Source organism: Elaeis guineensis, chromosome 9, assembly GCF_000442705.2.
Source record: "Elaeis guineensis isolate ETL-2024a chromosome 9, EG11, whole genome shotgun sequence".
In the NCBI taxonomy this organism is placed as follows: Eukaryota; Viridiplantae; Streptophyta; class Magnoliopsida; order Arecales; family Arecaceae; genus Elaeis; species Elaeis guineensis.
Window position 1 is genome coordinate 68108815 of NC_026001.2, and position 72089 is coordinate 68180903.

At 35.5% G+C, this 72089-nt stretch overlaps 1 protein-coding gene and 1 pseudogene across 1 annotated transcript; one reads left to right on the top strand and one right to left on the bottom strand.

Annotated features, from left to right (window-relative positions):
- The first annotated feature begins 7657 nt into the window (after positions 1–7657).
- Positions 7658–29593, top strand: LOC105035468 (pantoate--beta-alanine ligase). Its single transcript, XM_010911033.3, is given in 6 exon segments — positions 7658–8083; positions 8086–8375; positions 12108–12201; positions 12204–12220; positions 20956–21087; positions 29315–29593. Coding segments are annotated over 6 exon segments (939 nt in total). The 5' UTR covers positions 7658–7794; the 3' UTR covers positions 29432–29593.
- On the bottom strand, positions 17145–20162 carry LOC140851447 (chloroplast envelope quinone oxidoreductase homolog; annotated as a pseudogene).
- Positions 29594–72089: the final 42496 nt, after the last annotated feature.

The window sequence follows — 72089 nt, forward strand, 5'->3', positions numbered from 1 at the left end:
AAAGTTCGCGCAGCGATCTCTTTTTTAAGATCTAGAAGAAGAGATCTAGATCCAAGGATGAGGAGCGAGATCTATAAGGTGCTAGCATATTGATGATCTCGATGCTCCGATCAGATGGCTCCATGTGGATACCAGTAGAAGTCGGATGCATGCATGGCTATGATCAGAATCCGAGACATCCGCAGGATCCGAGGTATAGAGATCTGATCTCCATTTATTTTTCTAACAGTTTATTTTTCTGTTTCAGATTTTAGATCGTGGGTACATATTCATATCAAGATCTTTACTACGATTTTCATATCTGATCTGAAATGTGAATAAATTAAAATTATTTTAATTTATTTACTTTTACTACATAGATCTTTAGAAAAAAATTTTAAACTACACGTATGTAATCGTAGGAGTTTTCTAATATTATACCTATCCCTCGGATCCAAGACAGAGCTAAGTTTCAAAAGCTTGATGACTCACTGATTAAACCTTGTTGATATCTCTTACAGCTGAAAGTCTATAGCAGCATTAAAAATATCAAAATGATAATAATGCTCCATAGTAATATTAGCTAGTCAGCAACCACTGCGACCTGCAACATGTAGAGCACTAAAATTCGAAACATCAACTTCGATTTGTGCAAAACAACATAATATTTTTTAGAAAAGAATTTCATCCATCATCTCTAAACTGTTGAATCAGTGATGTTGTAGTTGACACTATATGCATTGCATTAACAATATCTTGAGACTTTTGTTGCAAACTCTAACAAAGAATATCAGTGATACCCATAATTTCTTTCATCGGATGCAAGATAAAAATGAACTCCAAGAAAGTAATTCTTTTGAGAGCTATAACAACATCTTCTTTTATTTTGTAGTTAGATTCGTCATTTTTTAAACTTTCAAGAATTGAACAAGTTATATCAAACAATCTAACAAGACTGCAAATAGAATCAAAAAAAGAACTCCAACGAGTATCACCTGATCGCTTCAAAATATCAAGTTGATTGGCACCTCTTCCTATTTTAATTCCTCAATCATCATCATCATCATCATCAATAGCTAATATTTATGCAATCTCAGCTTGTTGAGTGGCTTGTAACTCATCCTGTCGCTTACAAGAATCAGTCACAGTATTAATGGCAAAAGTTAAATTCAAAAAAAAAATCATGAATAACAAACACCTCTCTAGCAGCTGTAATCAAAACCAACTGTAATCGATGAGCCATATAATGCACATAACATACATAAGAGCATTCATTGAGAAATAATGTGTTGATCCAAAGATTGATTTTGATGATGATAAAAGGTTTTGAGTATAAGTTATGAGTAATTCAAATTTAAAGAGTTTTAATGAAAATTAAATCAATTTTAGAAGGTAAGTCTAGTCTAGAAATTAATTTAAAAAGAAGACTGAAAAATAGCAGTTGACACGCTTGGCACGCTAGTTGAGTCGACTTGGTAAAAATCTGAGCTGATCCAGTCTGAGAAAGAATAAAAGATAAAAAGTAAAATTTTTAGTCTGATGCTACTGAGTCGATCCAGTTCAAGACTGAGCCGACCCAATGAGGAACTGAGTCAATTCAAAAAAAACTAAGCCGACCCAGTGACCTGTAATGGTTAGTTTTTTAGGTTATAGATTTTTATCTCCACTATCTCACAACGGCTACTTCAGCCCTTCCAATGGTTAGAACACTTTCTCCAATCTCTATCAAGCCTATTTAAAGATAAAAAATCAAAAAAAAAAAAGAAAAATAGATAGAAAGAAGAAATCATTCAAATTTGAAAGCTTTATTGAATATCCAAGAAAAAGAGAGAAAAGAGAGGGATTAAAGTACTAATTTCAAAGGACATTCAAAAGCTATCTTCTACAACTTTTAAAGCATCCTCTCAATATTCTAAGAAGAGTTTTGAAGCTTCAAAAGAGTATCATTCAGCCTCTTCTTTGTGCTTCAAAAAGAGTTCTTTTTTAGTTTTTTTTTTGTGCTAAATTTATATTTTTGTTTCTTTATAAGTTTCTTTGGGAGAAAGAAACTTGAGATTAAGATTGGTCCAAGCCTAAAATTGGATATTGTATTGGTTGTAGTTGATGAGCTAAGGTTAAAACTAACTGGATTGATAGTGAGTCCGAAAAACTATCAGTGTAGGGTTATAGTTGATGAGCCTGAAAAAATCAACTGGGTTTGTTTGTGAGTTCGAAAAAATAAACACACTGTAGTCAAAAAATTATAGTAAAATTCTTAAGGAGAGCTTGGAGAGTGGATGTAGGAACAGATTGCTCCAAACCACTATAAATTGTATATATTTGTATTGTGCTTGCTCTCTTGTCTTAGTTTCTTGCTTTACTTATTTTCATTTCTTGCATAGCAACTTATATACTTTATTTTTGCTACTATATATTATAATCACTACATAATCACTTAAGTTAGAAGCACATATTTATTTAGAGTTTTAATTTAACTTAAAATTTTATAAAATATCCAATTCATCCTCCCTTTTGGGTAGCCATACTTGGGCAACAATTGATATCAGAGTGGATGCTCTATTATTAGTTGTTGACCTAATGGTCTAAAGCCGAACATCTTGACAACCCAAGATAGAATCTATTTTTTATGAAGGATTCTATAGATAGACCCCCACTTCTTAACGACACAAACAACATATTTTGGAAAACACGCATGAAAATTTTTATACCAGCACAAGATTATGATTTACGAAAGATTATAAAAAATGGCTTACACACCCATGATGTATCAATTGAGTATGATAAAGAATTGTCCCAACTTAATGCTAAGGCTATGAATATTCTTTATTGTTCATTAGATTTAAATGAATTTAACTTAATTTCTTCTTGCATTTCAACAAATAAAGTATGAAAAAAATTGAAAATGATCTTTGAGGGAGCAAATGAAAGAGAAAAATCAAGCTCCTAAGAAGAAAAGGAAGCTCATCCCAAACTATGCCTCATGGCTCATGAGGATGGAAAGAAAAAGAAAAAGAAGAAACAAAAGAAAAAGAAAGCTTTGATGAAGGGGGAGTAAGGCAAAGAAGAGAAAAATGAGACAGAGGAAGAAAGAATTATAACTTCTTACCTTATGGCCAATGATAATGAGGTAAATCTTAAAAATTCTTTCAATTTTACTTTTGATGAGTTATTTCAAGCTTTCAATGATTTAATGGATGAATTTAAAATGTTAAGGATGAAAAATAAAGAACTTAAAAAGTCTAATTTATGTTTGGCTTAAGAAAAAAATAAAGTATCGATTGAAAAGGAAAATATTTTGAAGAAAATGAAAATATTAGCTAAGAAAAAGAAGAATATTGCAAATTCTGAAAAATTTTTAGTTGAAGAAAAGAGAAAACTTTTGAAATCTGAAAAATTTCTTATAGATGATAATGCTAAACTAAGAAAAAAGATTGATAACTTAAAGTCTATGTTTGAAAAGTTTATTTTTTGGTTCACAAAAGCTTCAATTGATTTTGAATAATCAAAAGGATGTTTATGATAAAGCCAGAATTGGTTACAAACCAAACAATAAACAAAAATTTTTTAAAAGTTTTTTCATTAGCATATCATCTTATGCTACATTACAAATTACATGTTTTTGTTGTGGAAGGATAGGACACAAAGCACATATATGCAATTTTAGAAAATCTGATGGTAAATTAGTAAAGAAGATTTAGGTTCTAAAAAGAATCATAAGCACTAACATCTATAGACCCAAGATGACTTGGGTACCAAAAGTTGAAAAATAATTTTTGCAGATTGACCAAGCATCCAATTAAGAAAAAAGAACTAATTCTTATGGATAAATAGCTTGGAATTAAGAGAATGGATGATGATATTAGGTATAAGCTAAACCATCTTTATATCATACCATCATTAATTATTGATTGATTTTGATGATTTGTCAATATGTGTAATGATGTTATTATACAAGTTAAATGTTTTGAATATATTGCTTATTTGCATACTATCTTAATATTTTATATTATGTTCTTTTGATTGTTAATCATTTGAGAAATCTAAGATAATCTTGATTATATAAAATCTTATTTGGATGCAAAACTTATAAATTAGTTTTCTAATATACTTACAAGAAACATTAAAAATTACAGATCAAAGATAAGACATACATTCATAAAAAATTATATGCTTGATTGATGTGTATGCTATATGTGTATGTTATACTTATTAGATTTTTGGATGATCGTTTTCATTGTAAATATCTTATATAAACATTCTTGAAAATTATTTTGGTAAGTAAATGTTATGTGTGTTTGGTATTTGTTTAGTTGATAAATTTTACTTGATTTTGAATGACTTTGTTTGCAAAAAAAAGGGAGAAAAAATTTGATAATTAAAGAAAATAAATTTGATGTTGAAATCTTGTCATAATGTGATATTTTTCATAATATGTTGTCAATTTGAATGTGAGATACAAAATTTAATAAGAATAAAAATTAATTTAGTTGTATCAAGAGTAAGCAAGAAATAAAACTAAGAAATTTGGCATATAATAAGGAGTTTAATGTTTTTGGATTGTTAAAGAAAAATTCACTCTCTTGATCTAATTGATTATTTCGTTTAAGTTATTCTTCTTGATGATGTCAAAAAGGATAAGAGATGGTGAGTATATACTTGAGCTTAAATTTGAATAAAGTATATTTATATTATTTAGTAGTTTCATGCTTTATAAATATGTAATTTTTTTAGAAACCCACTATATCTTATTTTGCATATACTTAAAAGTTTTGTCATCATAAAAAAGGAAGAGATTATTGATCTAAAGATTGATTTTGATGATGACAAAGAGTTTTGAGTATAAGTTATGAGTAATTCAAATTTAAAAAATTTTAATGATGATTAAGTCAATTTTAGAAGGCAAGTCTAGCCTAGAAATTAATTTGAAAAAGAAAGGCTGAAAAATAGCATTTGGCATGCTTGGCACGCCAGTTAAGTCGACCCAATAAAAATCTAAGTCGATCCAGTCTGAGAAAAAATAAAAGACAGAAGCAGTATTTTTAGTCTGATGCCACTGAGCCGACCTAGTTCAAGACTGAGCCGACCAGTGAGGAACTGAGCCGACCCAATGACCTGTAATGGCTAGTTTTCTATTTTACAGTTTTTTGTCTCCATTGTCTCACAACGACTATTTCAGCCCCTTCAACGGCTAGAACACTTTCTCCAACCTCTATCAAGCCTATTTAAAAGTTGAGAATCAAAAGAAAAAAATAGATTGAAAAAAGAAATCATTCAAATTTGAGAGCTCCATTGAATATCCAAGAAAAAGAGAAAAAAGAGAGGGCTTCAAGCACTGATTTTAGAGGGCATTCAAGAGCTATCTTCTACAATTTCTAAAGCATCCTCTTAGTATTCTAAGAAGAGTTTTGAAGTTTTAAAAAAGCATCATTCAACCTCTTCTTTGTACTTTAAAAAGAGTTCTTTTTTAGTTTTTTTTGTGCTAAATTTGTATTTTTGTTTCTTTACAAGTTTCTTTGGAGGAAAAAAACTTGGGGTTAAAGTTGGTCCAAGCCTAAAGTTGAATGTTGTATTGATTATAGTTGGTGAGTTAAAGTTAAAATCAACTGAATTGATAGTGAGTCCAAAAATTTATTGGTGTAGGGTTGTGGTTGGTGAGCCTGGAAAAACCAATTAGGTTTGTTTGTGAGTCTGAAAAAATAAATACACTATAGTTAAGGGATTATAATGAAATTTTCAAGGAAAGTTTGGGAAATGGATGTAGCAGCAAATTGCTCCGAACCACTATAAATCTTGTGTGTTTGTACTGTGCTTGCTCTCTTATCTTAGTTTCTTGCTTTACTTGTTTTCATTTCTTACATAGAAACTTATATACTTTATTTCCGCTGCTATATATCATAATCACTTAAGTTAGAAGCACATATTTATTTAGAGTTTTAATTTGACTTAAAATTTTATAAAATATCTAATTTACCCTTCTCTTGGGTAGCCATACCTGGGCAACATGATGCTTGCAATCCCTTCTATTCACCTTATATATTACTGGCCCCATCATAACCTTGACCACATAGATTTTGAATAGCAAGACCAAGGTGAGAAAGAATAGCACAAATAAAAAAAAAACAAAGTGGCTGCTGATGTATCTTTAACATGGACAAGATCCATAACATGTTTTTGTATGCTGCCTCTAATATCAATAAAATGAAGAACAATAGACATTTGTTCTCTCTTAAATTCATTACTTGCTTCATTAATAATAATATAAAATTTAGAATCTCCAACCTCTTCCTATATTTTCTTTCTCACATTATTTGCCAAAATATGCAAGATCTCTTTTTGAATCATAGGGGATGTGTACTTTATATGTGATGGAGCATTTTCTAAGACAATACTTTTCACTTCATCATTATAAAATACTGTAAATTCAATCAACTCAAGAAAATTTCTATGATTCTTTGAGTTAACAAACTTATCATGAGCTCCAAAAACCATCTCTTGAAATATAAGCTAGCGAATGGCATTAATTGATATTTTGACTTGAAGCCTATTCTTCTTCTGATTATCTCTATTACCTTATCAATATGCTTAGGCTAGTTTAATAAAGTTGAGCAATGTCTTACAGTATAATTATGCGGAGAACATTGATCTTGTCTCATATATTTGAAAAAAGCATAATTTTTTTTATATTTTATCTTTTTCTAATTTTTGAAATCAGTAATTGTGAATGCATCATAACCACTTTGTATGTTGGATTTCTTGAAAAAAAAAAACATGAAAGACAAAATGTAGATCCTTTGCAAGAGAATATTTAAGCCTAAAAAATTCAAAATACCAAGAAGCTTAAAAATGGCGATGTTGCTTTTCTCCAGAAAATGAAAAAGTGGAAATTTTGATTTGATAAAGTCCAGATCTCAAATAAGGTCTTCTTATTTCATTTCATTGATTAACTGAATAATCTCACATAGGTTTATGTAATTTCGAATCATGTTCTATACAAAAAAAATTAGGAGAATTTTCAATCATTGGAGACATAGGAGAATGAGCCTCAACCACTGGAGATATAGGAATCGAATGGACTTGCTTACTTGAGTTGAAAGATTTATTATTTTTTTTATTTTTTATTTTGAATAGACCCATTATTATCTCTCTAAGAATTATTTTTCTTATTTTTTTTAAATTAATTTTTTTTACTTCCGATCACTCGTGATTAAATTTCAAACAAATAATGACTTAAAACAATAGTGATTAACAAAAAAATTACGAAAAAAAATGAGCAACCCAGATTTACTAATTAATCATATAAACTAAATTAAATGTTAGAGGATAAAATACAAATCATAAATACATCAATTTAATTTATAATTTCAAATTAAAATTTAACAAATTAAATTTTAAATAAAATTTAAAATAAATAAATAAATAAATAAATTATTTAAAAATTATTTAATTTTAATTTTTTTGTTTAAAATTATTTTTATTAAATTATTAATATTCTTTTGATCCATCGATCAGATGATGTCCGACGATGGGGCCCAGTGGCATGCAGCTTCCAGCGACTTATGTGATGGGTGAAGAAAAATTGAGGGGCCACTGGTGCAATGCACGAGGGGGGGGAAACAGCAGTTTAATATTTTCCGACTCAATTTGGCCCGATCCATTTGTTACCGACAAGGTCTAAAAAACCTATTAACTAGGTTCTTGGAGAGGAAACATGAAGAGAGAAGCTTTAGACTGCTGTCTCGTCTCCTCTGACCTCGAGTTCACACGGCGGCGCGCACCAGCCCCTGAGACCGAGAGGCAAACACAGAGCGTCCGGAGATGGCCAAGCAACCGGAGGTAATTAGAGACAAAGCCTGCATGCGTTCCTGGTCGAGGTCGCACAGATGGAAGGGCAAAACCCTTGCCCTCGTCCCAACCATGGGCTTCCTCCACCAGGGCCACCTCTCCCTCATCCGAGAGGCCAAGGCCCACGCCGACGTCGTCGTCGTCTCCATATACGTCAATCCTGGCCAGTTCGCTCCCTCCGAGGACCTCGCCACCTACCCATCCGACCTCCACGGCGACCTTCAGAAGCTCGCCGACGCGGAAGTCGACGCCGCCTTCTGCCCTCGAATCTCTACGATTGTGGAAGCGATGGGGTGCCCGGGGGAGGGGGTTCCAGCGGCGGCGATGAGAGCACGGCGGTTTCTTGCCTCGAGGCCGGGGATGGTAGGGTTAGAGCAGGTCATGAGACATGGATTAGGGTCGAGAGGCTGGAGAAGGGATTGTGTGGGAAGAGCAGGCCTGTCTTCTTTAGAGGGGTCGCCACGGTTGTGGCCAAGTTGTTCAACATTGTTGAGCCTGATGTCGCGGTCTTCGGGAAGAAGGACTACCAACAATGGCGTATTATCGGTCGGATGGTAAGGCTCGAATTGCAATTCCTCGACTGTCCTTATTTTCTTTTAATATATATACACACATACATATACATATATGCATATATCTATATATACATATATGCATATATCTATCTATCTATCTATCTATATATATATATATATATATATATATATATATGTATATATGTATATATGTATGTATGTGTATATGTATATATGTATGTATATGTATGTATATGTATATGTATATATGTATGTATATGTATGTATGTGTATATGTATATATGTATGTATATGTATGTATGTGTATGTATATATATATATATATATGTATATGTGTATGTATATATATATGTGTATAAGTATGTGTGTGTGTAGGCGCATGCATATATATATATATATATGGATATATATGGATGCATATATATATGTGTATGTATGTGTATATGTGTATGTATATATATATATACATACATATACATATATACATACATATACAGATACAGATATATACATACATATACAGATACAGATATATATATACATACATATACATATACAGATATATATATACATACATATACATATACAGATATATATATATATATACATACATATACATATACAGATATATATATATATACATACATATACATATACAGATATATATATATATATATATATATATATATATATATATATATATATATATATATATATATATACATACATATACAGATATACACACACACATATACACATACATACACATATATACATATACATATGTATATGTATATGTATATGTGTGTGTGTGTACACACACACACATATATATGTCTACATATATACATATGTATATACATATATACACATATATATGTCTATATATATATATATACATATATACATATGTATATACATATATACATATGTATGTCCATGTCTGTATATGCATGTGTGTATGTGCATGTACATATGTGTGTGTGTGTACATATGTCTGTATATGTGCATATGTATGTGTATCTGTATGTCTGCATATGTATGTGTGTGTGTGTGTGTGTGTGTGTGTATATATGTATTGTTATATATGCACGTATATATTTATGTATATATATCTCTATGTGTGTGTGTGTGTATGTACGTACCTACGTATGTATATTTTTGTGTTCGTTTTATCTTTTGTTTTGCTTTGGAATTAATTTTGCTCGATCAAACGACACATAAAATGTAAGGTAAAGGTCTAAGTTAAAACCATTGTGTTGAGGGATAATTCACGAAGGATCGATATTAGATACTAGAAGGGATTTGGTTAAAAGGATTTCTACATGAGAAAATGGTTGAGAAACTAGTAAATCCTAACAAAATGCCTAAAATTGACATGAAGCTCTCCATGTATGAGGGAGAAAATGGGAGAAAGTTAACAAAAAGAATGTAAACCAGCATTGGTTGATGTATTGGTTCCATGAGAAAGTTAACAAAAAGAATGTCAACCTGATATTGGTCTATTTTGGATCCATAGTGGGACCAGCACAAGCCGACATGGGATGATAGAGATTGGTGCATTTGGTATGGTGGTTTGAACCATTATATGATGCTTGTGAAGGTCTCGCATAGTGTGCATCACCACTTTAAACATTGTGCAAAGCTATGATGTGCTGATTTACCCATAGATGATATCTGATCTTACAAGTCAAGATCTTTTTTTTTTTTTTTTGTGGTGGGGATGAGGGGAAGGGGGGTATGGGACTGGAAAATAAGCATTTTGAAGTTCCCAATTCCAGAATGGATTAATCCTTGAGCTAAGGTGATATAATGGTTAGGACTAGGGTTTCATGTATGCTAATAAGGAGATGTTTGGTTGTGATGGGAATAGTATCGATGTTTCGAGCAAAAATGGTAAAAGGATTTCTAACAAAATGCCTAAAATGGTTAGATACTAGAAGGGATTTGGTTAAAAGGATTTCTACATGAGAAAATTGTTGAGAAACTAGTAAATCCTAACAAAATGCCTAAAATTGACATGAAGCTCTCCATGTATGAGGGAGAAAATGGGAGAAAGTTAACAAAAAGAATGTAAACCAGCATTGGTTGACGTATTGGTTCCATGAGAAAGTTAACTAAAAGAATGTGAACCTGATATGGGTCTATTTTGGCTCCATAGTGGACCAGCACAAGCCGACATGGGATGATAGAGATTGGTGCAATTGGTATGGTGGTTTGAACCATTATATGATGCTTGTGAAGGTCTCGCATAGTGTGCATCACCACTTTAAACGTTGTGCAAAGCTATGATGTGCTGATTTACTCTTAGAGGATATTTGATCTTACAAGTCAAGATCTTTTTTTTTTTTTTTTTGGTGGGGATGAGGGGAAGGGGGGTATGGGACTGGAAAATAAGCATTTTGAAGTTCCCAATTCCAGAATGGATTAATCCTTGAGCTAAGGTGATATAATGGTTAGGACTAGGGTTTCATGTATGCTAATAAGGAGATGTTTGGTTGTGATGGGAATAGTCTCGATGTTTCGAGCAAAAATGGTAAAAAGACTAGAATAGAAGGCCTATATACTTGCTAGAGTTTCAAAATACCTAATGAGTGAACATTATGAAGGGAAAATAGTTGAGTACTAAGGCTTGTTCACTGATTTCATCTTTCGGATTTGGTACCAAATGCGATACTATGTTCTCAGAATGGCAAAAAGGGGAAAATAAGTTTTGATGCAAGAGAAATGAGGGTTTAGGATCTAGTGTTGATCAAAAGCTTTTTTGAAATTGCTCTGATTGATTCTAAGTGCTGGATTGCTGGCTTAGGAAGCACGTATTATCTCCAATTCTTGATGTTTTAAACAACTAGTAAAGAGAAAGAGAGAGGCCCCCCTACACACTCATATATATATATATATATATATATATATATATATGTATGTATGTATATATCTATATATGTGTGTGTGTATATATATATATATGTATGTGTGTATGTGTGTGTGTGTGTGTGTGTGTGTGTGTGTGTATATATGTATATGTATATATATATATGTATATATATATATATCTATGTGTATATATATATATGTATGTGTGTGTGTGTGTGTGTGTGTGTGTGTGTGTGTATAGCGAGAGAGAGAGAGAGAAGAGAGAGAGAGAGAGAGCAAAATAAATAAGAAACACAACTCCAAGTTTGCCTTATTTGATAACCAAACTATTCTCTTCACAAATTGATAAAATAATTTGAAGCGAAACACTTGATTCATTTTTGACTGCCATTTTATGTCTATCCCTTGCACACAACACTTTACATTTAGTCCTACTCATAGGTAGGCTAGTATTTTATACACAGTTATGACTGTGCTGATGCTTGGTTCTATGCTTTAGGTGCATTTATTTTCTAACAATTATGCATGACTATGTGGAGGGCTAGTGACTAAAGTTAGAATGGCCATCAAAATAAGGGTAGGAAAAGATTTTCGGATGATAGAGACTAAACATAAAATGGTAGTTAATCAAAGGACCAGGTTTCGCCTTTGCCTAATTGGAATCCTCAATATTCAATTTTACCATATTTGTTTTTTCTCCTACCCTTAAGAAAAAAATTAAAGATTGAAGTTGTTTTTGTTGAACTTTGGCTGAATTTCTTGGCTTTAATGTTATGGGATTTAATAATTCCTAGGAGTCTCTATACCAATAATCTACACCATCTGATCCATTTTCTAGTTGCTAATAAGTGTATGTTCATTGATGGTCATTGCTAGGTTTGTGATCTTGATTTTGGAGTAAAGGTAATTGGTTCAGAGATAGTTCGGGAAGCTGATGGGCTTGCCATGAGCTCTCGCAATGTGCACCTCTCACTGAAGAGAGAGAAAAGGTTTGTTTTTTATTTTAAACATATTTTATGTTTATCTCATTTTTTAACATTTAGCTAGTACTAAGAGAGCACAACATGTTTATCAAAGTTTGCTTTATATTTTGGTATCAAGGGATGTTTCTCACATTCTAGTTTATATATACTCCTTATTTGTAATATTAGTATTTGAAAGGCTTAAAGATATGAATGTGGCGATACAAGTGCTAAATAAGATGCAAAAATGATTTAATCTTGGGAAAATACATGTATGTGATAATCATGTTGATGGTTAAGGTTGTTTTGATACCTCCATTTTTTGAATGACATTAAAATGCTTATTCAAACCCTGAGAAAAAGGGATGTTGGTTATAGGCCACTTGTAAGTGATGTGCGATTGGATCCAAATTGAATGAAGCTGATTAGGTCATCATCCTTAGTATTGTTTGCCCAATGTATCGCCTTAGGTGACAAATAGATAAGGATTGACAAGGGCATCACTCATAAATAATGTCCCACAATTTAACTTGGGTTAAGTGAAAAATTTTAGGACTTGAATAAATTTATAGTGCTTGGAAACAATATATTGCAAATGAGCCTACTTATAGTGGTTAGATAAGATGGTTAGAGATCTCTTATTAAATGGAGCAAATGTGAGCAATGAAGCTAGATCCATTAGGGTAGAGTCTGGTACTCAAAATGGTAAAACATTTACTAAAATAAGTAGAGAGCTGATGGATGAGAATAAAACATTGCTAACTCTTAGTAACTTCTTTTTGACGCTTGGATGATGCCTGCTTTGGGTGGTGCATTCTGTTATATGTAGACAGACTCATGGAATGTTTAAATAAAAATTTTTCTGAAAAGTGAGTCTATTATTAAATATATTTTATGAGTCTTAGGTTGTTTCTCGTGTCTGCATTCTGGTCTAGTTCCAAATAAAAATATATACAAGGTCTGCGGACTTGGTACCAGATTTGTGTCGGTTGGCCGATGGTACGAGTTGGTACAGGTCTGTACTGGACCGGACTGGTACGAATTGATATAGAAGTGAAGAAAGAAACCGGAGGAGAAAAAGAGATAAAGAGGGGAGGGAGAGAGAGAAGGGGGGAGGGAGAGAGAGAAGAGGGGAAGGAGAGGGTGGTCGGAGGAGATGCCGGAGGTGGCCATAAGTAGGCTGCGAGCGTGCTCGGAGGGTTGCCAAGGTCTCCACTTCCTCTGTCAAATTGCGACTGAGAGTGAGAGAGATAGAGATAGGGGGAAGGGAAAGAAAAGGAGAGAGAAGCCGACGTCGAGGTTGCCATGGCTGTCGGACTGTGGAATCGCGGGCCGCAGCTTCGCGGGTGTGAGACAGGTGCGATCGCCCCAGTTTTATGGGTTCTTTTTAAAAAATCTTGACCATAGTGAAGTCAACAATGGATAAGTGAAGCCAGCACACCCATTAAGTGAAGCCAGCACATCTATTGCCAGTTTTACTGTTTCTCCAGTTTTTTTAAAAAAATTTTGAAATAGTGAAGCTAGCAATGGGTTTGCCGGCTTCACTATTTATCTTCATTTTAAAAAAAACACAATGAACCAAATAGGGGTGGTTGCCTCTATTCCACGACCGTGGCTCCGTCTGTGCCTTTTCCACTGTTCGATGGCCATGGCAGCCTCTCTGTAGTTGCACCTTCATTCAATATCCTTGTTCCCCCTTCTTTCTATCTCTCTCAATTAAACATCCTATCGGACAACACCAAGCGATAGAGCCTTCGTGGCCCTCCAGCGGCCTTGGTGGGCCACCATCGGCCCTCCAACGGCATCGTCCCCTCTTTCGCTCCTCTTTTCTCTCTCTCTCTCTTCTCTCCTTCCCTCTCTCTCGTCTGGTGTTCGATTTGATTGGCCGAACTGTCGCGGTTTCTATCCGGTACGGCTTGGAATGTCCTGAATCGTTTGGTTCGAGATGGTTCGACGTATGTTGGTATTATATACTCGGTAAGTATGGTAGGTTTGGTACGATATAATATTGACTGGTATGGCGAACCTTGCATTTAGAAACAAACTCTTGTGCCAAAACTAATTTATGTTGTCCTTTGCAAGACATCTCAATAGATTTCTTAAACACTGATTACTACTTCAATTTGATCCTTTTTGAGGCTGATGTGCACCACTGTATTATTATTAGTAATTGACAACATCCACAGTCCTCTGGAAATGAGAAAGAAATCCGGTGTCTTTATCAAATGTGACAGTCTCCTACCTCGTTAAGTCTAACTACCTCCAGAAGAATAGATATGCCACATGCGTTGCATCTAAAGTCTTTTATATGGAATAAAATATGCCATTTCAGAGAAGCGGTCAACAACAACAAATATCGAGTCCACATCTCTTGCTATCTATGATAAACTCAACATAAATCCATGCTAATTTCAGTCCAAGGAGCTGTAGGAATTGGCCAAGGAGTGCAGACACCTGCGTTTTCTTGTCTCTAAGATTTGGCAAGTACATCAACCAAAACATGCCTATAGACATCTTGTTTGAATGAAGGTGAAAAATATCTTACTGCCACCATCTTCAACATTTTATCTCGACCAAATTGCCTTCCTAGGCCTCCCCCATGCAACAAATCAATCAAGAATTCCCTTATACTATGTCTAGTTCACTGGAATGAGTATTGGAATGGAATGAGAATTCCAAATTAGCCCCATTCCCATGGTTGATACAGCTTTTAGTGTGCTTTTGATAATAAATTAATTAGCAATATTTATGACACAAAATCGTGATAGCTAAATTCTTTTATATGAATCAAGTATCAATGAACATCTTTACTAGTCAATCTAAACAAAGCTTTGACTAGTCCATGTTACCTCAATGTAGAAACTCAAAACTAAGTTTTGAGGACTTGTTCAATTGGTCTAGGGCTTGATGGTAATGCACTTCAACTTCGGGTAGGTCTCCAGCACCTACATGTCAATCTCATTGTCCAAGTGATCAATATTACACCATGTTATTGTTCTTTATCTTTCCCATGGTGCTTCTAGATTGATCAGGTCTGATTTTAGGTTACATTTTAACTACTTCCATAGATGGACTTAACTCAGTTGCAAATAGTGTCTTGGAACTTGCCAGTCACATACTTTCAGGATCCTTTAAGCACAGTTTGATCAAGGCCAAGGAGCTCATTGAGAAGGCAAGGAAGATACACAATAGCTTGTCACAGATTTTTCCAGAGGCTGCCTCTGGTGGTTAGAGTATGACTATAAATTCAGCCCTTATACCTTTGTGTGTTTCATGGTAGTTGTGTGCCTCTACCTCCATTGGTCCTTTCAATATGTTCATTGATAGAGAAGTTCTTCTTCGATGCTTTGGTTTATCCTTTGGATGTGATACTTAGTTGTGTGGAGAGGTTCCCATCAAATCTTCACTAATATTATGACTTATGACCATGGAACTTACCACTTTACAAGTTCAAGAAAGATCTTAAAAATGATTTTTAGCACATAACAGTTTATTAGATACCATTTCTCTTTCTACATCACAACAAAGAAATAAAGTTCCCTTTTCAATACCAGATAAAAAGAGATTATCGAAAAACAGCCGAACTCTTTCATTTATGTTAGAAATTCCATGAAGTGTTGGAAAGTGAACTTTTGGCCTAGAAAATAGATGCTTTACCAGGAAGCCGCAGGCCCTTTCCTTTTTCTTGCTTTTGGTGATAAGGTACACTGTGTAGAAAATCCTTAGCTATGAATATATTAGATGCTTGTGTCTCAGATTGGTAAAATAGTCCCCCTCTCCATAAAAATATTTTTGTCGCATTAAGAAAATCTTTTTTTGCAAATTAACATGATATTGTGGAATTATCAATTTGTAATATTAGTATCATTGAAGGTTTTTTGAGGATTGGGTCTCGTGGTCCCTTGCATAAACAATTAGAGTCATCAGATGGATCCAAATTACTAAGAATACATTAACTAGTCTAGGAAAAAAAATCAGCCATGTGAGAATGCTGATGTAGAAATTTCTCTTTGGGATGCTCGGGCCTATCATCTACTTTCCATTAGTTAATCTCATTACTGAAACATGGTTGACTGATATAGCATAAATGAAAGTAAAACTAAAGTTGTACTGAAGCACTATATGATATTTATGAGCAGGGGTGAAGTTTAGATGCCATCAAAGAGTACCATCATGATACTACCCATCATGTGTGGCACTCATTTTAAACTGAGATGACATCAACGAGTGATACTTGTCCTCTAAAATGTAGGATCACAACTATTAATTTGTTTTTCAAATTTTGACAACTTGTGTCACCAATTGAAGCAATGCCATGCTGAGTCGACATCACTTGCGTAGGGTAACATCGTTAAACCATGCCACCTGGATAGGGGGTATTGTTTCAAGGCTTATATATCATGATATTGATGAGGGAATTATGATTTAAATGAAAGGCTACAAACACATATTTCTAGTGAGAGGCATAGAAAGAAAAGATACAGAAACACGCACACAACATGCGATCGAGGACTTTGTGATACCACAAATCACCTCTTGGACAAAATGTGGGTAGTCCAAATAGGCATGCAGTTGTAGTCTCTGAACTGAACATTCCCATGGCCAACCCTTGCAATGCATCATTCTATCTGATTCTCCCTAATATCATTTTATCTGCTTATCCCATGTATTAAAGATCTATCATGGCTTTGAACAGACACTTTTGAAGGCAGTCTAATCTAATCTATGGATTGCAATTTAATGATGCCCTGTTATTTATATCATACATGCCAAATTTTGCCACTAATGCTTGTCCAATTTATATATGCTTGTCAGATGGAACCACAACAAAAAAGGTCCACCAAGAGTTGAATCAGTTACATGATATTTTGCTGTTTGATAGACTTGTTTAGTTTCAAGTCTCTGAAACTACATGTTGTAGTAGTTACAATAACTCCAGTTTCATGTAGTTGCTTGGTAGCATGTGTAACTAGTAGATGTAACTTGATTTATGGTAGTTGGTAATCTTTTTTTGCAACTGGCTCATAGAAACATTTACCAATTCTGCAATATAACTCTGGACGGAGCTTTATAAAGCTCCGAGGTTCCACTTTCCTAGCTGCTTGCTCCAATTTTTCCAGGCTTATGCCTCACAGTTGCTACACTCTAGCATGCTATAGCTCAGGTTCAAATTAATATAATTGGGAGGATTTAACTAAAAGTCCAAGTGCGGGATAGCTACCTGATACATCAAAACAAACTCTGGAAGTAACTTATTTCCAGCACCGGTGAAACTGCATACCCCAAGTGCTGGACAAAAAGCACATAGATTCCAGGAAATAAGATCTGGCAAGTGGCAAGTAGCAACCATGAACATGTTATTTCAGTATTACTTTCAGAAAGCCTCAATTTAGCAAGTTTTTCGAGAGAAACAATATAGCAAGTTTATAGGCATCATTCAGAAATAGTAGGCATAATTACTAGTTTACTACTATATGCAAGAACCAAGACTCTCAAATATAATCTTGCATCACACAACACAAGTGAATGACAGCTTCAAATGACGGCCTCACAACAGGAGCAACTACATTGTTTTCATATTCTTCAATAAATGTCTAGAGATACCAATACTCCAACACCTTTCACATTTCCACAATGATTTTCCCCATAGCATGACCATCTATGCTCTTAGCCCAAGCCTCCTCTGCTTTGCTCCAAGGATGCCTTGAATCCACCATGGTCTTGATCTTCCCTTCACCAATTCTACCACGAACTTCAAGTCCTCCAGCTTTGGTGCTAATAGCAATGGCACCAGCTTCTTCTTGGAGAAGGTCACCTTTTTGAAGACACAAGTAGCCATAGCCTTGCTAGATGGGGTTATGTCAATGATTCCATAAGTAGTCAAATTAGGCTGAAAGGTGGACTAGGCAATGCCAGTAGTGCAGTGGATCAAATCATATTTCCTATCTGATAGGCTCTTTTAGCTTACACCAGCTGGAGTCTTGGTAGTCCAAACCTCATCTGCACCCAAACTCTTACAAGCTCTAAGTTGCAAGCACCGCAGGTCGCTGTTACATGGAGGTTTCCCAGCTTGGCAAGCTAGACACAATGTCCCACACCACCAGAGGCTGCAGTGATCAGGACATTAGATGGCTCATCAGTGCTATCGAACTTGGTCACACATCCTTCAGTGCCTGGAGGGCAGTAACAGCTGCAATGGACAGGCCTGCACCTTTAGCTGGAGATAATTCAGGTCGCCTACTGACTGTAAAAGCCACTGGTGCCATAGCATACTCCATGAGACCACCACCACTCTGTCAACAAGTGAATCGTGATTTAGAAGAATGGGCAACAAGCAAAATAGTTTAGACACCAAGTAGATAATTAGCTGCTTGGTCTTAAATAGCAGGTTATGTTCTTTTGATAATGTGCCAAGCACTTTATTGATAGACAAGTTGTGCAGTAGCCACCTTGTAGTGCAATAATTTTATTACCGATAGGAATCATCTAATATAGCGCTATGAACCCAACACATCATCAAACAGCATTGCCATGGTAGCAGCAGCAACAATGCAACTGACAGCACAAGTTCGATCGCTTATTGGTACAAGAATGCCAACCATTTGCTGTGATTGACCAAAGCTGCCGACTTTGTATGTTTTCATAAAAATGGATTCATGCAAGTGTCTATAAGTTTTTTATTTTGCTACAATAAAAATCAATTTGGGAAATAGTTATCTAGTGAAGAAAATCACATGTTAGCAATAACATCACAAGAAAGAGGCTTTGAAGTCCTTTGGATCCATTGTGGAGGCCACCCGTTATCTGACCCGACCTTCCCTCCATAAATTACAACTGAGCACTCGCCGATGACCTGACAGGACTACCTCGGACCTCGAGGAGAGGTCCAAGGGCCTGAAGCGAAGCAAGGATATGTCATTAGCTTATGTTCGCCCCCTGGATTGCCGTTTACTGACCCTAAGGTCAGGATCCAGCTGATCGTAGAAGCGAAGCACCACGACCTGCACAGATGCAGACACACATAAGACGGAGCCTCAGCTTCACCCTGACCTCGAGATGCTAGCCTATTCGGCCATGCGGGCGATTCTCGAAATCTCCTAATAACTTGTTGAATGCAGGTACAACTTGCTACTGATGCCCAAGACTAATAACCCCGGTTGCAAGTTAGTGAGCAGATTCCATATCACAACGGCTTATCAGGATATGGCCTAACAACCTAAGTGCTATGCCCCAACGATCTAACAGATTCCGGCGTTACGGCCTACGATCCTAGCTCTATATAAAGAGGTAATGAGGGGATCTTTAGATAAGTCCAACTTTGGGTAAGTCTGACTCTAGAGCGAAAAATCTGCTCCTGTTCTCCTCCCAACTGTTTCCTAAACTCTGATTGACTTAATCATCGAAGGATCCCCCCAGACATTTCGATGAGTGGACATTTTTTTTGTAGGTCCATTGGCTATCACGAGCAGCCTACACCACCCAAGGTGCTTGATCAACCTCCAGATGCACCATCCATCAGGGTTTAGTGGCAACAGATTGCCGTGCTAGGTAGGGAGGGAATCAACTTTGAAGGAGGAAATGGCAAGGACATGAGCACAAAATGCTTCGGCTAGCTTTGGTCGATATTCATCATGATGGGATGAACGACCAGTCCCACAAGCCGAGCCTAGTCTTGCTCGCCCAATCATAGTGGCAGACCAGTAATAATTTGCTACTCTGGTATAACAAGTCCAAACTCTGGAGGCCACCATCCAAAAGTCTTTAGCAGACGACAGAGAGGCAGCAACAATAGCCTGAGGAGCAGGATCCACATGCTGCTCCGTGGGACAATCGACAATTATTCCAGCATAATTCAGGGCAACACAGCTTACTTGACAGTCTCACCACTCACAGATGGACCGTGATGCGCTCGAAAGGCTGCCAAGGCCTTCGCTTTTTCCGTCAAATCGCAATCGAGAGAGATAGAGAGAGGGAGAAAAAGAAAAGGAGGGAGGGGAAGCAGGCGGAGAGACGTTGAAGGATCTCGACTAGTTGCTGTGGTCGTTGGATGGAGTCGTGGCCCATGGCTCCGTGGGCATGAAACTAGAGCGATCATCCCTATTTTATGGGGTTCTTTTAAAAAATTCTGATTATAGTGAAGCCGGCATATTCCTTGTCAGTTTTACTGTTTATTCGATTTTTTTAAAAAAAATTTAAAACAGCCCGCTTCACTATTCATTTTCATTTAAAAAAAAAAGCGATGAACTGAACAGGGATGTTCCATGGTTGCAGCTCAGCCTGTGCCTTTTCTGCCGCTCGATGGCCATGGCGGCCATCCGGCGCCCTTCAACGGCCACTCCACTGGCTGCGCTTTCCTCTAGTACCCTTGCTCTCATTTTTTCTCTCTCTATCTCTCTTGATTAAACGTTTTATCGGATAACACGAAACCATGGAGCCTCCGCAGCCCTCCGACGGTCTTGACAGGCCACTGCCGACCCTCTGCAGCATCGTCCCCCCTTTCTCTTCTTCCTCTCTTTCTCTCTCTCCCTTGTTTGCTGTTCCGATTGGGCCAGCTGAACCATCTTGGTTTGTGGTCGGTATGGCTCGGAGCATCTTACATCATTCAATTTGGGATGCTTCAGCGAATGTTGTATACATGTTCATGCAATTACATTTTGATTTTTTTTTAATCTTGCGGTTATCAGAATATATCTTTTCTTACACTGTTGTGATATGGTAATTACTCTCATATATATTCGTAATAAATTTTCTTGTTTGTGTAGGCATTGTCCATCAACAGGTCATTATTACAAGCTAAACTTTCTTTGCAAAAGGGGAAACACAGTTGCCAAGACCTGAAAAATCTAGTAGTTCAGACGATAACTAAAGCAGGTGGTAGAATTGATTATGTTGAGGTAAGATGATTAGATCCCCCCTACCTTTCCTGTCATTTTAAGTGCTTGCATATCTGGACAAGCCTTGCTTATTAAGCTCCGCAACTCATTGTTGCAAGAGAAACTACATATAGTAAAGAAAAGTTAATCATATGCCATATGCATGTTGTATGCCTTAAATAATGCATGTTGCATCAAAAATCATGTCACAGAAAGGTGCCATATACATGTCAACATTTACCATGGAGCTTGTCAGGATGTATATTTTTACTCTATTTTGTTGATTCATGGCTGGCACAAGCCAGTTTAAGTATGTAAGATTCTTTGTCAACAATATGCCCTAGGATTAATCTCTAGACAGCCTTAAAGGTGAGGATTAAAACTGAAACACAATCGCCCTGCAAAAAATAGATATGGTCGAATATCATGACTGTGAACTAGTATTGGACGTGTATAATGCACTTGGATGGAAGCATGGATGGCAATCATTTTGTGGGAGACAATTTTTTGCTAATATCTTTGTGACCCAAGGAGCCCCTATTTTGGCTGGTGTGCTTCTATAAACATTTTAACCACACCCATGTTCTTTATTTATCTCTACCATTTTAGTCATCATCAACAACTGATTGTATCATGCCCAATAATGTAAATATCAGTCCAAAATGCACTAATGCACAAAAGTTTTATTAATTTCCTCCAAATACCCAGTCCAGTCACACCTTGATCAAGTGCAATTGGAATCCTTAATTTCGCAAGATGCATATTTGAAAATCAAAGCATAGAAGTTGAGACAACCCAGCTTACAGGGTTGTCTAATTAGTTGTTCCTTGATATACTATCTGCTACCATGTTGCAGCATAATTATTACAATATAACTACCATGGACCTTTAGTCAGAAATTTCATTAGCAAAATAGTTGCTTTATTCATACTTGAAAGATGCATCCTTAATTTTGCAAGATGTATATTTGAAAATCAAAGCATAGAAGTTAAGACAACCCAGCTTACAGGGTTGTCTAATTAGTTGTTCCTTAATATACTATCTGCTACTATGTTGCAGCATAATTATTACCATATAACTACCATGGACCTTTAGTCAGAAATTTCATTAGCAAAATAGTTGCTTTATTCATGTGCTATTTTTTATTCCAGTCTTTACACTTTTCAGTACCCCTCCTTTGCTTCTTATGTCTATATTTCTAGATTTTAACTGACAGAGGTGGTTGATCTTTATCCATAGGAAAATATTCCTAATGTCGTAAGGTATCATACGTTGCCCATCAAATAATTTGTAGTGCTTCATCCTAGCAATATTTTCTTGAGACATGAATAAATTTGCCAGAAAAGATATATTCAGATGAGTCATGATTAATTAAATTTATTTAGTACTTGACTGCTATTCTTGCTTTTTATTCAAGATTAGAAAGCAATTATTCTTGATCAGCAATTTGGTATGTGGGTCCTTTGGAGTTTGGAGTTTTGGAATATAAACAAGCTTGTATTAAGTATTTAATTGTCTATGGGCAGATCATCATGCTTTTCTCTAGGGATTCTTACCCTCTCTTGATCTTAGCTTCGCAAGGTTATCTATATTGTCCAAGCAAAAACACCCCTTAGCCTTTTAGTCCCCATATGATCACTTTTTTTGATAACAATGCCACCAGCAGGTATGCTGTTCCGAATAGGTACTTATGTATGATGTTGTGGTTAACCTGACACTTTTATACCTGCAATACTTTCTGTGCATTGAGATTTATGACAAACCATGTTTTTTTGTGAGGATCCATACCGCCTAGTAGTATATGCCATACCGCCTAGTAGTATATGCCATACTGACTCAATAAGCTTTCAGTATGGCAGTGGGGGCTCAATATGATACTGCACTCTACATGATACAGATGTACAGCTGCTGTCTTGTCTCTAGCAGTGTACCGTATTTTAATAGGGGGTGTGTGTTGTACCCCTAACATATACCTGTAAGTTACTGGTATCAGGTTTAGTACCTAGACTGAAAACCTTGTAACAGCCACTATGATCTTCATATCAAAAACTTGCAATGCTGTCTTTAGCTGAGTCTGCTAATCATGTTGTATTATATGGAACATGTTTAGATCATGGTAACTTAGTAGTTTGATGATCTTGATGGTAATGCTTATTTTCTTGATTTTTTTTTCATTTTAATATGATAAATTTTCACCTTTCTAAATTCATATGTTTCCTTTCAGTTATGTTTCATGTTATTTTATACTTTTTATATTTTTTCATCATGTTTCGTGGTGTTCTTCCATGAAGGATTATAATTCATTATGTGCACATCCATCTCATGTAGTTTTAAGGATGGATTTTGATACCATTCCTGCACTATTGTAATCAAAAGTTAGGGAACAATGATGAAATGTACCATTTGATAGATATTTGAGTGATACTACAACAGCCTCTCAATAACTATAATCATGTTTGATATTTAAAAGAAAAAAAAGTCTCCTTGTTACTAAATAGATATCCATAGAAAATTAATATTTTAATGTTTATAGATCTATAAAGTTGAAGTTATGGTTCATGGTGGCATGAAATGTTTATATTAGTCTTACAAATTTGCAAAAGAAGCTTACATGAGCTAATTGAATATAGGAGTACAATCTCAGGTCAAATGGATAAATTAGACAGTTATCTTTTGCATGCCATTTTCTAGATTATTTATTCTGAACTTTGTTTCTTTTTGCTAAAAATCGGTAATGACCACAATATCCAGGGCTTGCTCAGATGGAAGCACTGTTTGCCACTTGAGCAAGGGGTTGGGGTTCCATTTTGATTGGAGTCAGCCCCCTGAGAGTGGGGCAGGTGTGGGGTAGAAAAGAGGGGAAGTAGCCCCTCCTGATCTCAAGAAAGGAAATCAATAATAGGTACTAAAGGAATGAATTCTGATGTTCAGATCCGCAAGGAAAACATGTTTTACCAATATTGCAGAACAGGGTGAAGGCGACATAAGAAAAAGCATGCTGTTTATTTGTGTAGATAATGTCAAACATCTTGTTGGGAGTTACTAGAAGAGATTGTGAAAGTTTCTTGAAGATAGTCATTCTTTCATTTTAATATTAAACAAATGTAACATGAGGGATTAAAACATGAACTAAATAGTGCCTTAGTGCTCACACTTCTCTCCTTGGGAGAGTTTTTGTTCAAATCTTCTATGGTGCATCCCCTAGAATTTGCACCTTGGTAATTTGTCTTTGGTGGATCTCCCCTTTGTCTCACTCTCTCTTTGAATTGGGGGGAGAAAAATAGAGAGAGAGGTAGCAGAGTGCAACATGTTAAATCATAACTATTGCAGTGAACTATTAAGTGGACTTTATATACTTGGATCGCATCAATCACATGAGAAATGATACTCTAAAGTTGCGCAGAGCAACTTCATTGATTTATAGGATAGTGCAGACTGAGTTCCAGTTGTTGACAGAGTTGCAGATCTTAATGTGAATGATATAAACTTGATGGTTGATCCAGTAATTAAATGTTGAATGAGGATTAGTTTGGTGGGTATTTGATGATTGAAGGCCCCTACACTTGGAAGATCTTAACAAAAGTTATGAAGGCATTGACCCAATGAACATCCAGCCATGGATCCACAAGAAAAAAATTCTTTAAGTAGCCAATTACAAGAAATGACTCTTAGATTTGGAAACGATGATTAAGATTTATTAATATATCATATCAAAGACAAGATACTTGATATTTATCAAGTATGGCACCAAAAGAATTTATAATATCACCTCTCACAACCATATGTAGATGTACATCAGTCCATTCATCTTCAAATTAGTGTGCCCATTTTTCTTCGCTTTGCTTTATAGACACTTGTCTGAAAGTGGATTTGTGATCAAGATCAGTCATCGCCGAGATATGAGATCCCAATCAACAAGAGTCCAGATTGACCATGACCAATTCAATGCAATCAGTTAGTTTGGTTATAGAGTTGATGGTCAATCCAATTGTTAAAACACGAGGGGCTTGATGCCTTGGCCAAACTAGCATGGAACCTAACTTGCATAAAAGCTGCGCTGCCCATTAGGTATCTGCTTAGGCTGCATATGTGGGTCACCTCCATGCCTACTGTATACATCCACATAAGAAAGTGGTGCAGGGCCTAATAAATGTAGCCATGGAGCTGCATATTCATGTTCAAATGCATAGATTGGTTCTTAAGAATAGTCTAAATGGTAGTCAAACTTTTAATGCTTTATCTATCCTTCTTCGGACTAACCTGACTTCTATAAGAACCTTGCATCTCTTTAAGTTAAATGATTGTGTTGCAAAAGTGGAGTTAGCTCAGGTCTACGCTATAGATCCATAAGTAAAGCCCAAGAAATCAGCTTGACTCAAGAAGCCCTAGAAGGCCTACAGATATAAAAAAACTTATGTATTAGAGAAGATCAAGAAATTTATTGTTTTTGCTCGAATCAAATGTCACTTGGTTCGTGATCTTTTGCCTCTTTTGAGTAGGCGATTGGGATATTAAAGGCAAGATGCTTAGGTATGATGTGCTGGCCAAGATCAAATATTTGTCTTAATCCTGTAATTTTATTTACTGCTTTTGCAATGATCTGGTGATGATAAAGATTGTGTCAGGATATAGTTTTGAGTTTCCTTCAAAAGCGGAGGAAAAAGATATGATAGTGGTTTCTTTTAAGATGGGATAGGATCTTTAGCCCTATAAAATACCCCACTCCTTGGCTCTTTTCAAGAACAACTTAAATATAATTTTTTTTTTCATTTTAGTGATGCTATGCTAGCCATAGAAAACTAGAATTGATTTCCACAAGACCCGGACACAAGATACCTGATGCATTAAAGAGATTGCTTATAGAATACATGTGGATAGGTGGCTAAAACAACATCAAGAGGGCATCTAACAATGACTCTTATATGCCTATTAGACAGCACTATATTCCTTATTTTATTTTATTCTGCTATGCTTATTATTAGCTTTTCAAAACATCTTTTGGTGTGAGCTAGACTTGATTTGAGTTTGTTATGACTTATGCTTACCTTCGGTATGAGAGGTCTCCATACTTGCCGCTTGCCTATCATAAGATGATGCAAGTAGTTGGCGACGTAATTGGATAAAGGACCATAGAATTACAGAATTTAGGGAATATATAGCATGGATAAGAGGGAAATGTTGTGCGACAGCTATTTTTGTTGGAGAAACACTGATTGAATTGGATGGCCAATCCCACCAATCCATCTCATACTTGGATCTACATGCTGAATTCATTCCCATCTTTTCCTATGTACAGGGCATTCTGCTCCTTGTGTCCATATAAACAGAGGCCTTGCTTTTCCATGTTTATTGTCAGTGCGCATTCTCTTTTCTTCTTATTTTCCAATCTCACTTTCATCCTACACTAGTTGAAACTTCTAAACAATTGCATAACCAGAGGGCTTATTTAAGGTGGGAAGTTGTTGGCTCTGTTATTGTGCTTTTTGCTACTTTTCTGTTCCAACTTTGGTCAGATCTGAAGGTCAAGGATGCCCTAAGTCTTGTCCTTTCACCATGAAGTATGTATTCTTATGCCTGTGTCCTAGTGATAAAGTTTTTTTGATTGGTTAGTTTCTTGACATATTGCTTGGCTCTATCATCATCTCTTACACTGGTTTTACAGACTAGTTCATATCTGCTTTCCTGAATTTCTGTCACACTACACACTTCCATACGTTCTATCCTTCATTTATAGTTTTCCTGTAGTTTAGACTTTATTTTCTTCTGTTTGGTGACCCTATTTGTTCCTTCTGTAAGCTCGCTGTTTGCTGGTTTTGGAACATTTTCTTTGAAGAAGTGCTAGTTTTAGAATGTTATGTACAGAAGTTTCGCTTTTTGTGCTTGATTCATGTCTTAGCAATGAATTTTATTAGCCAGGCATTTAACCATTCTAACTTATGGGAGATACAATTTTGGTCTAAAAATTCTTTGGATTTTTATATGCGGAAGTTAGTTGGCTTGAAGTCTGGACTTCGATTTGCTCCAAAGTTTAACTGCTTTTGGCTGCATAATTTGAAGATCCGGCATTCTCCACTCACCTCTATGGGAAAGCTAAGTGCCCCTATTTAGTAAGGCGCCCTCCCTTTATATATATTGGATTTTTCTAAGAATTGCTAAAGGTACCACCACTTTCACTATCCCATCACCATTATCATCATCATCACAAAATCGTTGTCTTGCCATATAAGGTTGTTGTAGAATCATTTGGTTGGATCCACGAGCTCATCATCTATGGGATGCAAAAGATTTGTTGGTGCGACTATTATTGGTGCCAAGCTGTTGTGATTACCGCCACCAAACATCAACCTGTTGCATTGTCCCAAGTAGAGCCGCAATCTCTTGCTTCATACCTAACATGACTCCTTTTGCCTTTTTAGAATCTCCATACAAATTCTATTGGTATCCAGAGGAGAATGGAATAGTTTTTTGTATAGTTATGACTGATATAACAGATCTTATATACTTGGCAAAAACTACTGGATTGGCTCTTGTTGGAAAAGCAATTGCTTTGGGGCCCAACCCTCCTTCCTAAAAGACCTTCAGGGACACGTTGTTAAAGAGTTGGTGCTCCCGTAATTTGTGCCAAAACAATGAATAGCACCAATCCCCTCCTGATACCTGGCATGTCAACTGTGAAGGGCATTTTCTGGATACTGCTCAGTTGAGACCTGTAGCATTGCTCAGAAAATGGTTATCATAACAATTGTTGCCATTTGAATAGGAATTAATGATGGACCATTATGGGAGACATTTGCTTCTGTTAATGTTTATAGAATGACATTATGGTTTTCAAATAATAAAATATATATATTTGAAGTGTTATAAAAATTGAGTTTTAAGAAATTATTTGGATCCGACTAATAATAAAAAGGCTTAAACAACAGTTTGTATTCCCATTGTACACTAGCTGTTATAACATGATAACTAGCAAATAAAAATCACTAGTTAAATTTTAAACAATGTTCTAAATATACATGTGTACATACATACCTACATATGTGTGTATGCATAAAATATGTATGAACACTAGCACCCAGGTACATGCAACACATGTTAAGAAAAGTGACCAAAACAAAGTTATGATTGTAAAAAATAAAATAGATATTCACTTATTTAAAAAGGCTTGCGGATGCTTGAATTTTATTCATAGACGAGGTTGTTAGTTATTTGGTTGTACCTTTCAATTAGAGAAAATTTTAGAAAAAGTGCTAAAACTATCTGCGGATCCTAGTTATTCATGATTCCTTTATACCATTTCAAAACTATCATTTCTAGTTGATTTCATTAATAAAAACTATTAAACATATTGCTCTACAATTTTGACATAGAATCTTTTCAGCACATTTCTATCTGATTTTATAATATTGTGTGTGTGTTTGCATAACGAAAGAGAGGGATCAAATCCCAAATAACTGGCTATTATTTTAAACCATGGTAGTAATGGATTACTGAGAAACCAAGGGTCCATTTGGTAATTTGCATTTGTTCTTTGTTTTCAAACACTAAAGAAAAAACAACACTAAAATATATGTGAGATGACATTCCTTTTTTTCATCAAAAAGAAATGCGAGATGACATTCCTTTTTTGTGGCTGTTTATATATATGTATATAAGAATTCTACATACAAATTTCATTTTACCCTTGAGAAAAGGAAGATAAAGACAAATCTTGATAGGGTCATGTTCTTCCTTTATCTCCATCAAATGAAGCCATCCTTCACATGGATTTTGTAGAGAATTAGAAACGGATAAAATGGCAATATTGCCACAATGCTCCAATTTTATAAGATCTGTTGGTAAACAGCCTGTGCCAACTTATTATGGGCATATATCATACAGTGTATTGCTCTCCAGCAAAATGAATGGATGCATGATTGCATGAAATAGTACACAACTAACTCCATGCATACCATATTTTCAGAAGAGTTGCAGCAGGGACAATATTATGCATTTTAGTGTTTAAATTATTGTTTTACTTTTTTTTTTTTTTTGAGTATTTTCTTGCAAAGTTCTCTTTGTCGAAGCAAATTTTCATTGCTTAACTATCTATAATCAATTTACATATTGTTAGTTCTAAATTTTTTCCTGAAGGCCAACTGTAAATAGACATATTCAGACTTTTCTTGTTCATGTGTGTACTGAAATACTAAATGATGCCAATGATAGGAAAATTTCTCAAAAAAGAATAACCTTTTTCTCATAATTGCAGGTTGTGGAACAGGAAACTCTGATTCCGGTAAAAGAGGTCAACAGCTCGGTTGTGGTATGTGTTGCTGCTTGTTTTGGAAACGTTAGGCTGATTGACAATATGGAAATCAACGTGTGAAGCAGAGTGCATTTACTGATGATTTATTCAGAACATTGACAATGAGCTCAGTCAAAGCACAACAAAATTTTTCCAGCCAATAAATTCCCAGTTTTGATTGCTAATGGATCACTAAAAGATACAGTGTCCTCCCATATTAGATAAATAAATGATTATTTTTTTGTAAACAGATAACTCACATATGGTATGAATTTTTTAATTGGGAGGATCCTTTTTATCTCCTTCAGATGCTGAAGGTTAGCTTTCTTGTTCTATCTGCTGTATTTCAGGGTTTATCTGTGCGTTGAGGGGCTCCCTCTAAGTACTATTACGAAAATTTAGTACTTTTACGTTGTTATATCAACATTGCCTTAAATAACATTTTTCTTTTTAGTCATTTTTCCCTTTAGTCCTGGAGGGAGAAGGATGTTGTAGGTATTATTGGTGGAAAACCATGTTGAGGTGGGTTGTTGTACAACTTAAAACGCTCTTTAAGACATGTACAAAACTATTAGAGGATTGGAAAGTCGCAAAATCTAACAAATTCTGCTGTAGATATTGTTATTTGTCACCATTTAGACCGAATAAAAGACTGGTGAGTGGATATTTTTGGATGATAGTCTTTATGGGCGGCGCTGATTTTTCCATGGGCGATAAGTTGGAAAGTATTTGAATTCAGATAACGTATAACTAATGATGCTTCAATTTTCACTCTTAAACGATGATGGTGGTACTCTTTCAAATTTCAGATTATTTTAGGAGTCTGAGAATAGAATGTTAGTGAGTTTCCAATGATTTAATGTAATGGTGTAATGCATGAGGCATTTTGGTTGCAACTCAATAATTCCTTCATTCTTAATTCGATGATCCAAAACAATATTCACCGGAAAATGTAGTATCAAAATATCTTTTTGGTTGGTCCTCATGTACTTCATTATTACATCAGTAGATAGGGATAGCGAGCGCCGGACTCCATACAACCATTGGAACAATGATAGAAGTGGTCATCTGTACTTTTTCTTTGTGATCTGGCCCATCTTTTTTATCTCTTTGCTCCCATCCTTTCCGTGTACAAGAGTTGCTGGGATCCTTTGCATTTCTCAACGAATCAAATATAATGAACTTTAATTAAGAAGAATGCACAATATAAATTATTTGTAATGAATTGTAATGGAGAAGGGTGATATATCATCCGTTTTCAATTTAGTTATATAATAATTAACTTCAAAGCAACAAGTGAGACTTAACAAAGCCAAATATTTATCCAACCTGTGAACAGATTTAAATAGGTTTAAAGCTTTAATTCTCAAACTAATTGATTAAAATATTAATCCGATAATATAATCATTTCCAAAAAAGAGTATAAGGAGTCAAGCCATGGAGGAGAGGAAGGGAGCCAAGATGAGAGGAGGAAGCCAAGGTAGAATAGATGAAATAGGGATCCGACTTGTATCTTTCGCGTAAAAGAATGATTGATCTTTTTTTGCGATGTAAACCATTGGATCATATCTTGCACAATATTCAAAGAACGATGTTAGCTTTGTGATATATGCTGTGAATATAAGTAAGAGATTTGTGGTACTTTGAAAGCTATGCAAAAAGCGATCCAACAATTTATTTTGTGAAAGAAAATCAATCATTCTTTGGATGGAAGATACAAATGAAATAGTAGTAGAAAGTCCTACATTTACGAAAGAATGTTAGAGATAAGAGAATTTCAAAAAGGGTACTTTTATATTATGATGGATAATGTAATCCTATTTTTGTGTATATATATATGATACATTGTGTTATTATGACTTTTTATTCATGTGTTTGATTTATGTTGGAAATGCTATATAGATTTGTGTTAAATTTGTATGGATTCGGTTTATATATTTTTGGTATATGATTTTCTATAAATAAAATAAAATAAAATGGTGATGCTAAAAGGCATCGTATTTATAAATCTTGCTGATGCTTTCTAAAAGCATTGTTAAGTTGCAAGCTTTCTGTTTTGTTTTACCGTCAACTAATGATGAACTAAAGCATCATTTATTTTGAACTATATGATGCTTTAAAGCGTCATCAGATAGTGTCATCCGTTTTACAATGCACAACAAAGCGTTGATAAATAACTTTCCTTGCTTCCATTCTTGACGCTTTTGTGATGCTTTGGGAAGCATTGAGGATTTATTTTGTGATGCTTATAAGCATCGGTATATGAATTAATGAGCATTAGGAATGGTTCATTTTACTGTAGTAAAGTATTAATCAACATAATAAAAGTACGCAATAAAATGTTTTACATATGATAAAAGTCAAATGCAAAAAGTGTCAAAACATAGTTTAATTTGATTGAAAAATAGTACTTTCCAATTAGCCAAATTAAGTATTATATATATATATATATATATAGAGAGAGAGAGAGAGAGAAAGAGAGAATATCTTTATTTATAACTTTCGTTATTATCTATTACTTGTTGCTGACCAAATATAAATGGTATCGGTTCATAGAGTAGAATAGTAACAATATATACCTTCTTCTAGGCTTTCTCCAGCATCCTAAGTAAACTTTAATGAAAATATTGCACCCAATATAAATGGCAAGAAAAATAGTAATATGTGATTAACATAATATATGCAACATTAAAATGTCCACTAATATTTGTTGGTATGATAACTTTGACATTACGAGAAAAATACTATAACATAATATGTGTGAATACATGTTGTGAACACATAGCAGTGCGCTTAAGGATCATATGAAACTTAAGTTGTAAAAATCTATCTTAAATCTCAAAATTTGAAGAAGTTAGATGAATGAGCATAGCATACATGCCTATTACGAATAAGCATAGCATATGTGCCTATAAATGAATATATAGCTTGTGCACCAACATGATGCATAGGTTAGAGACAATAAAAATATACAAATTTGATTTTTAGACACCTTTTGTGATGAGGCTCATGTCCAATGGTTTGAATCTTTAATTTGGATGGTCTATTATTGATTTTAGATGTGAGACTTGAATATAGCATATATAGTTCATACCTAGACTTTACTCCTATGAGAGGAGAAGGTATCTATTTCTCTCATGTTCAAAACCAATGAAAGGGCATCCAAATCAAGGATCCAAACCATTAATTATGATCTATATAATGGAAATATGTAGAACTAAAAAGTATGCATTTTGGTTGTTTCTAACATTGCATCAAGTATAGAAATGGACTGTTAAAATGATAGGAGATCATGTTTTTCTATGATCTAAGTATTAAAATCTATTGATTTTCAATCTACATATGATTTGACATACATAAATCATGACCAATAATGCAAATTCTCAGTTCGAATACTTTATCAAATATTTTATTACACCAGCATAATAAAAACCATTTATTTATTTGTTCACTAAATTGGTTTCTAATTGTTCTATTTTGTCTTTGTTCTGTTGAAGGTTCACATAGTAAATTATGAAGACATTTCTGTTTATCAACCTCATTTTGATCAATAAAAGTTCAGCAGATTCTCAGAATGAATATATCAGCAGTGATTGTTAATACATATATATTATTTAAATGTCCTCTAGATACATTATTTTGATGACATATTTGCACAGGACTTTATAGGTGATCTTCTTGCTAACCTTCTTTTCGTTTCCATTTTGCTTGTCTACTGGTACTACTATGCTGCATTGAGAACTAACATGAAAATTTACATGGATGTAGATTCTTGTCTTTCGAACTCAATTGTTTCTATTATATCATATGTGTTTGTCTAATAGTATCTCGATGCCTTGGTAGATCAGGATTAGCTTGGCTTCTAGATACATATCCTTTGAATTTAGAAACCGTAATGCCCCAAAATCCAGAACATAGAATGGCTATGCTGCCATGGAGTATTGCCCATGATAACATGAAGCTAACTATGGAACCTATATAAAAAATCCAACTCATAACTCATACATAATATAAGTGGATCCAGATCTCCCGTCAATAGTAAAACAGGTAAATTCAAAATTCAAATATTAAAATTCCATAATTTCAGAAATCCATAAATCATCAACTACAAGTCCATAATATCATAAATTAACCATTAAACTAAAAATCTGTGGCAAAAATCTCCAACCTTGCCAATATGAACTCTTAAGTCTGGATCACTTTTCATTTATAGTGACCTTGCTTGTCCGAAAGAATAAAAACAAGAGTGAGCTACACAAATCAATAAGTCTCACATTACTTTACTAGATCAACCATTTACATGCATCAATATATCATTTTTATTGGTGTTGGCACTTTTCGATTCCACTTGGGTCTGCACTATTCGAGTTTTAGTGGCAATGAAGTGGATGTGCGTGGGTGTGCAACCAGAGTTTGATTAGCCGGAAAAATGATAATGGGGATCGAAGAGATGATAATAGGTATCTTGATTTTCAAGAACTTTCGTCACCATCACACTATCATTCGAAGGTAGATAAAGAGTGTAGTACTAGACTATGATAAAAATATAGTATTAGATTTGATAGAGGTGTAGCACTAGATTATATTAGAAATCTAAGTTACATCTACTTGTAGGGTGTAAGCTAGTGGTAGAGTAAAATTCAGATAAAAGATGCATTGAATTAATTGTTGATGGGCCTTTTATAGTATACAATTCTATTTATTTATATTAATAATAATAATTGCATACTCTGACGATTGCATCCAATATTTGGCCTCTATTATTAACAGTTCTAGTAACTGTTACCAGCAATCCTCTACTATGCACATTCATCAATATGGTTCCTTTGCAACTGTCAAGCTAATAATTATATCCTTTCAGCCAAAAATACAGTTCTATATATGAGATTATCCCTGACATTGCTCCAGTCACTTTGGGCCATTTGCATGTTTTGCAGTTAATCATTGCCAAATTCTAAGTTTTCAACATGCTTATGACTGAACACTCCTCCTTCAGTCTATATATGCATTTAATGAAATTTATTAGGGTCGAATATTTCTAGTTTAGGAAGAGTTATGTGATCTTCACCTGCTTTGATTTCATCAAACCTGATCCATGTGGCATTTTCTCTTAGCCTCCAACTCGATTGTTGTGATGTGGTGTATCCAGGGTGTAAACAACTGGAAATAACTTTTATTGAAAAATAGATCACTGGATGTCAATAGGGTATAAACAACTCTGATACCACTGGATGTTTGTGCATTATAATTGGGTAATTTCTATTATATAAAAATAACGAATCATTTTATTTTATTCTTGACAATTGTGATTATGTTGTTGGTATGCTGTTCATTTAGAAGGCCTTGTATATTTCATAGGGTTATTTCCTGTACAATGTGGGTGATATCACATGCTAGCCCGAGTGGTGGGTTTGTGGTATAAAAATATGGGCACCTTTCCACCCTTATTTCCTTCAAGGTAACTGATATGGAGCACTCTAAGTTTCCGCTTCATTTATTGGTATATAAATGCCGTGGACCGTTGTTTTGGGTGACATATCATGGTTCTTTCTTTCCTATTCTTGTTTAATGCCAAGTAGTGTGGGTGATATAAACGCAATCTGCAAAAGGGCTAACCTGAATTCCGACCACGACATGGAGAGACATAAACCGGAATCAGGTGCGGTGTTGGATAATAGTGGAAACAGACATGGATTTTAGAGGACGACACGATAGGTATAGAACCTTGTAGACTATAGAGTAGGGGGATAATGTTCTCATCCATCTTCAAATGCAATTTTTAACTAAAATATTGCAACTATAACATTTTCTCACCAATCCCAAAGAACATCCCTGAGCAACTCAGACTGACTAGTGATGACAAAGTTTAGCTACGTTCCCCGTAGCAAACCACTATTTACTGAAACAATTACAATTAGTAAATTTATTCCCTGTATATTACAAATCCCATTTATATCTATCATTGTCTGGGCTTGAAAAATTCGTGCGATGATTATTTAGATAAGAATTTAGGCCATTATGCTATTCTGAAGTTTTTGGTTTACTTGGTTTACCAATAAGGGGACTAATTGGATTGATTTCTGTTTGTTTAATCATACAGTATAGCTTTCTATTAGTAATCATGGTTACTTGTTCTTCAGATGCTAACATCATTTTATGTTCTCTAGTCTCTTTGACAAAAAGATAATATTCTAACATTTCCATGTATTCATCTTTCTCACAAGCTAATTACAGTTTTTGACTACGTAAGCCTATTTAAGTTTGGACCATACACAATCCTCTTGAATATTTCTGATTGCTCTGTCTTGCCCTTTTATTAATTTCTTCAACGATGGCTGCAAAGATTCTTGCCAACTTGATCATTATGATTTCTGGGATATTCTGAAGCGCAATATTGCACAAGCAAGTCAGAAATAACTAGAGAGAGTTATAAATGCAATGTTATTGTGTTATTGGTTTTTATGTGTAAATCCCTTTCCTTATTTACATCCTCTATCTTTGGAATATGAATTTTGTCATTGCTTTTCATCCATTCCGGTATGTTTCCAGTATGCGCACTCTATATAGCAACAGTCCATGAACCATTTTTCTCACTTTTTATTTTGATATATTTATTAGTGGTTTAGAATGATCATTGAATTTGATGTAGACCACGTTAGCCACTAAGGGTAGAGCGGAACTGGGTCTAGGAGCAAGATCTACCACATTGGGAAGCGAATTTACAAGCTAAACTTTCGGAAGTTATAACTTAGTCATATGATATCTGTTAAGGGGTAGTGCCTCCAACGATTAGAGTGAAATTTTTCTCATCTTGGCTCCGAAGCATGCTGGTCAATCCAAAAATTTCTTTTTCAGATGAGACTTTGATCAAGCTTAGCTTCTAATCTGAAAAGAATCCAACGGAGTGACAGAAGGCAGAATTGATATAGAACTCGAGGTCTATTTCTTGAAAAGTTTTAGCTTTTCTCAGATTATTTTTATTAAATATGACTATTTTAGGTAAAAGATTCTCATACAAAATAGAAGAGGCATCCGATCCAATTTGTGTAACGATAGAAATCGTTATTATAAATAGAAGCTATGTACTCATTTTTAAATAATAAAAAAATAAATAAAAAGAGAAAAAAAAAGGGACTTGAGCCCTTTGTTTAAAAATTCTCTTCTTCTTTTATCTCTTTTCTTCGAGATCTGAGTAGAGTAGGTTGAAGAAAATCTTTCTTCTCTACGATCGAATTAGTTATTTTCTTTAGCTAACTTGAGATCACAATATCTTTTTTGATCTTATTGATTTTTAATGAGATTAAATTTGTTAGTTTTAAATCCAGGAGAATAATAATTATTGGAGCATTGTAAGATGAAGGCCCAAGGCCCACCAATGGCGGCAACGGAGGCTTTTTAAATATTCTAAAATGTGGAATGTGTACAACCACCCATTTGAACTGGTGTTAAAACTAGGATTGACTAATGAACTAGTTGTTCGCAAGCTAACTTGAGCTTAGCTATCTTGTTTAAGCAAGCTAATATAGAGCTAATCTTAGCTCCCTTCGTCTGGCAGGACCGAAGTGTCAAGTCCTTATTTGGGTTGATAGGATCTCACATTTGTTTCCAGAATAGCTTCCTCTTTTTCTCGATCTGTGAATCTTGAGAACTCCACAAGATAGTCATTGATCTCATTTTCTAGATAGACTAAAATACGAATTTCTCGAAGACCCTAATATTTTGTAAAGATTAATGGGCCAATTTATCCTCTCCAAGAAGACGATAGGCCAAGTTTGCTATAGTCTGCATCAAAGCATGCCGCAGCGTATGACATTGGCTCTCAATAAGAGAAACAAGCATTTCAAACTACTCTTTCATCAAATCTAAAGTCATTTTATGTCATTCTACAAGCGGCTGCTTTAACATAGTAGCCGCTTAACATGTGACTGCTTCCACTAGGCCGCACTGGCTTTCGTCTATATAGGATTGGAACTATGTGAACATATTTTGCAAAAATCCGACTATAAAATAGATCATCTCCACCTTTGGAACATGACTCTTAGGGCCGAGCTCCCTGGGAGTAGAATTGGTGTAGTTGCTGAAGATGTCAACTCTTATAAGGCTTGAGGAACTAGTCTGGACAGGCCACGCTGGGAACTCCAAGGCTTCTTACGATGGTGTGATGGACTCCTTGGTAGTCCTGATGTCTCAATCCAATTGAAAATTGGAGAGACTAGCCAACAATTAGTGAAGTTCCATAGATGCTATGGCTGTGAGTGGAGATTGAAACTTAAATTTCCAAGAGTTAGACCTGAGATTAAAAAGATATGCCACAGTACTGGATTTCTACTAAGAGGCTTGAAAGAGATTAGGAAAAAAGTATATTCAAAGGAGCATCAAGGATCCATTTGTTCTTTCCAAAAGAGTAATCGAGCACCATTGCCAACCACAAATTTGGTTCTATTCCTAATGGGAGGCAGACTTTTGATGCCTCTCCAGATAACAGAGCATTTATCTTTGAAAGGATAACAACATTTGTGATGGTGTAGCCAGCCCGTGATTGGCATAAGTTGAGACGTCTGTGTTGGAAGTTAAAACAACAGAAAAAATATAACGTTAAGAAGGGTTAAACAAATAAAAAATGGCTGTCCTGAATGGGGCTGTAGCGGGATGTCCGTTCCTGGATTAGTTTCAATATTGGTAGGTTAAACGAAAGATGGATTCACAGAGTAATTCTTTATCCACCGTATCCATTGGAGAAAAAATATACTGTTTCATCATTCTACCATGTAGTGCAATTAATAAAGAGACAGATGTTTAATATAGCTCAGCTTTGTTCTCAGATTTTTTTCTGATCAAAATATTCTTTGTTATGACATCCTATTGCTTTTCATAGAATGCAAACAGATATCCTATTAATTTTTATGATATCTCAATAATTATTTATAGGATACAACAGAATATCATAGGATGCAAACATGATGTCATAATATTATTATGATATCCTGTTAGGTCTTATGATATCCTGATAATTATTTATAGGATGCAAACATGATGTTATAAGATGCAAACAGGATATCATATCCTGTTAGTTTTTATAACATCCTGATAATTATTTATAGGATACAATAGGTGTCATAGGATGCAAACATGAGTCATAATATTATTACGACATCCTATTAGGTTTTATGACATTCCAATAATTATTTATAGATGTAATAGGATGTCAAAAGATACAAACAAGATGTCATAATATTATTATAACATCCTGTTAGTTTTTATGATATTCTGATAATTATTTATAGGATGCAATAGGATGTCATAGGATCACAATAGAATATCATAATATTATTATGATATCATGTTAGTTTTTATGATATCCCAATAATTGTTTATAGGATGCAACAGGATATCATAGGATTGCAACAGGATGTCATAATATTGTTATGATGTTCTGTTAGTTTTTATGGTATCCTGATATTATCTATGGGATGCAATATAATGTTATAGGATTATAATAGGATGACATAATATTATTATTGAAGGATCCTTTAAATTTTTCGTACGTATTTTAATTTATCATATTAATTAAAATAGATTTCACATGTATTAATTAATCACATTAACTAATCAGAGTTGGAAGAATGAAAAAGATCTAATCTATTTCATTAGTACAGCAAAAATAAATAAATTACCCAACCTTTTATGTGAAAAAGAAAAACTATTTCCAAGATCCCAATGTACAAAGGAGAAAAAATATTAACAAGTATTGAAAGAAAAATATGCTTTTTTTTTATACCTTTGCCAGGTTGATGAACTCTGCAACTGATAATTGTGAATTAATTTCTTTTCTTATAGCTACGTAAGTGCCTGGCCTCCATGGGTATCCACACAGAGTTGGAGGGCTGATCTGTAATCAATTGGTTCTCCGGGATGCTAGCTTCCTTGCAGAACCTTTGCTTGATGGAGGATGTTCTCAATGCCTTGAAAATAGTAGCAGGATGAGAGCCTTCTTCAAGATTCTTCTTGCTGAAATCTAATTTCAACATGACAAAGAAGAAGAGAGAGAGGCTCTGAGGCATGGAGGAGAGGGAAGAGAGGGAGGGGGCGGCAGCCCAGGGGCAAGGTAGGCTTTTTGGGGCATGTGTTTCTCATGAACCCTTAGGACTTGGCCACTTTTTTTAGGTTCAAAACCCTAGGATGGCACCCAAGCATTCATAGAAAATAATCTCCTTGAAAGAATCCTGAGGCTAGGATTCTTAAAAAGAGAATCTCAGTGTAGCCACCCCATATAATTAAGCCAAAAATTTCTTCCTTAGCTTGGGCGGCTAGGGTTCCAAAAACCCTAATGGTGCTGCCCCATACTTTCTCCATTTGCCCTATTGTTGGCACCTAGGATTTTATGCAAGAAACTCTAGGGTGTGGATCTAGTTGACTGGTCAAAGACCAAGCCAAAATAGGTTATTTTGACTAGCCACCGATGTCATATACTTGATGCATCTAAACTCATTTGGATGCACGTGTCCTAAGCCCAAATTAATCCAAGCCTTTGACCTAAATTCAATTGAATCAAATTCCTATTTGATTCAACTTGAATTCAGTCATAATTAATTTGATCAATAAAATTAAGACATACAATATTTGCACATTACTCCTCGAACTTGCTAATCTTTAGCACTTAAGTTCTTGCTACTTGTAACAATTATAAGCTAGTCCAATTATCAATCACATTGATAATTTGAATTCCAACCATCTGATTAGTCTTAAACTCCTTATGAGTGTGATCCTATAGGTTCTATTCTGTCTGGTAGTGAGTTATGTTGTGATTTCCATCATAACATCATTGAAACTTGTTTCAATAGATTGAAACATTTCAATTCTCTCTTAATCAAGAATCATTTGATCATCTATCTGATTCTTTATTGCCTCATAATCCATCAGTAATATCTAGCAGCATATAGTGGTAGGCTTGCAGAATGGAATGAAATGAACTGCTAGGTACGTTATCGTGTGATACAGTCCTTCTATTTGGATTTCATAAGATGGAGTTATGAATTACTTGTCAAACCATAATATTTGTCATATATAAAATTTACTTGACTTGAGTTTCTGATGTGAAATAGGTGAAAACTCTTTTTCACTATTCATACTGCTCTGGTCAAGATCTTTTGAACTTAGTCTCATAAATTATATATGATCATCTTTCTTATCTACCAAAAATGATAGTTCCATCTTGGTTCGTATTCTATTCTTACAATGAATCTATTACAGTCAACATGCACCGTAAGGATCTATATGACTAGAGACTAAGTATATGTACAGTCAAACTATAGCGGTCTCATTATGAATAACCGAAGCACCTCAGGTCAAGGGCTAGTCATACTATTGTAGCATCGAGTAAGTCACTGATAAGTGGATAGCCATCTAAGTGACTTCTCATAATAGTTATGCTCGGTATCTTTGTCCTCTAATAAATACCTGTACTCTTACTCTAGTATCCCCACACTATAGACTTGAAACTCGTCTATCCTAAAAGAAAATGATTTGTACACCGATCGGATCAATCACCATCTCCATAATTATCCATTGATTGGGAGCATTCAAAAATTAATTATTAATGAACATGCCTCAAATTCTCAATATTTGAGAAATATGCCACCATCTTATTAATTTCTTGAAGATTCATGGATACATAACATAATATGAATAGAAAAATAACTTAATTTTATTGATTTTAAAAATTTAATTATAAAATTATGCTCCTAGAAAGTTTACATGTGTTAGTCTAATTGGCCTCTATGGCATACATCTAATAATTATGATATCCTATTAATTTTTATGACATCCCAATAATTATCTACAGGATGCAATAGAATGTTATAGGATTGCAATAGGATGTCAAAATATGATTATAACGTTATGTTAGTTTTTATGATATCCCGATAATTGTATATAGAATGCAACAGAATATTATAGGATGCTATAGGATGTTATACTATTATTATAATGGCCTATTATTATCTATGACATCTTGGCTGAGCAAAATAGAATAAAAGAAGGGCAAGAGCATTTTGGTTAGAAAAAAATTGAGAAAAAAAGTCGAGATACATTAAGTGCCTGCCTCTTATTAATTGCGCTACACGGTCCAATCCGATGAATCGACGTATTTTTCTCCACGGGAGTGATGTACAAAGAATTTCTATGGATTCAAATAGGAACCAATAATATTGGTGTCCACGTGGTGCACCTCACCTAAGTTAAAACTCCAGATAGTTCAGCCATCTCATAGCCCCTACTTAGGTTACAAGCTCGGCAACTAAGCTCGATAGCACAATTTGATAAATCTTAGGGATTAAAAGGAGAGGTAGTTGGACTACATTTCATAATGAATTCAAGTTTCAGCCCTTTTTCATAGCTGACATGGCAGGATGCAAGATAGATTCAAAATAGGAACCAGTGCTAATGTGCATGTGGGATGCACTACACCTAACTTAGAAAATCCCATAGTTCTAGCACCTCATAGATCCCACTAAAGTCAGAAACTCATGTTACCATGCTCGGTAGAGGGATTTGAGAAATTTTCTAATGTTTATATTAATTTCACAACCATTGTTGTCCAAAATTTGATTTTGCGGAGTTAGAGCTGGTGACGGTGATTAGTTGGCTCTGCTGAGCTTGTCCTATGCAGCATGGGATCTGACCTATAATCAAAGAAAATGTTTAGGAGGTTGCTGGAATTTGTCCAATAATATACTCTCTGATGCTTAAGTCAGATAGAGCTTTAGTGGAGCAGCATAAGAAGAAAGAAGAGCTGAAGATGAGCTTCTAGCTATGAGCAAGCCAGAGCTAGTTATGGGACAGGCCTCGAGCCTAAACTCTATTCATTTTTAATCGGGCTTCAAGTCGAGCCTATGTAAAATTTGACATTTTCTAGGCCCAGGCTCAGCCCATCATCAGGTCTAGAGCAAAGTAAAAGTCTCTTATTGGGAAGTTTCTCTATACAAATCACCTAGCCTAATTTATATAGTGAGGAGAGTAAAAGTCCATCATGATTTGATTGCAAGATCCTTAGACAAATGGTAACACCCTTTCTTATTTGCTGCTTGGAGATCACGCTTAGCTATAACCATCAATGCTATTTGCTCGGAGATTCAGTTGGGTGTTGATTGCATACACCACATGTCACTCGGCCATTGATTGGTCGAGATAGTAGTAATGATTCTATTAGACATCAAATCTGGGCCATATCACTTGCCTTCTATTTTTGAGTTTAAACTATTCTCCTTAGCTCAGGTGAACCAAGTAGCCAAATTTGCTTAGTTGGTGAGCTGGTTCAACTTGGATCAGGCTATCTGGTTCAATCAAGAAGGTTCTAGAAGTAGTATTAAATACTTGACAAGTTTTCAAGATATTGATTAGACTTCTCAAGGCAATGCTAGCTCTAACAGGAAGTCAACAGCATCGTATTGCCTTCCTGATGAGATGTTAAGAATCAATCCATGTAATCGGTTAGGGCCAAATGCCAGGGTGAGGCCTGATAGCTCGTTAGGCCAAGTAATTGATTAGATGCCTAGATTAGGGCTCTACATAAGGTGGGACACTCTTAGTATTTTCACCTCACTTAAAGAGATCCAGACTCTCGTTCAGGTCGCTCTCAGCTCGATCAAGGCTTCTCCAATCTCTAGTCTTCCCCAGCCTGAAGTTCTCTACATCCGTTAGGTGGTTGGTGTTTCTCTTATTTTTTTGACCAAAAATAAGGACACAAAGTAGATGGTGGCAAGAGAAAGATTTGCACGGCGTACCATTAGCCCATGGTCAGAATTTGAGAAGAATAAGATTGGGTTTGACTATATTGAATCTTTAAGAACTTTTAGGATCACAGAATGCTATCTACTCTTATAAATTTATGGTAAAAGAGACTAATACAAGATAAAATAAAAAAGAACATAAAGAAAAGATATTTTTACTATTCTCAGAGATGTCCTTCACTTTTATAACCTGATATTCATAAGTGCTCTTAACTAGTGGGATGGGTGCTAATGCTTCACTTTGGATATTTGTCCTTGTTGTCTACCACATGGGTCACTATTGCCAAAATAGGTAGTGCCTTTTTTCTTCTTACGTTATGGCAATGGATAGATGGGAATCATTACTCATTTTGGACACTTATCTTTGTTTTGGTGTGCCACATGGTCTATTGTTGCTACACTTTATGGATATGATTAAGTTCCTCTTACGTTAGAAGTAATTCATTTTGAAACACTTATTTTTTCTATTGTGTGCCACATATACTACTATTCTCATCCATGGTAGGTAGTATAACTACTCCCACATCATGGGTAGTGATAATAGTTGGATAACCATCATCCTAAAATTTTGCTCCATTAATATCTCATCTACAATAATTCTCTCTTTTTGGATATGCGTCCCAATTACTTAGCCTACACTCTTGCCTTATCTACCTGCACTTTTAGCATATTTGCTTGCACCTAGGTCGATAGGCATATCAATCTACACCCTTGGTGTATCAATGTACATCTTTGATATATCGGTTTGCACTCGTAGTGTATCAGCCTACACCTAAGTGGATAGGTATCTCAACCTATACACTTGGTGTATCGATCTGTACTCTTGGTGTATCAACCTCCACTTTTAATGAAATCATCAAGATCGATAGGCTTATTAGCCAACACCGTTAGCAAACCGACCTATACCCTTTGTGTATTGACTCTTCATTTTTGGTATTTCAGCCTGATACTTGGTCTAACATTGACATCTTTCTAGTAGTAATCAGCCTAGTAACTATATATTTCATCCTGTTGTCCAAGTACTTTGACCTACTAATCAAGCATAACTTAGCCTACTAGCCATATATTCGACCCACTGATCGAGTAATTTCACCTACTGATTATGTTCTCAATCTATTTCTTGGTATTTGATTGAAGATTGAAATCCTTCCAAAACTTCTAATTGGGCCTCCAAAAGATATCCCTTTTGAAGATCTACTTTCACCTAGTTCATGCTAGATGGCCTTTTGAGGCTTGTTATTAATCAGTCTTTGTATCATAATCATTGGTATGAATGTGTTGTAAACAATGTCCCATATCCCATTAGCCAATGATTAGGAAGGTGATCGGATGTACCTAGCACCACATCCATCGACTTATTACTTGGTAGTCAACCATCTTAACCAATTTGAGGGAAAAAGCTAATCGGGATCATCAATCACTTGCTTCACTTACTAGGAGATTGATAGAGACACCTCATTGAAAAGGTAAACTTGAGTGGCACACATAGACCATGGACTATCTAGTGGAGGAAAGATCCATGGTGGTGCTTGCCATCCAGGGAGAGAATTGAATAAAAATTTCTCAATGGTGTATACACAAACTATCGATATTCCATCATCACCTAAAAATCTGGAGAATTCAGATACCTTGTATCCTCTAAAAAATTTATAGGCTTCGTCAAACCATTTTGCTTATGGTTTCCTATAAATTAGCCTATTGACTAACCAAAATAGAAAATCAAGCTGTTCTCTGACCAAGTTTGCTAAATGGGCCAGATTTGGTGGTGGCCACCTTCATTCATCCTAGTTTTGTTCCATCACACCTTGTTGCAAAGGTACTCACGGTTGCAACTGACACAAAGGATTCCAATGCACCATGTAGGGACGAGCATCACATAGATTAGCCCATTCTCGTATCATTGGAACTACTATGGGATGAGAAAATTGAATCTCTTGAGAAGGTGAACTTCTTACAGGCAAATGTCTAACCTTGCCTCTAGCATTGTTAGTTGAATTTGCCAAAGATGTCGGACCTATCATTAGAGCTACTGGTTGCATGACATTGCTGAATCCACCTAAGCCCCCCCCCAGCATTCATAAATGTGTCTATTCCAGATGTCAAGTTTGGTTGCCCCCAGCATGAACCTGTACTTCAATCATAGGTCAACCTCCAATCCCACATTGGTCCATGAACTCTCCATCGATAGTTACATTTGGTCTTTAATTGGCTGAAGCAGCTATTTGAAATGGGCACAGATACTCTAGTATTCTATACATAGGATATCATCCCTGATGATTCTCCTACATAATACTCTGTCTTTTCCTTATCGTATGACATATTACCTTTTGTAGATTAGACCGTTCCAAAATTTTTATATTTTCATATTTCAAATCTTGAGCTGGTGATCAACATGTAACTTATTGACTGCTTACCAAGATTTTCAAATTCAAAGATGTCTTACAAGATACCTATGAAGATCGATTTTGATCAGTCATCTAGTAATTTGCTTAAACATACCATAAAAGAATTCTCTTGTTGACTTATTAATGATCTCAAGACTAAAGCAAATTGGCCATTAGTGCTTCCAAAAGATCCTTCGACTTTTTTCAGTATTTTACATGAACTATAAAACAGTGTCACATATCTAGCCCACAACCCATTGGAATGATCCTATAATCGGAAGCTGACCATCATATTGGCGTAACATTCTTTTGGAGAGATAGTCCATGTTGGGTTTTAGTGGTAGCAGCACCATGTTGCCGCAACGATGAAAAGATTTCCACCCATTCGGCCTGAGAAGCTCATTGGTCCTCTATAATAGAGGCATCAGCAATGAGATTCTCAAGTAGTCCCATAGTGGAGAATTGAATTTTAGCCTTTTTCTTGGGTGGCATTCTATGAATGGTCCCATCAAGCATGCCAAAAGTTTGTTTCCCTTATTTTTTAAAAGAATAAGTTTGGGTTTGGCTATCTTGAAACTTCAAAAATTTTTAGGATCACAAAATGCTACCTACTCTTATAAATCTACTGTAAAGCAGATTAATGCAAGAAAAGTAAAGAAGAAGATAAATAAAAGAAGTTTTCATTATTCTTAGAGATATTCTTCTTCTCAATTATAACATGATATTTATAAGTGCTTTTAACTAATAGGATGGGTATTAATGCTTAGCTTTGGCACTTATCCTTGTTGTTGTCTACCATATGGGCTACTATTGCCAAGGTAGGAAGTTCTTTCTTTCTTCTCATATCATGGTGGTGAAAAAATGGGAACCATGACTTATTTTGGATACTTATTTTTCTTTTGGTGTGCCACATTAGCCACTATTGGCACACTTGATGGGTAGTGTTAACTTCCTCTCATATCATGAGTAGTAGAAAGATGGGTACCACTATTCATTTTGAATACTTATTCTTTCTATTGTGTGCCACATGGACTAATATTCCCATCTATGGTAGGTAGTGCAACCACTCCTACATTATGGATAGCGGTAACAATTGATTAGCCACTATCTTAAGACTTTGCTCCATTAAGATCTCATCATAGGTCGATAACTCTCACCCTCTGGATGTACATCCCAACTTCTTGGCCATCACTCTTGGCATATTGGCACGCAGTCTTGGTACAGTGGCCTATACCTAGGTTGATAGGCAATCAGCCAACACCCTTGCTATATCAGCCTGCATATTTGATATATCACCCTGCATTACTAGCATATGGGACTGCACCTAGATCGATAAGTGTATCAGCCTATACCCTTAGTGTATCAAGCTGCATTCTTGGTATATCTATTGCCCAATGAGACAACTCAAGGAGGGGTGAATTAGATTTTTTAAATTTTTTATAACTTAAAACAGATATATGCACAATTTAAGTGAGCTATGTAAAGGTATAGTGGAAGCAATGAATGAATATGTAAAGTTATGAAGTAATAAATAAAGTAAAGCAAAAGAAATCAAAGCCACACACAAATATCAGAATTTATAGTAGTTTCATGTCAAGCACAATACCTACATCCACTCTCCAAATAACCTCTCAGAAATTTCAACTATTATCACCAAGATTATAGTCCGATTATTTTATCAGGATCACAATTAAACTCAATTAGTTTTTCTTAGGCACACCAACCAAAATCTTTCCCTAAGCCACTCCAAGAATTATACGCCATCCAATTTAAGGCTTGATGAGTCTATCCTCAAGTTTCAATCTCAATTGAAACTTTTAAGTAGCAAAAAATAGAATACAATTTAAAGCACAAACAAGAAGCTCCTTAGGGAGCAAATAAAAATATTAATGAAGTCCAAGCTGAAGAGATGAGAAGCCTTTGCAATCAATGTGCCCTTCTTCCTCTTGAAAAACACTTGAATGCTCAAGAAGCTAGTAGTTGGAATTGAATTTTCCTTCTTAAATGCTCACTTACTGCTCAAACTAAAATTTGGGTTCTCTTTTTCTTTCTTTTAGAGTTCAATGTACTTCTTTATTATTCTCCCTCGTTCTCTTGCTTCATTAAAGCCTTTGGCACTCATACATCCTTGTTAGAATATCCAAAAATTAGTTTCTAGCCATTAAAAGTTGAGAACTAACCATTGGAGGTATTTTATATAAATCTGTAGCTTCTAAAAAATTAGTCATTGGAGTTGTCATCCATAGTGGAGTCGACTCATGTAGATCTAGACTTGACTCGAGCTATCTTCGAGTCAACTCAAAGTTTTCAAGGCTCGACTCGAGATTATATCTAGAAAATCTACTCTTTATCTTTCCTAAGAGAGTCGACTCGAGCTTTTCAGGAGTCGACTCGAGCTCTATGCCACTTGATACTAGCATGCAGGAATCGACTTGAAATCTTTAAGAGTCGACTCTGGATTTTTTTCTCTTGAATTTTTATGGTGTGGCCTTCTTGAACCTTATTTCTTTAACTTTTTAAGATAGATAGAATAACATTCTTTGAAATATGACTCTAGCTTTCTGAAAACTCTTTTCAAATATTTAAGCAACTCATTGGTATCAATTATATACTCAAATATTTTGCTCTCATCAAAATCAATTCTAGGGTCAATAATCTCTCGCTTTTTAATGATATCAGCATAGGCAAATAATTTGATGAAAATGATAAGCCAAAAGTAATTAAGAGTATTATCAATCAATGCCTATCACATAACTTAACATAGAGATCAATTTTTCTTATCAATTGAAGATTTAAAATTTTGAAAAATTTATTAGGGGCTACGGTCCTGCAAATGATATCAAGCATTGAATTCATTTGATCATTTCTTTTAAGAGCTTTAATTTAGAGCAAGTAAATCCAAATTTATTGTATTGTTTACTTTCAAGATAAATATCATTGAATTAAGCCAAATTACTTGATTTCAAAATAAAGATTTTGATTGCTTGAATTTTCACTTGATTCAACTACTAATGCGATTGCTCATCAGTTAGTTCAGTTATTATTTACTTAATCTTTTCATTATATGCTTAATATTTCGTTAGTTATTTCATATTTTACCATCTTTCTCTTCCTTTTTGTCATCATCAATAAATAAATCAATCACAAGCACGAGATAATAATTGACAATGAGAAGCAATTCATTTCATATATCAAATAAGATGTTATACTAGATTGTACTGTATATAAAATTGTAGCCTACAACATTACATCAAAATGTCAATATAATATAGAGTGAACAAAGTAAATAGTGAATAAGAGTAAACAAAAGAAACTAAATCATAATCTAGACCTAGTCCTCATTAGAGGATACTTCTAGGGTAAGGACAAACTAGTCCTAAAGGAGGGGAATCCAGCTCTCTTGCTTTGGGTTGTACTAAAAGGACTAATTATGAAGGATAGAAATCATATATCAAATCTAGTAAAGGTCCTAAAGGGTGATCTAGAAGTGGGCTGAGATGAGGTGGATGGTTGGGTAGGTGGCTAAGTACGAGGTGTTGCTCCTTAGATTGATTTTGATGATTACAAAGCAGTTGAAGGGTACTAATGTTTCTCACTTGAAAAAGACTTATTGCTCTTCAGGGACAAAATTATAATTTTACCAAAATCCTGATTTGAAAGTATCAAATGATAGAACAAAAGATTTGTGATCCACTGGTGAAAATTTTATTGATTTTGGACTTGTATTTTGAAAGATATACATGTTTAAAAATCATGAGTCGACCCATGAGTCGACCTCTGCGGGTTTTAAGCCAGTTTTACAGAACCTTGCATCCCGTTCGATTCTCTGATGTTTTTCCACAAAGGTCGACCCATGAGTCGACCCTCAGGCATGAGTCGACCCATGAGTCAACCCCTGTGATGGAATTTTTCCGCAACGGTTAGTTTTTAATCTATTTTAAGTGCTTTTAATGTTCATTTATTGTGGTCTAACGGCTCTATTTCAGCCTAGAATATTTTTCACTATTTTTAAAGCTATAAAAGGGACAAAAAGATGGGAATCAAGATGAGTGAAAAAGAAGAGAAATTTTAAAAAGAGGATTTCATGCTAACTTTTCAGCCCTAAGCAAAAGCTCACTCAAAGCATTCAAGAAGCTTTGATCCAAGCTCACCAACTCCTCAAGTGCACATTCTAGTCTCCAACCATCTTGAGGAAATCAAAAAGGGTCTTCTTCTCTTTGAGTAAAGTTATTTAAAGTCATATTCGCTCATTAAAGGAGCTTTCTTTGTACTTATTTGTGCTATTGATTGTTATACTCGGTTTGAGTGATTGTTTTTTTTTGGAAGGGTTCCAAAAAAGGAAGGTTGATCCGAACCTAGAATCGGAGTGTATTGGATTGGCTTGTACCCGAAAAATAAGTGGTCTAGCTTGGGATAGCTAGAGTCAGAGTTTTGACATTTGTATTCGGGTTGAATACAAGATTAGTGGATTGAAATTCCCAAGTAGGAGCTTGGGGAGTGGATGTAGGTGCAAGGTTGGCACCGAACCACTATAAATCTTTTTGTTTGTGGTGTGTCTAATTGCTCTTCTTTAACTCTTCATTATTCTCTTCATTCTTGCTCTTAGCCATTAGTCTTGATTAATTTTACTCTCCATATTTATTTAGCTTTGTCAAATATTTCTCATAAGTCATAAGTTAAGCTTAAAATTTTTAGAAATCCAATTCACCCCCCTTCTTGGGTTGCATAGCGGGCAACAAGTGGTATCAGAGCCCGGTGCTCTAGCCCTACTTTGATCTAAACAATCAAAGAGCCAAAGATCTATGACAACTCAAGTCGGCACTTCTCTAGCCGAGGGGCAATCCACCAACCGACCTCCACTTTTAATGGGTCTAATTACACCTATTGGAAAGCTCGGATGAAAATATTCATTCAAGCACTCGACTATGATATGTGGAGTATCATAGTGAACGGTCCTCACACACCCACTAAAAGTATAGATGGTGTGGAATCAGCCAAACCGAGAAAGAATGGGATGAGGTTGATAAGAAAATGGCCCAATTAAATGCTAAAGCAATGAATGTTCTTTATTGTGCTCTTGATGCTAACGAATTTAATCACATTTCTACTTGCTCATCTGCTAAAGAAATATGGATATGTTAGAGTAACCCATGAAGGAACCAATCAAGTAAAGGAGTCTAAAATCAACATGCTTGTGCATAAATATGAATTGTTTAAAATGGAGCATGTTGAGTCCATAACTGAAATGTTTACTCGCTTTACTGATATTATAAATGGTTTAAAGAGTCTTGGTAAGTCCTATAATAACAGTGAGCTTGTAAGAAAGATTCTCAGGTCCTTACCAAGAACTTGGAAGCCAAAGTGACCGCCATCCAAGAAGCCAAGACTTGAACATTCTACCTTGGAAGAGCTTCTTGGATCATTGATGACTATGAGCTAAGCATGAAGCAACATCAAAGGAAGAAGTCAAAAAGAAAAGAATAATTGCCCTCAAATCCACAGCTCCACCAGATGAAGAAACTGATGACACTGAAGATGAAGAACAGAATGAAGAAATGGCACTCATTACCCGAAGATTCAAAAAATTTTTGAGAAAAAGGAAACAAGAGATGAGGAAGAGGCCATTCACAAAAGGAGAACAGAGCAAAGAAAAAGAGAAAGACCAACCCCTTATCTGCTACGAATGCAAGAAGCCGGGACACTTCAAGTCCGAATGCCCACAACTGAAGAAGGGTCCCAAGAAGTACAAGAAGAAGGCCATGATGGCCACTTGGAGTGCGAGTGATGACTCAAGCTCCGAAGAGGAAAACTCAACCGAACAAGCCAACCTGTGCCTTATGGCACACGAAAATGAGGTAACTTCCGAAACTCCTAGTGACTTTACATTTGAAGAATTACATGAAGCCTTTTATGATTTAGTTGATGAATTAAAGAATCTAGGGATGAAGAATAAAGATCTAAAATTGAAAAATAATCTTTATTAAAAAAAATGAAAATATTTCAATTAAAAATCACCCTGCTTCAAGAAAATCAAAGTTTAAAGAATGAAATTGCCAAGTTAAAACATTAGTTGAAAAATTCACCTTGAGTTCAAATAAACTTAATATATTCTTGAAAATCAAAAGGCCGTGTATGATAAGGCTGGACTTGGCTATAACCCCTTGAAGAAAAAAAATATCTGAAAAATATTTATGTAAACTCTTTAAGTAACAAATCTTCTAATATTACTTGCTTCAAATATGGTAGAGTAGGACATAAGTCATACACTTGCTTCTCTAACAAGTCTGCAAATTCAAATATAAAGAAAATATAGGTTCCAAAAGGAACCATTATAACTAACCAAAAAGGACCCAAGAAAGCTTGGGTACCTAAAAAAAAACTTGACTTTTGCTTGCAGGTGTGTCTAGCATCCCAAGGAGGAAACAGAAATGGTATCTTGACAGTGGATGCTCGAGACACATGACTGGTGATGAATCCCAATTCATCACTCTTGATGCTAAGAATGGAGGGATGGTCACCTTTGGAGACAATGGCAAAGGAAAGATCATCGGTATAGGTAACATTGGTATCACTCCCTCCAAATACATTGAAAATATTTTGTTGTAGATGGTTTAAAGCATAATTTACTAAGCATTAGTCAATTTTGTGATAAAGGATATAAAATTATTTTTGAATCGTCTGTTTGCATTGTAACTAGTCTATTAATGATGGTATTAAATTTATTGGACTAGACATGGTAATGTTTATATGATAGATTTAAATGATTTAGCCAAAATAAACATGCAATGCCTAGTATCCTTGAATGCTAAAATTAATGAGACTAGTTGGCTTTGGCATCGCAGACTTGCACACATTAGCATGCATTCTCTTTCAAAATTAATTAAGAAAGAATTAGTTCTTGGTTTGCCAAAATTGAATTTTGAAAAGGATAGAATTTGTGATGCATGCCAACTAGGTAAACAAACAAGAGTTTCATTTAAATCCAAAAATATTGTTTCAACCTCTAGACCCTTAGAGCTTTTGCATACGGACTTATTTGGACCTACTAGAACCACTAGTCTAGGAGGAAAATGATATGATTTTGTAATTATAGATGATTACTCTCATTTTACTTAGATTTTCTTTTTGGCACACAAAGATGAAACTTTTCATGTTTTCACTAAATTTTACCGAAAAGTCACTAATGAGAAAGGATTTTCAATTCAAAATATTCGAAGTGATCATGAAACTGAATTTGAAAATCAAGACTTTGAAAATTTTTGTGATGAAAAAGAATAGGCCATAACTTCTCTGCTCTTAGGACACCCCAACAAAATGGGGTAATAGAAAGAAAAACAGAACCTTAGAAGAAATGGCCCGTACCATGCTATGTGAAAGCAACCTTCCAAGATATTTTTGGGTGGAAGCAATTAACACAGCATGTTACATTTTAATCGTGTTTTGATTAGACAAATTTTAAAGAAAACTCCTTATGAGCTTTGGAAAGAAAGAAAACCTAATATTGCTTATTTTCATATTTTTGGTTGCCGATGTTTTGTGTTAAATAATGGTAAAGAAAGACTTGGAAAATTTGATGCAAAATCTGATGAAGCAATCTTTCTTGGTTACTCCTCTACTAGTAAAGCTTTTAGAGTTTTTAATAAAAGAACTTTAGTAGTAGAGGAGTCCATACATGTTGTCTTTGATGAATCTAACGATCTTCCTTCAAGGAAGAATGAAGGTGTTGATGATGCAGATCCTCTTATAGATGGAATGAAGGAGATCACTCTGAAAGATCCAACAATTCAAGATGACGAGGAACATGAAGACAAACAGGATGAGGGAGGTGAAGAACATCAAGAACAACCTCAAGGTACAAGTGACCTACCCAAAGAATGGAGGTATGTTCACAATCACCCTAAGGAGTTAATTATTGGTGATCCTATGCATGGGGTAAAAACTCATTCTTCACTTAAAGATGTATTTAATCATTGTGCTTTTGTCTCTCATCTTGAACCTAAAACTATTGAAGAAGCTGAAAATGATTATAATTGGATTAATGCAATGCAAGAAACTTAATCAATTTGAAAGAAATAATGTATGGACTTTAGTATCAAGACCTAAAAATTATTCAATAATTGGCACAAAATGGGTCTTTAGGAACAAATTAGATGAACATGAAAATGTAATAAAAATAAAGCAAGATTGGTTGCTAAAGGTTATAATCAAGAAGAAGGAATTGATTTTGATGAGACCTTTGCACCTGTTGCTAGATTAAAGGCCATTAGACTTCTACTTGCATATGCTTGCTTTATGAAATTTAAATTATTTCAAATGGATGTCAAAAGTGCATTTTTGAATGGATATATTGCTGAAGAAGTCTATGTAGAACAACCCTCAGGTTTTGAAAATCATGCTTTTCCTAATCATGTTTTTAAATTAAATAAAGCTCTATATAGTTTGAAACAAGCACCTAGGGCTTGGTATGATAGGCTAAGCAAATTTTTACTAAATAATAGTTTTTCAAGAGGTAATGTAGACACAACCCTCTTCATTAAAAGAAATCAAAATGATATGTTAATTATACAAATATATGTTGATGACATTATTTTTGGGTCTACTAATGAATCTCTTTGTCAAGACTTTACTAAGCTCATGCAGGGGGAGTTCGAGATGAGCATGATGGGAGAACTGACATTCTTCCTTGACTCCAAATCAAACAAACAAAGAAGGAATCTCCATCACCCAAAGCAAGTACACCAAGGAATTACTCAAAAGATTTGGAATGGAGAACTCCAAAGCAATTGGCACACCCATGAGCCCCTCATGTAAGCTTGACAAGGATGAAGAAGGTAAATGTATAGACTTAAAATATTATAGAGGTATGATTGGCTCTCTATTATATTTAACTGCAAGTAGGCCTGATATCATGTTTAGTGTTTGTCTGTGTGCTAGATTTCAATCTAATCCTAAAGAGTCTCACTTGAATGCTGTTAAAAGAATCCTTAGATATTTAAATGGTACTCAAACTCTAGATTATGGTACTCTAAGGACTCACTAATTGATTTATTAGGATATTCAGATGTTGATTTTGCTGGATGTAGATTAGACAGAAAAAGCACTAGTGGAACTTGCCAATTTCTTGGAGTTAACCTAATCTCCTGGTTTAGCAAGAAACAAAATTCGGTAGCACTGTCTACGGCTGAGGCCGAATACATTGCAGCCGGAAGTTGTTGTGCTCAAATCTTGTGGATTAAGCAATAACTCGAAGACTTTGGTATCAAACTTAATGAAACACCCATAAAATGTGATAACACTAGTGCCATAAATCTTACTAAAAATCCAATTCAACATTCAAGGTCTAAACATATTGAAATAAGACATCATTTTATAAGAGAACATATTCAAAACAAAGATATAATTCTTGACTATGTTTGCACTGAAAATCAATTAGCCGATATCTTTACAAAGGCCCTAAGTGAGGATAGATTCTGTGAAATTAGGAGAAATCTCGGAATTCTTGATCCATTTGCTTAAATATCTCTCTAATTCTAAGGAATCAATGTCAAAATTTTCTTGAGCTCAATTTCCATCATCTCTCTTGGACCTAAAAGCTTAAGATTATCATTCTCACAACTTGTCATTGAGCAAAAATTCTTCTCCCAAAATTCTGAATTTTTTCAAAATTTATTCATATTTTTTCTAAAATTTTATGAATCATGAGTCGACCCCCTAGGATCGACCCAATGGCATACTTGAAATTTTTGGCCAACATCCCACGAGTTCATTTCTTTTTAACTTAAAGCCCATTCATGAGCCGACCCCTCCTTCTTCATCTTCCTCCCTCCAAAACTCATCGTCCTTATCTTCGTTCTCTCCAAATCCAAAGTTTTAGCCCAAGATCCTTCTCCCATCACCTCTCCACCTCAAATCGCCCCTTGGGAAAGGAGCTTTTCGCATTTTTCTCCCTTGATTGAAGTGGTTGGAGCGTGCCCTAGCTTCCACCATTCTTCTCCAAATCGGGATTTCTCTCCACCAAAAATCCCTTTCCATCCTCTAATAACCCTCCTTCTCCTCACCCATTTGATCTTCCGAGTCTCCTTGCTTGCTCTTGTGGTAAGAATGGCCCCAAAAATGAAACTCCCTCAAAGAAGGAAATCAGTCCGTGAGCTGGAAGAAGACGTGCGCAGAAAAAGGCAAGCTTCTCAGACCTCCTCTACTCCCATTCCTGCTTCAGCATCTGCACCAGGTTCCTCTCAGTCTCCTCTTAGCCCTAGCAAAATTCCACTCTTTGACAGAAAGGTAGAAACCGGCAAAAATGTGGACTTCAGATTCTTTGAAAAAGAAGGTTTCTCCTTTGGTTCAAAGATCAAAAACCAAGGTTGGGAATTTTACTGTTCTCTCAAAGAAGTTACATATGTAGATTTGGTTAGAGAGTTTTATCTGAATCTGTGCTATGGCAATGGAACAGTAACTTCTACTGTTAAGGGAATTGATATCTGCTTAGATCCTATTATTTTGTGAGAGATTCTACATTTGCCCTGTGAGGGATATTCAAACATGGAACTCCCAGTGAAGGAAGAAGGGATCAATGTGATTTTAGGAGGAACCTACTCGGAAAGTCTAAATAAATTAGGAGCCAAGATCTTGTCAATTGAAATGAAAATTCTACATCAATTAGTAACAAAGCTTTTCTTCCCAGAAGTGGCAGACATGACCTCCTTTCTAGCCGAGACATATGTATAATGTTTCATGTGATCACCCAAACCCTCTTAAACCTCCTTGCTTTAATGATTGAGGCCATGAGAGAAACACTGAATAGATCCAAGGCACATCTGCCTTTTGGTATGGCCCTCACTCTGGTATTCAGGAGGTTTGGAGTTAGTTTTGAGGGGGAGGCATCTGCTAGGCTTTCTCACTCTGACACCATCAACCAACACACTCTGCACCGCATAGGATTCACTAAGATTGATGGTGGTTGGATCAAGGGTACAGAAGAGAGAGCTGAGGAGAGAGCTGAGGACAGAGTTGAGGACAGAGCTGAGGAAGAAGGTCCCTCATCACTCTCCATGACTTCAGGGCAGCATCTCCAGACATCCAGTTTGTTTCAGATCCAGAGGCTGGCCCTTCAGAGTCCACCAGGAGGCACACACCAGTTCAGCAGCTAGACAGCAGAGCATCTCCCTCAGAGTTCAGATTGGTTGATGATCAGATTGAGCTGATTTCTCAGCGTGTGGCTTTCTTTCTTTCTCATCAGTGGAGCACTTCAGCTTTTGCACCAGGATCCACATCATTAGATGCATCTGATCAGACCTTGATCCCCCATATCTCCACTATATTTCAGATGATCTCAGATCAGTCTGTTCGAATTTAGCAGCTCGAGGATTATATTTTGAGACTGACTGGGAGAGTACTTGACTTGCAGGGGCAAGTGTTAGCTCTGGCCCATCCACAGCCACAGGAGTGCACTATTGAGGTCACAGACCTAACTGCAGAGGCTGGCAGACTTAGAGGTGTATTGGAGGGTGGATTTGATTTCTTGAGGAGAGAGATCAGAGGCTCTAGTGAGCATGCTTCTACACAGTTTACTGCACTGCTTCAGTCTGTTTCGAGAGCTCTGAACCTTCTTGACACCATCAGGCTCTCTCTTGCAGTCCAGTCTATGGCTTCTCAGCCTTCAGGATCATCTCGCCCACCTACTCGTGCCAGCACCTCCACTCGTGGCAGAGGCAGATGGGGTAGAGGATGAGTCCTTGGTCGTGATCCATCATCTCCCCACCCCATCTCTGATACATCTGATTCTGATCCATCTAGTCATGAGCTCTACTAGATCCTTGTAGCTAGCCTTGCCTGTTGTTCTTTCTAGGATCTATCTTTTGGGCCATGTAATGATATTAACTGGTTGACTTTTATATTATGAATATGTATTGGAACAGCTATGGTACCGATCACTTTTGATTATATATCTACTCTTTGACTTTTAATGTATGTTGCTATTTCATATCTATGGTACTCAATGGCATATTTTGTTTTATGATTGCTGTATTCAGGGGGAGTAAACATTAATGTCAGTAAAATTAATGATTAGCATAAGAAGTTTGAAGAAATAAAAAGAGAGAGAGAAAATATATTCAAAAAAAAGAGGGGGAGTTAACAATGTTTGATGATGTCAAAAAGGAGGAGAAATTAAAGAAAAATATCAAAAGCAAGATTGATAAAAGACTTAAAAATAAAATGAGTGGATTGAGAGAAATTAAAGAAAAGTATCAAACTTTAAAATTACTTCTTAGACATGCTCTGATACACTTAAAATTTGACATGCTTGATATACTTTAAAATTAATTCTTAGACATGCTCTGATACACCTTAAAATTTGACATGCTCTGATACACTTTAAAATTAATTCTTAGACATGCATTGATACACTTAATTTCTAAACATGCTCTGATACCAAAATTAAATAATCAAATGAGAATGAGCAATTTTCAAGATGCTAAGAAATTTGAAAAACAAGCAAATGAGCAAATGAGATATTTTCAAACATGCAATTTTCAAATCCTAAGGTAAATTCTGCTTTGCTCTGATAACAAAAATAAATTTTTGCTCTGATACCAAAATCACATAATCAAATGAGCAAATTTTAAATCATTAAGCAATAGGCAAATTATTTATGCAAATGGGCACATGTATCACATGCCAAAAGAATCAATCTTCTTTTCAAGCAAATGCACTTATAAGTTGGTAGTAAATTTCTTATTTATCTTCAAACTACCTATAATGCATTTCATTCCTTTGAAATTCATGATCATTGATTCATATAAATGCTTTTGTTCAAGTGTTTTGTCATCATCAAAAAGGGAGAGATTGTTGCTCTTTAGATTGATTTTGATGATTACAAAGTAGTTGAAGGGGTACTAATATTTCTCACTTGAAAAAGACTTATTGCTCTTCAGGAGCAAAATTATAATTTTACTAAAACCCTGATTTGAAAGTATCAAATGATAGAACAAAAGATTTGTGATCCACTGATGAAAATTTTATTGATTTTGGACTTGTATTTTGAAAGATATGTATGTTTGAAAATCATGAGTCGACCCATGAGTCGACTCATGGCACATGAGATGACTGGCACGCTGAAATTCCTGACCGGCACAGACTTGGCACATCCTGTGAGTCGACCCATGAGTCGACCCCCAAGGCATGAGTCGACCCATGAGTCGACCTCTGTGGGTTTTAAGCCAATTTTACAGAACCTTGCATCCCGTTCGATTCTCTGATGTTTTTCCACAGAGGTCGACCCATGAGTCGACCCCTATGACGGGATTTTTCTGCAATGGCTAGTTTTTAACCCATTTTAAGTGCTTTTAATGTTCATTTATTATGGTCTAACGGCTCTATTTCAGCCTAGAATATTTTTCACTATTTCTTAAAGCTATAAAAGGGACAAAAAGGTGGGAATCAAGATGAGTGAAAAAGAAGAGAAATTTTGAAAAAAGATTTCATACTAACTTTTCAGCCCTAAGCAAAAGCTCACTCAAAGCATTCAAGAAGCTTTGATCCAAGCTCACTAACTCCTCAAGTGCACATTCTAGTCTCCAACCACCTTGAGGAAATCAAAAAGGGTCTTCTTCTCTTTGAGTAAAGTGTATTTAAAGTCATATTCGCTCATTAAAGGAGCTTTCTTTGTACTTATTTGTGCTATTGATTGTTATACTCGGTTTGAGTGATTGTTTTTATTTTGGAAGGGTTTCAAAACAAGAGAAGGTTGATCCGAACCTAGAATCGGAGTGTATTGGGTTGGCTTGTACCCAAGAAACAAGTGGTCTAGCTTGGGATAGCTAGAGTCAGAGTTTTCGATGTTTGTATTCGGGTTGATTACAAGATTAGTGGATTGAAATTTCCAAGTAGGAGCTTGGAGAGTGGATGTAGGTGCAAGATTGGCACCGAACCACTATAAATCTTTTTGTTTGTGGTGTGTCTAATTGCTCTTCTTTAACTCTTTATTATTCTCTTGCATTTTTGCTCTTAGCCATTAGTCTTGAATTAATTTTACTCTCCATATTTATTTAGCTTTGTCAAACATTTCTCATAAGTCATAAGTTAAGCTTAAAATTTTTAGAAACTCAATTCACCCCCCCTCTTGGGTTGCATAGCTGGGTAACACGAGGTGTGTGTTGGATCGATGATTGCGAAGAAGATCGACCTCAAGCACTAGAAGGAACTGCTACCATTGCTGATGCCGCTACTGCTGTCACACCCAAAGGGGTATATCTTTGTAGCTGCTCAATCAACTGCCCCATAGAAATAAGGAGTGACATAATGTCAAATTTTTAGGTAGTCCCCAATCCTTTGAACTCTTCCTGAATCTACAATACTCTAGAGTCTATCCTTCCATTGAGTTGAGCTGCCTTCCGAGCTAAATCAGAGTAATCGGATGGCTCAATAGGTCTATCTCTATTCTCCAAGCTACCATCCTCTCTGGCAGTCTATCAACCATAGTGCTAAGTCTGTTGAGCTCTATCTGTAGCTGCTCTATCTTAGGTCTCAGTCCATCAACGACAATCTCAACCAATCTCCTCATGTAGTCATCATCCAACCTAATATAAGAGGCTAAGTGGGCTGAACTGTTATTGGTGCTAATGGTGGAGTCACTGGAGGAGAGGATGCCTGCGGTGTTACAGTGGATGTCTGAGGCTCTACTATCTGAGGTAGAGGAGACTCAGGCTCTAAATCAGGCTGAGGGCAACTCTATCCTCCCTCATCCGTCTATCTCTACTATTGCTCCTATTCAGACATCCTGCATATCCATGACCATCCAACTTACAGTATCCTATATGATGCAAGGATCACTCGTATGTATCAAAGTCCATCATTGCATGGATGGTCTCTCCCTCAAGAGACACTTTAACCTCTTTGAAAACTAGAGTTAAAGCTATGGTAGAGGGAAGGCATGCCTTTGCCCTACCAACTCCCTCTCTGATTTGATGCATCATCAGAGCCAAGAGATTCAGAGCCTCTCCCTAAATCATATAATATATAACTACGATATCCTGCTCGGATACAAAGTTGAATCTATTAGTCTTTAGAAAAAATATCCATCCCAAGTTATGATGAAGTAGTCGCATCTCAACTGATACTGGTTGGCATAGAGTTCAGTAATTTCCTCCACATCTGAACGCTTCAGAATGACCTTCAAAGCTTTCTTACAATCAAACAGATCTGTGGGTGCTATGCCCTATCTAGGGAGTTGCCAAATTTTTCCTAATCTTTGTTCAATCAAAATAAATTGAACTCCTTTGATAGTGCATTCAATTCCATCTAATCCTTTGGTCATGGAGCTGTAGAATTCCCTTACTAGGTTAGGATAAGTTGGAAGGTCTAAACTATAGAAAAATTCCTAACCTTGCTGCCAAATCCATTGTCCTATTTTGAATCCTTCATGGTCTAAGAATCGAAAATCTAGCTTACGGCCAATGGTTAGTACCATGTCACTAAGGAGATCTATAGGAGATGGAGAAGGGGTTAAGATGGTGGGGTAGAGGCTTCTTCTCGATGGGAAGGATCACTTTGGGCTTTAGTGGGCAATTTGGCTTCAATTTCAACCCAAGGATGCTTGAGGTTGTACACGAGCTGCTTCTATGGTTCCATTATGCACGAAATCAGATTTGAATCGATGGAAGGAGATAGGTGGAGGGCTCCATAAGAGTCAAAAGAGATCTAGGGCACTATTCTAAGGTAAATGGGAAAGAAGGAAAAGTAAAAAGATATCAGGCTCCATGGTTAAAAAGATATGGTCCTGACTTGGAGTCGACTCTTGATTTTTATTCGAGTCGACTCGAGCAGAAACTGACTTGAACTTCATCTCAAGTCGATTCGAACTTCATCTCGAGTCGACTCGAGCAAAATATAAGATAAAATTTACTGATTTTTTATTTTAAAAAATTAACTAGATAAGCATGAGCCAGCTTAAAGAATATCAATTAAAGTGAATTTGAATAGAAATCAATCAAGTGAGGCTCAAATATTCAAAGGATAGGAATGCTTCAAGGAAAGGATAAGAAAGAGGAATTTTGAGATTGATTTAGACAAATGGATCATACACTCCTAATTCTCTCCTAATCATGCAAAATCTATTCTTGCTTGGGGGTTTGGTGAATATATCTACTAATTACCTATTAGTACTAACCAAATCAAGTAATACATCACCATTTTGAATATGATATCTTATAAAGTGATGTCTTATTTCAATGTATTTTGATCTTGAATGTTGAATAGGATTTTTAGTTAGATTTGTTGTATTTATATTATCACATCTTATGTATATTTTATTCAATTTGATACTATAATCCTCTAGTTATTACTTAATCTATAAGATTTAAGCACAATAACTTTTAGCTGCAGTTTACTCAACTTCTACTATGGATAGTGGAATCAAATTTTATTTCTTGCTAAACCATAAAATTAACTTTACCTTAAAAATTAGCAAGTTTTACTTATACTTTTTCAATCTAATTTACAACCAGTAAAATTAGCATCAGAATATGTAATCAAATCAATAGAAGAAGCTTTAGAGTATCATAAGCCTACATTATAAGTACCCATTAAGTATCTAAGAACTTTTTTAACAGCTAAAAGATGTGATTCTTTGAGATTTGCTTGATATCTATACATACAAACACTAAACATTATATTATATCTACTAGTAGTAAAATAGAGTAAAGATCCAATAATATCTCTATAAAATTTGTGATCAATACTCTTACCATTTTTAACTTTATCAAGTTTGCATGAAGGGCTTATAGGTGTACCAAAGGGCCTAGTATTCTCCCTCTCAAATTTTTTGTATTTTCTTAGTATGCTTACTTTGGTCGGTGAAGATTTTTTTCTTAGTTTTTTTTATTTAGAGTCCGAGGAAGAAGCTTAGCTTTCTAATCATGCTCATCTCGAACTTTTCTTATATTAGCTTAGAAAAATCTTGACAAAGAGTTTCACTAGCTAGTAGCACCGAATATAATGTTATCTACATATATTTAAACAACTAGCAAATCATCATTTCTTTTATTTAAGAATAGTGTTGTATATACACTTCCTCTTAAAAAATTATTTTTAAATAAAAAATTATTTAATCTCTGTTGCTCCTAGATTGATTTTGATGATTACAAAGCAGATTGAAGGGATACAAATATTTTTAGTTGAAAAAGTCTTTATGCTCTTCAGGGGCAAAATCATAATTTTACTAAAATCCTGATTTGATAGTATCATTTGGTAGAACAAATGATTTGTAATCTATTGGTGAAAATTTTATTATTTTTGGACTTATATTTTTGAAGTTATGAATGTTTGAAGTGCATGAGTCGACTCATGAGTCAACTCATGGCACAATGAGCTGATTGGCACGCAAAAATTTCCCTTGGCACGCTGGTTTTTTGGCTTGGCACGACCTGTGAGTCGACTCATGAGTCGACCCACTAGGCATGAGTCGACTCATGAGTCGACCTCTGTTGATTTGGGCCAAAAAATCCAGAAACCATCATTTCTGATTGTTGCAACAGAAGTCGACTCATGAGTCGACCCCTGCGACAGAAATCGTCCGCAACGGCTAGTTTTTTGCCCGTTTTAATTGCCTTTTATGCTCCCTTAAAATGCTCTAACGGCTCTTTTTCTGCCTAAAATATTTTTCCTTGTTTCTTAAGGCTATAAAAGGTTTCAAAAGGTGAAAGAAAAGAATGGGATCCAAAATCTACACGAGAGAGAAAGGTGATCAACGATATACACGAGAGAAAAAGAAAAGGGATCCACAATATACTTGAGAGAGACAAGGAATCTACAATATACACGAGAGATTGTGAAAGAGAAAAGCAAGAGCGTTAAAAAGGGCATTCAAGAGCATTCAAAGAGAAGGTTTTTCAAGCCAATTTTTTAATCTTGATTTAAAGTCTTTCTTCTCATTCAACAAGCTTTTAACAAATACTTTTCATAAGCAATTAGTTGAGCTTAAAATTTTTAGAAATCCAATTCACCCCCCCCCCTCTTGGGTTGCATAGCTGGGCAACAAGTGGTATCAGAGCCTGGTGCTCTAGCCCTTCTTTGATCTAACAATCAAAGAGCTAAAGATCTATGGCAACCCATGTCGGTACTTCTCTAGCCGAGGGGCAATCTACCAACCGACCTCCACTTTTCAATGGGTCTAATTACACCTATTGAAAAGCTCGGATGAAGATATTCATACAAGCACTCGACTATGATATGTGGAGTATCATAGTGAACGGTCCTCACACACCCACCAAGATTATAGATGGTGAGAAGTCAACCAAACCCGAGAAAGAATGAGATGAGGTTGATAAGAAATTGGCATAATTAAATGCTAAAGCTATGAATGTTCTTTATTGTGCACTTGATGCAAATAAATTTAATCGCATTTCTACTTGTGCATCTGCTAAAGAAATATGGGATAGGTTAGAAGTAACCCATGAGGGAACAAATCAAGTAAAACAGACTAAAATAAACATGCTTGTGCATAAATATGAATTGTTTAAAATGGAGCATGATGAGTCCATAACTGCTATGTTTACTCATTTTACTGATATAATTAATGGTTTGAAGAGTCTTGGCAAATCTTATACTAACAGTGAGCTTGTAAGGAAGATTCTCAGATCATTGCCAAGAACTTGGGAAGCCAAGGTGACTGCCATCCAAGAAGCAAAGGACTTGAACACTCTACCTCTAGAAGAGCTTCTTGGATCCTTGATGACTCATGAACTTAGCATGAAGTAACATCAAGAGGATGAAGTCAAAAAGAAAAGAACCATTGCCCTCAAATCCACAGCTTCGCCTGATGATGAAACGGATGACACTGAAGATGAAGAACAGGATGAAGAGATGGCACTCATCACCCGAAGATTTAAGAAGTTTCTAAGAAAAAGGAAACAGGGAATGAGAAAGAAGTCATTCACAAAAGGGGAACAAAGCAAAGAAAAAGAGAAAGATCAACCCCTTATATGCTACGAGTGCAAGAAGCCGGGATATTTCAGATCTGAATGTCCACAACTGAAGAAAGGTCCCAAAAAGTTCAAAAAGAAAGCAATGATGGAGACTTGGAGTGCGAGTGATGACTCAAGCTCCGATGAGGAAACCTCAACAGAACAAGCCAACCTGTACCTTATGGCACACGAAAATGAGGTAACTTCTGAATCCCCTAGTGAATTTACTTTTGAAGAATTGTATGAAGCATTCTATGATTTAATTGATGAATTAAAGAAACTAGGGATGAAAAACAAAGAACTGAAATTGGAAAATCAGTCCTTAGTGAAATAAGCTGAAAACTTTTCAATTGAAAAATCCACCTTGATTCAAGAAAATCAAAGCTTAAAGAATGAAATTAACAAGCTGAAACCTATAGTAGATAAGTTCACCTTAAGTTCAAACAAATTAAATATGATTCTTGATAATCAAAAAGCTGTATATGATAAGGCTGGACTTGGCTATAACCCCTTGAAGAAACAAAAATTTTTGAAGAATATTTATTATTCAAGTAACAAGTCTACAAATATTACTTGTTTCAAATGTGGTAGAATAGGACATAAATCATACACATGCCTTATTAACAAATCTGCAAACACAACTATGAAGAAAATATGGGTTCCAAAAGGAACCATTTTGACTAATCTAAAAGGACCCAAGAAAGCTTGGGTACCTAAGACAGAAACTTGACCTTTGCTTGCAGGTGTGTCTAGCATCCCAAGGAGGAAACAGAAAATGGTATCTTGACAGTGGATGCTCGAGACACATGACTGGTAATGAATCATAATTCATCACGCTTGATGCTAAGGATGGAGGGATGGTCACCTTTGGAGATAATGGCAAAGGAAAGATCATCGGGATAGGTAACATTGGTATCACTCCCTCCAAATACATTGAAAATGTTTTGTTAGTTAAAGGTTTAAAGCATAACTTACTTAGCATTAGTCAATTTTGTGATAAAGGGTATAAAGTTGTTTTTGAATCATCTGTTTGCATTGTGACTAGTCCTATTAACGATGGTATTAAATTTATAGGACATAGGCATGGCAATGTTTATATGGTAGATTTAAATGATTTAGCCAAATTAGACATGCAATGCCTAGTATCCTTGAATGATAAAGTTAATGAGACTAGTTGGCTGTGGCATCGAAGACTTACACATATTAGCATGCATTCTCTTTCAAAATTAATTAAAAAAGAATTAGTTCTTGGTTTGCCAAAATTAAATTTTGAAAAGGATAGAATTTGTGATGCATGCCAATTAGGTAAACAAACTAGAGTTTCATTTAAATCCAAAAATACTGTTTCAACTTCTAGACCTTTAGAGCTCTTACATATGGACTTATTTGGACCAACTAGAACCACTAGTCTAGGAGAAAAACGATATGGCTTTGTAATTATAGATGATTACTCTCGTTTTACTTGGATTTTCTTTTTGGCACACAAAGATGAAACTTTTCATATTTTTACTAAATTTCACCGAAAAGTCACTAATGAAAAAGGGTTTTCAATTCAAAATATTAGAAGTGATCATGGAACTGAATTTGAAAATTAAGATTTTGAAAATTTTTGTGATGAAAATGGAATTGGCCATAACTTCTCTGCTCCTAGGACACCCCAACAGAATGGGGTAGTTGAAAGGAAAAACAGAACCTTAAAAGAAATGGCCCGTACCATGCTTTGTGAAAGCAACCTTTCAAGATATTTTTGGGCGGAAGCAATTAACACAGCATGTTACATTTTAAATCGTGCTTTGATTAGACAATTTTTAAAGAAAACCCCCTATGAACTTTGGAAAGGAAGAAAACCAAATATCGCATATTTTCATGTTTTTGGTTGCCGATGTTTTGTATTAAATAATGGCAAAGAAAAACTTGATAAATTTGATGCAAAATCAGATGAAGCAATCTTTCTAGGTTACTCCTCCACTAGTAAAGCATTTAGAGTTTTCAACAAAAAAACTTTAGTAGTTGAGGAGTCCATACATATTGTTTTTGATGAATCTAACGATCTTCCTTCAAGGAAGAATGAGGGTGTTGATGATGCAAATCCACTAATAGAAGGTATGAAGGAGATCACTCTGAAAGATTCAGCAACTCCAGAAGACAAGGATCAAGAAGACAAACAAGATGAGAGAGGTGAAGAAATTCAAGAACAACCTCAAGGTACAAATGACCTACCCAAGGAATGGAGGTATGTTCACAACCACCCTAAGGAGTTAATTATTGGTGATCCTATGCATGGGGTAAAAATCCGTTCTTCACTTAGAGATGTAGTTAATCATTGTGCTTTTGTATCTCATCTTGAACCTAAAACTTTTGAAGAAGCTGAAAATGATCATAATTAGATTAATGCAATGCAAGAGGAACTTAATCAATTGGAAAGAAATAATGTTTGGACCTTAGTATCAAGACCTAAAAATTATTCAATAATTGGCACAAAATGGGTCTTTAGAAACAAATTAGATGAGCATGGAAATGTAATTAGAAATAAAGCAAGACTGGTTGCTAAGGGATATAATCAAGAAGAAGGAATTGATTTTGATGAAACCTTTGCACCTGTTGCTAGATTAGAAGCTATTAGACTTCTACTTGCATATGCTTGCTTTATGAAATTCAAATTATTTCAAATGAATGTTAAAAGTATATTTTTAAATGGATATATTACTGAAGAAGTATATGTAGAACAACCCTCTGGATTTGAAAATCATGCTTTTCCTAATCATGTCTTTAGATTAAATAAAGCTTTATATGGATTAAAACAAGCACCTAGAGCATGGTATGATAGGCTAAGCAAATTTCTACTAAATAATAGTTTTTCAAGAGGTAATGTAGATACAACCCTCTTTATTAAAAGAAATCAAAATGATATGCTAGTTATACAAATTTATGTTGATGACATAATTTTTGGGTCTACTAATGAATCCCTTTGTCAAGACTTTGCTAAGCTTATGCAGGGGGAGTTCGAGATGAGCATGATGGGAGAACTCACCTTCTTCCTCGGACTCCAAATCAAACAATCAAAAGAGGGAATCTCCATCACCCAAAGCAAGTACACCAAGGAAATACTCAAAAGATTTGGAATGGAGAACTGCAAACCAATTGGCACACCAATGAGTCCCTCATGTAAGCTTGACAAGGATGATGAAGGTAAATGTGTAGACTTAAAATACTATAGAGGTATAATTGGCTCATTATTATATTTAACTGCAAGTAGGCCTGATATCATGTTTAGTGTTTGTTTATGTGCTAGATATCAATCTAATCCTAAAGAATCTCATTTGAATGCTGTTAAAAGAATCCTTAGATACTTAAATGGTACTCAAACTCTAGGGTTATGGTACTCTAAGGACTCACAAATTGATTTACTAAGATATTCAGATGCTGATTTTGCTGGATGTAAATTAGATAGAAAAAGCATAAGTGGAACTTGCAAATTTCTTGGAGTTAACCTAATCTCATGGTTTAGCAAGAAACAAAATTCGGTGGCACTGTCTACGGCTGAGGCCGAATACATTGCAGCCGGAAGTTGTTGTGCTCAAATCTTGTGGATTAAGCAACAACTCGAAGACTTTGGAATCAAACTTAATGAAACACCAATAAGATGTGATAACATAAGTGCCATAAATCTATCTAAAAATCCAATTCAACACTCAAGATCCAAACATATTGAAATAAGACATCATTTTATAAGAGAACATGTTCAAAACAAAAATATAATTCTTGAATATGTTTGCACTGAAAATCAATTAGCTGATATCTTTACAAAGGCCCTTAGTGAGGATAAATTCTGTGAAATTAGGAGAAATCTAGGAATTCTAGATCCATATGCCTAAATTTTTCTCAATTTCCAAGAATTGATGTCAAAAACTCTTAGAGCTCAATTTCCAACATCTATCCTGATCCCAAAAGCTCAATTTTATCATTCTAAAAACTTATCTTTGAGCAAAACTTCTTCTCCCAAAATTTCAAATTTTTCTGAAATTTATTCATATTTTTTTTGAATTTCTGAACTTCATGAGTCGACCCCCATGAGTCGACTCAATGGCAAACTTGTTATTTCCTTAAACTTCCCACGGGATCATTGTTTTTATACGGGATTCTGTTCGTGAGCCGACTCATCCTCTCATCTTCTTCCTTCCAAAAGCCGACTTCTCCAATTCCTTTTGCTCCAAATCTAAGGATCTAGTACGAGGCACTTCTCCCTCCTCCTCTCCACCAAAAATCGCCACCTTGGAAAGAGATTTTTGTGCTTTCTCCCATTGTTTGGCACGGTTGGAGCGTGCCCTAGCACTCCACCGTTCTTCCCAAATCCACCTCTTTTCTCCACCAAAATCCCTCTTCACTCTCTTGTGATCCCTCCTCCACTCATTCACTTGTTCCTCCAAGTCTTCTTGTCTGCTACTGTAGTGAATATGGCTCCGAAGATGAAGCTTCCCCAAAGAAGAAAGTCAGTCCGTGAGCCTGAAGAAATTGTCCGAAAGAAAAGGCAAGCTGGTCAGTCTTCCACTGCTCCCACTCCAGCTTCAGTATCTGCTCAAGGTCCTCCTCAATTCTCCCTAAGCCCCAGTAAGAATCCTCTTTCTGATAGAAAAGTTGAAACCGGAAAGAATATAGATTTTCAGTTCTTTGAAAAAGAGGGTTTTACATTTGCAACTAAGATTAAAAACCAAGGATGGGGTTTCTACTGCTCCCTTAAGGAAGTCACCTATGTTGACCTAGTTAGAGGATTCTACCAGAATCTACATTATGGAAATGGGTCAGTGACTTCAACAGTCAAGGGTATTGATATTTGTTTGGATTCTAGTATATTGGAAGAAATACTTCAGTTGCCTAGTGAGGGTTACTCTTATATGGAACTCCCAGTAAAAGAAGAGGGGATCAGAGTTATTCTAGGGGAAGCTTATTCAGGGAGTTTAAATAAATTGGAAGCAAAGATTTTGTCTATTGAGATGAGGATCCTGCATCAGATGGTAACGAAGCTCTTCTTTCCTAGAAGTGGTAGGCATGATTTACTTTCCAGCAGAGATGTATGTATCATGTTTCATGTCATCACTCAGACCCCCCTGAACCTCCCTGCACTTATGATAGAGGCCATGAGAGAGACTTTGAACAGATCCAAGGCACACTTGCCTTATGGTATGGCCCTTACTCGAGTATTTAGGAGGTTTGGAGTTAGCTGTGAGGGGGAGGCATCTACTAAGCTCTCTCATGTGGACACTTTCAACCAACACACCCTGCACCGAATGGGATTTACAAAGACTGATGGTGGTTGGATCAAGGGATCTGAGGAGAGAGCTGAGGAGAGAGCTGGGGAGAGAACTGAAGATAGAGCTGAAGAGAGAATTGAAGACAGAGCTGAAGAAGAAGGTCCATCATCTCCTATCCATGACTTCAGGGCAGCATCACCAACTATCCAGTTCATTCCTGATACAGAGGTTGGCCCTTCAGAGTTTACTAGGATGCCCACACTAGTGTATCAGCCAGAGAGCAGAGCACCTCAATCAGAGTTCAGACTGGCTGACGATCAGATCAAGCAGATATCACAGCGTGTGGCTTCTTTGCTATCTAGTCAGTGGAGCAGTACTACTTTTGCACCAGGAGCCACTTTTTCTGATCAGACCATGACTCCCCACATCTCCACTGTATTTCAGATGATATCAGATCAGTCCATCTGGATTCAGCAGCTTGAGGACACAGTCTGGAGACTGACTGGCAGAGTTCTTGACTTGCAGGGGCAAGTCCTTGCTTTGGCCCATCCTAAGCCACAGGAGTCAACTATTGAGGTCACAGACCTCACTGCAGAGGCTGGCAGGCTCAGAGGAGCACTGGAGGGTGGATATGAGTTACTGAGGAGAGAGATCCGAGGATCGAGTGAGCATGCAACCACTCAGTTCACTGCTCTACTTCAGTCTGTTTCCAGAGCACTGAACGTACTTGATTCCATCAGACTCATCCTTTCTGTTCAGTCCTTAGCCTCTCAGCGTTCTCAGCCTCCCAGTTCATCTCGCTCTCCTACTCATGCCAGAGGCAGACAGGGTAGAGGACGCACTTCTGATCCATCAGCTTCTCATCCCATATCTGATGACTCCGATCCATGACTTCTCATGATCATTACTAGATCCTAGGTGATAGTGTCTTGTTCTAGGATCTGTATTTTGGGGCCATGTATTGACAATTAGCTGGTTGACTTTTATATTATGAACTATGTATTGAAACAATTATGGTTTTATGGTATCATCTTTTACTTATATCTCTACCTTTTGTAATGATGTCGATCATATTTTGGTTATAAATATTCTCCTTGTTGAAATATTGTCTTCTCGTTGTTTGCTGTTAATAATTGCTGTATTAAGGGGGAGCAAACATTTGTGATAAACTCTAAAGGAGAAAAATTAAAGAATGTTTCAGAAAAAGGAGGAGTTAACCATGTTTGATGATGTCAAAAAGGGGGAGAAATTAAACAAAAAGCAATCCATCAAAAAGCAAAACCATAAATTATGAGCAATTAAAGAAAAAGCAACCCATCAAAAGCAAAACCATAATTATGAGAAATTAATGAATGAATTGAAGAATTTAAAGAACAATATCAAAAGTACAATGCTAAGTATAATGCAAATAAGTAACTTTTAAATTACTTCTTTACATATGCTCTGATTTACTTTAAAAAAATTTTAAATATGCTCTGATATACTTCAAAATTCCAACTTGCTCTGATACATCTTTTGAAATTTTATTTACCTTGATACATCTTAAGAAATTTAACTTACTCTGATACATCTTAAAATTTTTTTTAACTTGCTCTGATACATTGTAAAATTTTCTCTGATACATTGTAAAATTTTTTCTGATAACATTGTAAAATTATTTTTCTTGCTCTGATACATTGCAAAATTTATTTTTCTCTTGCTCTGATACATCTTAAACTCAAAATGATCTAATACACTTTCCAAATCAACTCTTAAACATGCTTTGGCACACATAATTATTTTTTGTATCAAAAGCAATTAACGCACATAATTATTTTTTGCTCTGATGCTAAAACTAAAATCAAATGAGAATGAGCAAATTTTCAAAATACAGTTTGATCTGATAACAAAAATAAGTTTTCCGCTCTAACACCAAAATCACATTATCCAATGAGCATATCTTCAAATCTTTAAGAAAATGGACAAACTATTTTTGTATATGACCATTTATATTACATGCCAAAAGAATCATACTCTTTTCAAGCATCTATAATGCATTCACATAAATACTTTTGTTCAAGTATTTTATCATCATCAAAAAGGGGGAGATTGTTGCTCCTAGATTGATTTTGATGATTATAAAGCAGATTGAAGGGATACAAATATTTTTAGTTGAAAAAGTCTTTATGCTCTTTAGGGGCAAAATCATAATTTTATTAAAATCCTGATTTGATAGTATCATTTGGTAGAACAAATGATTTGTAATCTATTGATGAAAATTTTATTATTTTTGAACTTATATTTTTGAAGTTATGAATGTTTGAAGTGCATGAGTCGACTCATGAGTCAACTCATGGCACAATGAGCTGATTGGCACGCAA